Raw genomic sequence first — 60,948 nt, forward strand, 5'->3', positions numbered from 1 at the left:
GTTCTGGAATGGCCCGGAGGTAAAGATTTATATATGGGAAGTCACCATACGGTCACCGGAAGTGTTCGGGGGTATACCGGTATTGTACCGGGTCCACCGAAGGGGTTCCGGGGGTCCACTGGGAGGGTCCACCTGCCCCGAAGGGCCTTATGGCCTGTAGGCAGAAGGGAACCAGCCCCTAAGTGGGCTGGGGCGCCAACCCCCCTAGGGCCCATGCGCCTAGGGTTTGGGGGAGCCCTAAAGGGGGGCGCCCCCTTGCTTGGGGGGCAAGCCACCTCCCCCTTGGCCGCCGCCCCCTTACAGACATGGCCTCGGAACACAAGAGACCGAAAGGTCGAACATGAGTCGTATAGCACATACGATCAACATGAAGATGTTCACCGATGATGACTAGTCCGTCTCACGTGATGATCGGACACGGCCTAGTTGACTCGGATCATGTATCACTTAGATGACTAGAGGGATGTCTGACTGAGTGGGAGTTCATTAATAATTTGATTAGATGAACTTAATTATCATGAACTTAGTCTAAAAAACCTTTACAATATGTCTTGTAGATCAAATGGCCCACGCTAATGTTGCCCTCAACTTCAACGCGTTCCTAGAGAAAACCAAGCTGAAAGACGATGGTAGCAACTACACGGACTGGGTCCATAACCTGAGGATTATCCTCATAGCTGCCAAGAAAGCATATGTCCTTGAAGCACCGCTAGGTGATGCACCTGTTTTCCCAGCAACTCAAGACGTTCTGAACGCCTGGCAGTCACGTAGTGATGATTACTCCCTGGTTCAGTGCGGCATGCTTTACAGCTTAGAACCGGGGCTCCAAAAGCGTTTTGAGCAGCACGGAGCATATGAGATGTTCCAAGAGCTGAAAATGGTTTTCCAAGCTCATGCCCGGGTCGAGAGATATGAAGTCTCCAACAAGTTCTACAGTTGTAAGATGGAGGAGAATAGTTCCGTCAGCGAACACATACTCAAAATGTCTGGGTTGCACAACCGCTTGTCTCAGTTGGGAGTTAATCTCCCGGATGACGCGGTCGTTGACAGAATCCTTCAGTCGCTCCCACCTAGCTACAAGAGCTTTGTGATGAACTTCAATATGCAGGGGATGGAAAAGACTATTCCTGAGGTATATTCAATGCTGAAATCAGCGGAGGTGGAGATCAAAAAGGAACATCAAGTGTTGATGGTGAATAAAACCACTAAGTTCAAGAAAGGCAAGGGTAAGAAGAACTTCAAGAAAGACGGCAAGGGAGTTGCCGCGCCCGGTAAGCAAGCTGCCGGGAAGAAGACAAAGAATGGACCCAAGCCTGAGACTGAGTGCTTTTATTGCAAGGGAAACGGTCACTGGAAGCGGAACTGCCCCAAGTACTTAGCGGATAAGAAGGCCGGCAATACCAAAGGTATATGTGATATACATGTTATAGATGTGTACCTAACCAGCGGTCGTAGTAGCTCCTGGGTATTTGATACCGGTGCGGTTGCTCATATTTGTAACTCAAAGCAGGAGCTGCGGAATAAGCGGAGACTGGCGAAGGACGAGGTGACGATGCGCGTTGGGAATGGTTCCAATGTCGATGTGATCGCCGCCGGCACGCTACTCTACATTTACCTACGGGACTAGTTTTAAACCTCAATAATTGTTATTTAGTGCCAGCTTTGAACATGAACATTGTATCTGGATCTCGTTTAATGCGAGATGGCTACTCATTTAAATCCGAGAATAATGGTTGTTCTATTTATATGAGAGATATGTTTTATGGTCATGCCCCGCTGGTCAATGGTTTATTCTTAATGAATCTCGAACGTGATGTTACACATATTCATAGTGTGAATGCCAAGAAATGTAAGGTTGATAATGATAGTCCCACATACTTGTGGCACTGCCGCCTTGGTCACATTGGTGTCAAACGCATGAAGAAACTCCATGCAGATGGACTTTTGGAGTCTCTTGATTATGAATCATTTGACACGTGCGAACCATGCCACATGGGCAAAATGACCAAGAGTCCGTTCTCCGGAACAGTGGAGCGAGCAACCAACTTATTGGAAATCATACATACTGATGTGTGCGGTCCAATGAGCGTTGAGGCTCGCGGTGGCTATCGTTATGTTCTCACCCTCACTAATGACTTGAGTAGATATGGGTATGTCTACTTAATGAAACACAAGTCTGAGACCTTTGAAAAGTTCAAGGAATTTCAGAGTGAGGTTGAGAATCAACGTGACAGGAAAATAAAGTTCTTACGATCAGATCGTGGAGGGGAATATTTGAGTCACAAATTTGGCACACACTTAAGGAAATGTGGAATTGTTTCACAACTCACGCCGCCTGGAACACCTCAGCGTAATGGTGTGTCCGAACGTCGTAATCACACTCTATTGGATATGGTGCGATCTATGATGTCTCTTACCGATCTACCGCTATCATTCTGGGGTTATGCTTTAGAGACTGCCGCATTCACTTTAAATAGGGCTCCGTCAAAATCCGTTGAGACGACACCGTATGAATTATGGTTTGGAAAGAAACCTAAGCTGTCGTTTATTAAAAGTTTGGGGATGCGATGCTTATGTCAAGAAACTTCAACCTGAAAAGCTCGAACCCAAGTCGGAAAAATGCGTCTTCATAGGATACCCTAAGGAAACCATTGGGTATACCTTCTACCTCAGATCCGAAGGCAAGATCTTCGTTACCAAGAACGGGTCCTTTCTGGAGAAAGAGTTTCTCTCGAAAGAAGTAAGTGGGAGGAAAGTGGAACTTGATGAGATGACCCCTCTCGAACCAGAAAGTAGCGCGGCACAAGAAAATGTTTCTGTGGTGCCTGCACCAACTAGAGAGGAAGTTAATGATGACGATCATGATCAAGTTACCACTGAACTTCGTAGGTCCACAAGGACACGTTCCGCACCAGAGTGGTACGGCAACCCTGTCCTGGAAATCATGTTGTTGGACAACGGTGAACCTTCGAACTATGAAGAAGCAATGGCGGGCCCAGATTCCAACAAATGGCTTGAAGCCATGCAATCCGAGATAGGATCCATGTATGAAAACAAAGTATGGACTTTGACAGACTTGCCCGATGATCGGCGAGCGATAGAAAATAAATGGATCTTTAAGAAGAAGACGGACGTGGATGGAAATGTTACCATCTATAAAGCTCGACTTGTCGCTAAGGGTTATCGACAAGTTCAAGGAGTTGACTACGATGAGACCTTCTCACCCGTAGCGAAGCTGAAGTCCGTCCGAATCATGTTAGCAATTGCCGCATTCTACGATTATGAGATATGGCAGATGGACGTCAAAACGGCATTCCTTAACGGCTTCCTTAAGGAAGAATTGTATATGATGCAGCCGGAAGGTTTTGTCGATCCTAAGAATGCTGACAAAGTATGCAAGCTCCAGCGCTCAATCTATGGGCTGGTGCAGGCATCTCGGAGTTGGAACATTTGCTTTGATGAGATGATCAAAGCGTTTGGGTTTACGCAGACTTATGGAGAAGCCTGTGTTTACAAGAAAGTGAGTGGGGGCTCTGTAGCATTTCTCTTATTATATGTGGATGACATACTATTGATGGGAAATGATATAGAATTCTTGGAAAGTATAAAGGCCTACTTGAATAAGTGTTTTTCAATGAAGGACCTTGGAGAAGCTGCTTACATATTAGGCATCAAGATCTATAGAGATAGATCGAGACGCCTCATAGGTCTTTCACAAAGCACATACCTTGACAAGATATTGAAGAAGTTCAATATGGATCAGTCCAAGAAGGGGTTCTTGCCTGTATTGCAAGGTGTGAGATTGAGCACGGCTCAATGCCCGACCACGGCAGAAGATAGAGAAAAGATGAGTGTCGTCCCCTATGCCTCGGCCATAGGGTCTATTATGTATGCCATGCTGTGTACCAGACCTGATGTAAACCTTGCCGTAAGTTTGGTAGGAAGGTACCAAAGTAATCCGGGCATGGAACACTGGACAGCGGTCAAGAACATCTGAAGTACCTGAAAAGGACTAAGGACATGTTTCTCGTTTATGGAGGTGACGAAGAGCTCGTCGTAAAGGGTTACGTCGATGCTAGCTTCGACACAGATCTGGATGACTCTAAGTCACAAACCGGATACGTGTATATTTTGAATGGTGGGGCAGTCAGATGGTGCAGTTGCAAGCAAAGCGTCGTGGCGGGATCTACATGTGAAGCGGAGTACATGGCAGCCTCGGAGGCAGCACATGAAGCAATCTGGATGAAGGAGTTCATTACTGACCTAGGAGTTATTCCCAATGCATCGGGGCCGGTGACTCTCTTCTATGACAACACTGGAGCTATTGCCCTTGCCAAGGAGCCCAGGTTTCACAAGAAGACCAGGCACATCAAGCGTCGCGTCAACTCCATTCGTGAAAATGCTTAAAATGGAGACATAGATATTTGTAAAGTGCATACGGATTTGAATGTCGCAGATCCATTGACTAAACCTCTTCCACGAGCGAAACATGATCAACACCAGAACTCTATGGGTGTACGATTCATCACAATGTAACTAGATTATTGACTCTAGTGCAAGTGGGAGACTGTTGGAAATATGCCCTAGAGGCAATAATAAAATGGTTATTATTATATTTCCCTGTTCATGATAATTGTCTATTGTTCATGCTTTAATTGTGTTATCCGGAAATCGTAATACATGTGTGAATACATAGACCATAACATGTCCCTAGTGAGCCTCTAGTTGACTAGCTCGTTGATCAATAGATGGTTACGGTTTCCTGACCATGGACATTGGATGTCATTGATAATGGGATCACATCATTAGGAGAATGATGTGATGGACAAGACCCAATCCTAAGCATAGCACTAGATCGTGTAGTTCGTTTGCTAAAGCTTTTCTAATGTCAAGTATCATTTCCTTAGACCATGAGATCGTGCAACTCCCGGATACCGTAGGAATGCTTTGGGTGTACCAAACGTCACAACGTAACTGGGTGGCTATAAAGGTGCACTACAGGTATCTCCGAAAGTGTCTGTTGGGTTGGCTCGGATCGAGACTGGGATTTGTCACTCCGTATGACGAAGAGGTATCTCTGGGCCCACTCGATATTGCATCATCATAATGAGCTCAATGTGACTAAGTAGTTAGTCACGGGATCATGCATTACGGAACGAGTAAAGTGACTTGCCGGTAACGAGATTGAACGAGGTATTGGGATACCGACGATCGAATCTCGGGCAAGTAAAGTACCGATTAACAAAGGGAATTGTATACGGGATTGCTTGAATCCTCGACATCGTGGTTCATCCGATGAGATCATCGTGGAACATGTGGGAGCCAACATGGGTATCCAGATCCCGCTGTTGGTTATTGGCTAGAGAGGTGTCTCGGTCATGTCTGCATGATTCCCGAACCGTAGGGTCTACACACTTAAGGTTCGATGATGCTAGGGTTATAAGGAAGGTTTGTATGTGATTACCGAATGTTGTTCGGAGTCCCGGATGAGATCCCGGACACCACGAGGAGTTTCGGAATGGTCCGGAGGTAAAGATTTATATATGGGAAGTCACCATACGGTCACCGGAAATATTCGGGGGTATACCGGTATTGTACCGGGACCACCGGAGGGGTTCCGGGGGTCCACCAAGAGCGTCTACCTGCCCCGGAGGGCCTTATGGGCTGTAGGTGGAAGGGAACCAGCCCTTAGTGGGCTGGGCAGCAACCCCCCTTGGGCCCATGCGCCTAGGGTTTGGGGGAACCCTAAAGGGGGGCGCCCCCCTTGCTTGGGGGGTAAGCTCCCTCCCCCCTTGGCCGCCGCCCCCCTCTAGATCTCATCTAGAGGGGACGGCCCCCTTCCCTCTTCTCCCTATAAATAGAGGGGTGAGGGGAGGGCTGCAGCACCACATCCAAGGCGCAGCCCCTCCCCTCCCCAACACCTCTCCTCCTCCGCGTGTGCTTGGCGAAGCCCTGCCGGAGAACTGTCACTCCACCACCACCACGCCGTCGTGCTGCTGTTGGAGCCTTCTTCCTCAACCTCTCCCTCCTCCTTGCTAGATTAAGGCGTGGGAGACGTCACCGCTGCGTACGTGTGTTGAACGTGGAGGTGCCGTCCGTTCGGCGCTTGGATCATCGGTGATTTGGATCACGACGAGTACGACTCCATCAACCCCGTTCTCTTGAACGCTTCCGCTCGCGATCTACAAGGGTATGTAGATGCACTCCTCCCCTCTCATTGCTAGTAAACTCCATATGTTGATCTTGGTGATGCGTAGAAAATTTTAATTTCTGCTACGATCCCCAACAGTCTTGACGTAGGGTCCAAGTCCTTTGGATCACGTTCGTTCCGAAAATCACGTTCACGAAGGTTTCATTCCGTTTGGACTCCGTTTGATATTCTTTTTCTGCGAAACTCTGAAATAGGCAAAAAAACAACAATTCTGGGTTGGGCCTCCGGTTAATAGGTTAGTCCCAAAAATAATATAAAAGTGTATAATAAAGCCCAATAATGTCCAAAACAGAATATAATATAGCATGGAACAATCAAAAATTATAGATACGTTGGAGACGTGTCAAGCATCCCCAAGCTTAATTCCTGCTCGTCCTCGAGTAGGTAAATGATAAAAACAGAATTTTTGATGTGGAATGCTACTTGGCATAATTTCAATATAATTCTTCTTAATTGTGGTATGAATATTTAGATCCGAAAGATTCAAGACAAAAGTTTAATATTGACTTAAAAATAATAATACTTCAAGCATACTAACTAAGCAATTATGTCTTCTCAAAATAACATGGCCAAAGAAAGTTATCCCTACAAAATCATATAGTCTGGCTATGCTCTATCTTCCCCACACAAAATATTTAAATCATGCACAACCCCGATGACAAGCCAAGCAATTGTTTCATACTTTTGACGTTCTCAAACTTCTTCAATCTTCACGCAATACATGAGCGTGAGCCATGGACATAGCACTATATGTGGAATAGAATGGTGGTTGTGGAGAAGACAAAAAGGAGAAGATAGTCTCACATCAACTAGGCGTATCAACGGGCTATGGAGATGCCCATCAATAGATATCAATGTGAGTGAGTAGGGATTGCCATGCAACGGATGCACTAGAGCTATAAGTATATGAAAGCTCAACAAAAGAAACTAAGTGGGTGTGCATCCAACTCGCTTGCTCACGAAGACCTAGGGCATTTTGAGGAAGCCCATCATTGGAATATACAAGCCAAGTTCTATAATAAAAAATTCCCACTAGTATATGAAAGTGATATCATAGGAGACTCTCTATCATGAAGATAATGGTGCACAAGTGTGGTAAAAGGATAGTAACATTGTCTCTTCTCTCTTTTTCTCTCATTTTTTATTTTTTTATTTGGGCCTTTTCTTCTTCTTTTTTTATGGCCTCTTTTTTTTCATCCGGAGTCTCATCCCGACTTGTGGGGGAATCATAGTCTCCATCATCCTTTCCTCACTTGGGACAATGCTCTAAAAATGATGATCATCACACTTTTATTTACTTACAACTCAACAATTACAACTCAATACTTAGAACAACATATGACTCTATGTGAATGCCTCCGGCGGTGTACCGGGATATGCAATGAATCAAGAGTGACATGTATGAAAGAATTATGAACGGTGGCTTTGCCACAAATACGATGTCAACTACATGATCATGCAAAGCAATATGACAATGATGGAGCGTGTCATAATAAACGAAACGGTGGTAAGTTGCATGGCAATATATCTCGGAATGGCTATGGAAATGCCATGATAGGTAGGTATGATGGCTGTTTTGAGGAAGGTATATGGTGGGTGTATGATACCGGCGAAAAGTGTGTGGTATTAGAGAGGTTAGCAATGGTGGAAGGAAGAAAAGTGCGTATAATCCATGGACTCAACATTAGTCATAAAGAACTCATATACTTATTGCAAAAATCTACAAGTTATCAAAGCAAAGTATTACGCGCATGCTCCTAAGGGGATAGATTGGTAGGAAAAGACCATCGCTCGTCCCCGACCGCCACTCATAAGGAAGACAATCAATAAATAAATCATGCTCCGACTTCATCACATAACGGTTCACCATACGTGCATGCTACGGGAGTCACAAAATTTAACACAAGTATTTCTCAAATTCAAAACTACTCAACTAGCATGACTCTAATATCACCATCTTCATATCTCAAAACAATTATCAAGCATCAAACTTCTCATAGTATTCAACACATTCATAAGAATTTTTCTTTTTTTCTTTACTAATCTTGAATGCCTATTATTGTTAAAGCAAACTACCATGCTGTTTTGTAGGACTCTCAAAATAATCTAAGTGAAGCATGAGAGAACAATAGTTTCTATAAAACAAATCCACCACCGTGCTCTAAAAGATATCAGTGAAGCACTAGAGCAAAAACTATATAACTCAAAAGATATAAGTGAGCCACATAGAGTATTCTAACAATTTTCGAATCATGTGTGTCTCTCTCAAAAGGTGTGTACAGCAAATATGATTGTGGTAAACTAAAAAGCAAAGACTCAAATCATACAAGACGCTCCAAGCAAAACACATATCATGTGGTGAATAAAAATATAGCTCCAAGTAAAGTTACCGATGGAAATAGACGAAAGAGGGGATGCCTTCCGGGGCACCCCCAAGCTTTGGCTTTTAGGTGTCCTTAGATTATCTTGGGGTGCCATGGGCATCCCCAAGCTTAGGCTCTTGCCACTCCTTGTTCCATAATCCATCAAATCTTTCACCCAAAACTTGAAAACTTCACAACACAAAACTCAGCAGAAAATCTCGTAAGCTCCGTTAGCGAAAGAAAACAAAAGACCACTTCAAGGTACTGTAATGAACTCATTCTTTATTTATATTGGTGTTAAAACTACTGTATTCCAACTTCTATATGGTTTATAAACTATTTTACTAGCCATAGATTCATCAAAATAAGCAAACAACACACGGAAAACAGAATCTGTCAAAAACAGAACAGTCTGTAGTAATCTGTAACTAACGCAAACTTCTGGAACTCCAAAAATTCAGCCAAAATAGGACGATCTAGAAACTTTGTTTTTTGATCAGAAGAAATTGAAATCAATATTTTATCTCGTTCTGGTGATTTTTAACAATTGTTTTCGTGAACAGAAAGTTTCTGGAATTTACAGCAAGATCAAATAACTATCATCCAAGAAGATCCTATAGGTTTAACTTGGCACAAACACTAATTAAAACATAAAAACACATCTAACCAGAGGCTAGATCAAAGATTTAATCCTAAACAGAAGCAAAAAACTAAAAACTAAAAATAGAATTGGGTTGCCTCCCAACAAGCACTATCGTTTAACGCCCCTAGCTAGGCATAATAGCAAGGATAGATCTAGGTATTGCCATCTTTGGTAGGCAATCCATAAGTGGCTCTCATGATAGATTAATATGGTAATTTTATTTTCTTTCTAGGAAAGTGTTCCATGCCTTTCCTTAACGGAAATTGGAATCTAATATTTCCTTCCTTCATATCAATAATTGCACCAATCGTTCTAAGGAAAGGTCTACCAAGAATAATAGGACATGAAGGATTGCAATCTATATCAAGAACAATAAAATCTATGGGCACATAGTTCCTATTTGCAATAATAATAACATCATTGATTCTTCACATAGGTTTCTTAATAGTGGAATCCGCAAGGTGCAAGTTTAAAGAGCAATCATCAAATTCACGGAAACCTAATAAATCAAATAAAGTTTTTGGAATCATGGAAACACTAGCACCCAAATCACACAAAGCATAGCATTCATGATCTTTAATTTTAATTTTAATAGTAGGTTCCCATTCATCATAAAGTTTTCTAGGGATAAAAACTTCCAACTCAAGTTTTTCTTCAGAAGATTGCATCAAAGCATCAACGATATGTTTGGTAAAGGCTTTATTTTGATTATAAGCATGAGGAGAATTTAGCACGGATTGCAACAAGGAAATACAATCTATCAAAGAGCAATTATCATAATTAAATTCCTTGAAATCCAAAATAGTGGGTTCATTAATATCTAGAGTTTTGATCTCTTCAATCCCACTTTTATCAATTTTAGCATCAAGATCTAAAAACTCCGAATTTCTGGAACGCCTTCTAGGTAAAGGTGGATCATATTCAGTCCCATCATTATCAAGATTCATATTGCAAAACAAAGATTTAATAGGGGACACATCAATAACTTTTAGATCTTCATCTTTACTTTCATAGAAATTAGAAGAACACGCTTTTATAAAGCAATCTTTCTTAGAACGCATCCTAGCGGTTCTTTCCTTGCACTCATCAATGGAAATTCTCATGGCCTTGAGAGACTCATTGATATCATGCTTAGGTGGAATAGATCTAAGTTTCAAAGAATCAACATCAAGAGAAATTCTATCAACGTTCCTAGCCAATTCATCAACTTTAAGCAATTTTTCTTCAAGCAAAGCATTGAAATTCTTTTGAGAATTCATGAATTCCTTAACACTAGTCTCAAATTCAGAAGGCATATTATTAAAATTTCCATAAGAATTGTTGTAGGAATTACCATAATTATTAGAGGGATTACTAGGATAAGGTCTAGGATTAAAGTTTCCTCTATACGCGTTGTTACCAAAATTATTCCTACCAACAAAATTCACATCCAAAGATTCATTATTATTCTCAATCAAAGTAGACAAAGTCATATCATTAGGATAAGAAGAAAGACTTTTATTAGCAAACAATTTCATAAGTTCATCCATCTTCCCACTCAAAACATTAATTTCTTCTATCGCATGCACTTTTTTACTAGTAGATCTTTCAGTGTGCCATTGAGAATAATTAACCATAATATTATCTAGGAGTTTAGTAGCTTCTCCTAAAGTGATTTCCATAAAAATGCCTCCCGCGGCCGAATCTAAAAGATTTCTAGAAGCAAAATTCAATCCGGCATAAAAATTTTGTATAATCATCCACAAATTCAAACCATGTGTGGGACAATTACGTATCATTAATTTCATCCTCTCCCAAGCTTGTGCAACATGTTCATGATCAAGTTGCTTAAAATTCATAATATCGTTTCTAAGAGAGATGATCTTAGCGGGAGGAAAATACTTAGAGATAAAAGCATCTTTGCACTTATTCCAAGAATCAATACTGTTTTTACGCAAAGATGAAAACCAAGCTTTAGTGATCGCTAAGCGAAAAAGGAAATAGCTTCAATTTAACAATATCATTATCCACATCTTTCTTCTTTTGCATATCACACAAATCAATGAAGCTATTTAGATGGGTAGCGGCATCTTCACTAGGAAGGCCGGTGAATTGATCTTTCATGACAAGATTTAACAAAGCAGTATTGATTTCCCAAGATTCAGTATCGATAAGAGGAGCAATCGGAGTACTAAGGAAATCATTGTTGTTGGTATTGGTGAAGTCACATAATTTAGTATTATCTTGAGCCATCGTGACAAGCAAGCAATCCAACACACGAGCAAACAAGAGACAGGCAAAAAGAGGCAAACGGAAAAGAGAGGGTGAATAAAACGGCAAGGGTGAAGTGGGGGAGAGGAAAACGAGAGGAAAATGGAAAATAATGTAATGCGGGAGATAAGGGTTTGTGATGGGTACTTGGTATGTTGACTTTTTCATAGACTCCCCGGCAACGGCGACAGAAATCCTTCTTGCTACCTCTTGAGCACTGCGTTGGTTTTCCCTTGAAGAGGAAAGGGTGATGCAGCAAAGTAGCGTAGGTATTTCCCTCAGTTTTTGAGAACCAAGGTATCAATCCAGTAGGAGGCCACGCACGAGTCCCTCGTGAAGGAAATATGCCCTAGAGGCAATAATAAAGTTATTATTTATTTCCTTATATCATGATGAATGTTTATTATTCATGCTAGAATTGTATTAACCGGAAACATAATACTTGTGTGAATACATAGACAAACAAAGTGTCACTAGTATGCCTCTACTTGACTAGCTCGTTGATCAAAGATGGTTATGTTTCCTAGCCATAGACATGAGTTGTCATTTGATTAACGAGATCACATCATTAGGAGAATGATGTGATTGACTTGACCCGTTCCGTTAGCTTAGCACTCGATCGTTTAGTATGTTGCTATTGCTTTCTTCATGACTTATACATGTTCCTATGACTATGAGATTATGCAACTCCCGTTTACCGGAGGAACACTTTGTGTGCTACCAAACGTCACAACGTAACTGGGTGATTATAAAGGTGCTCTACAGGTGTCTCCGAAGGTACTTGTTGGGTTGGCGTATTTCGAGATTAGGATTTGTCACTCCGATTGTCGGAGAGGTATCTCTGGGCCCTCTCGGTAATGCACATCACTTAAGCCTTGCAAGCATTGCAACTAATGAGTTAGTTGTGGGATGACGTATTACGGAACGAGTAAAGAGACTTGCCGGTAACGAGATTGAACTAGGTATTGAGATACCGACGATCGAATCTCGGGCAAGTAACATACTGATGACAAAGGGAACAACGTATGTTGTTATGCGGTCTGACCGATAAAGATCTTCGTAGAATATGTGGGAGCCAATATGAGCATCCAGGTTCCGCTATTGGTTATTGACCGGAGACGTATCTCGTTCATGTCTACATAGTTCTCGAACCCGTAGGGTCCGCACGCTTAACGTTTCGATGACAGTTATATTATGAGTTTATATTTTTTATGTACCGAAGGTTGTTCGGAGTCCCGGATGTGATCACGGACATGACGAGGAGTCTCGAAATGGTCGAGACATGAAGATTGATATATTGGAAGCCTATATTTGGATATCGGAAGTGTTCCGGGTGAAATCAGGATTTTACCGGAGTACCGAGGGGTTACCGGAACCACCCGAGGGCTTAATGGGCCATAGTGGGCCTTTTTGGAGAAGAGGAGAGCCGGCCAGGGCAGGGCCGCGCGCCCCTCCCCCCTTGTTTGAATAGGACAAGGAGAGGGGGGCGGCGCCCCCCCTTTCCTTCCTCTCTCCCTCCTCTTTCCCCTCCACTCCTAATCCAACTAGGAAAAGGGAGGGAGTCCTACTCCCGGTGGGAGTAGGACTCCACCTGGCGCGCCCCTCCTGGCCGGCCGCACCTCCTCCCTTTGCTCCTTTACATACGGGGGCAGGGGGCACCCTAGAGACACAACAATTGATCGTTTGATCTTTTAGCCGTGTGCGGTGCCCCCCTCCACCATAGTCCACCTCGATAATACTGTAGCGGTGCTTAGGCGAAGCCCTGCGTCGGTAGAACATCATCATCGTCACCACGCCGTCGTGCTAACGAAACTCTCCCTCAACACTCAGCTGGATCGGAGTTCGAGGGACGTCATCGGGCTGAACGTGTGCTGAACTCGGAGGTGTCGTGCGTTCGGTACTTGATCGGTCGGATCGTGAAGACGTACGACTACATCAACCGCGTTGTGCTAACGCTTCCGCTTTCGGTCTACGAGGGTACGTGGACAACACTCTCCCCTCTCGTTGCTATGCATCACCATGATCCTGCATGTGCGTGGGAAATTTTTTGAAATTACTGCGTTCCCCAACAGTGGCATCTGAGCCAGGTTTTATGCGTTGATGTTATATGCACGAGTAGAACACAAGTGAGTTGTGGGCGATATAAGTCATACTGCTTATCAGCATGTCATACTTTGGTTCGGCGGTATTGTTGGATGAAGCGGCTCGGACCGACATTACGCGTACGCTTATGCGAGACTGGTTCTACCGACATGCTTTGCACACAGGTGGCTGGCGGGTGTCAGTTTCTCCAACTTTAGTTGAACCGAGTGTGGCTACGCCTGGTCCTTGCGAAGGTTAAAACAGCACCAACTTGACAAACTATCGTTGTGGTTTTGATGCGTAGGTAAGAACGGTTCTTGCTAAGCCCGTAGCAGCCACGTAAAATTTGCAACAACAAAGTAGAGGACGTCTAACTTATTTTTGCAGGGCATGTTGTGATGTGATATGGTCAAGACATGATGCCAAATTTTATTGTATGAGATGATCATGTTTTGTAACCGAGTTATCGGCAACTGGCAGGAGCCATATGGTTGTCGCTTTATTGTATGCAATGCAATCGCCCTGTAATGCTTTACTTTATCACTAAGCGGTAGCGATAGTCGTAGAAGCATAAGATTGGCGAAACGACAACGATGCTACGATGAAGATCAAGGTGTCGCGCCGGTGACGATGGTGATCATGACGGTGCTTCGGAGATGGAGATCACAAGCACAAGATGATGATGGCCATATCATATCACTTATATTGATTGCATGTGATGTTTATCTTTTATGCATCTTATCTCGCTTTGATTGACGGTAGCATTATAAGATGATCCCTCACTAAATTATCAAAGTATAAGTGTTCTCCCTGAGTATGCACCGTTGTGAAAGTTCTTCGTGTTGAGACACCACGTGATGATCGGGTGTGATAGGCTCTACGTTCAAATACAACGGGTGCAAAATAGTTGCACACGCGGAATACTCAGGTTAAGCTTGACGAGCCTAGCATATAACAGATATGGCCTCGGCACACGGAGACCGAAAGGTCGAGCGTGAATCATATAGTAGATATGATCAACATAGTGATGTTCACCGTTGAAACTACTCCATCTCACGTGATGATCGGACAGGGTTTAGTTGATATGGATCACGTGATCACTTAGAGGATTAGAGGGATGTCTATCTAAGTGGGAGTTCTTAAGTAATATGATTAATTGAACTTAAATTTATCATGAACTTAGTACCTGATAGTATCCTGCTTGTCTATGTTGATTGTAGATAGATGGCCCGTGCTGTTGTTCCGTTGAATTTTAATGCGTTCCTTGAGAAAGCAAAGTTGAAAGATGATGGTAGCAATTACACGGACTAGGTCCGTAACTTGAGGATTATCCTCATTGCTGCACAGAAGAGTTACGTCCTGGAAGCACCGCTAGGTGTACCACCTGCGCCGGCAACTGCAGACATTGTGTATGTCTGGCAGTCACGTGTTGATGACTACTCGATAGTTCAGTGTGCCATGCTTTACGGCTTAGAAACGGGACTTCAACGACGTTTTGAACGTCATGGAGCATATGAGATGTTCCAGGAATTGAAGTTAATATTTCAAAAGAATGCCCGGATTGAGAGACATGAAGTCTCCAATAAATTCTACAGCTGCAAGATGGAGGAGAATAATTCTGTCCGTGAGCATATACTCAAGATGTCTGGGTACTACAATCACTTGATTCAATTGGGAGTTAATCTTCCGGATGATAGCGTCATTGACAGAATTCTTCAATCAATGCCACCAAGCTACAAGAGCTTCGTGATGAACTATAACATGCAAGGGATGGATAAGACGATTCCCGAGCTCTTCGCAATGCTAAAGGATGCGGAGGTAGAAATCAAAAAGGAGCATCAAGTGTTGATGGTTAATAAGACCACCAGTTTCAAGAAAAAGGGCAAAGGGGAGAAGAAGGGGAACTTCAAGAAGAACAGCAAGCAAGTTGCTGTTCAGGAGAAGAAACCCAAGTCTGGATCTAAGCCTGAGACTGAGTGCTTCTACTGCAAGCAGACTGGTCACTGGAAGCGGAACTGCCCCAAGTATTTGGCGGATAAGAAGGATGGCAAGGTGAACAAAGGTTTATGTGATATACATGTTATTGATGTGTACCTTACTAATGCTCGCAGTAGCACCTGGGTATTTGATACTGGTTCTGTTGCTAATATTTGCACTCGAAACAGGGGCTACGGATTAAGCGAGGATTGGCTAAGGACGAGGTGACGATGCGCGTGGGAAATGGTTCCAAAGTCGATGTGATCGCGGTCGGCACGCTACCTCTACATCTACCTTCGGGATTAGTTTTAGACCTAAATAATTGTTATTTGGTGCCAGCGTTAAGCATGAACATTATACCTGGATCTTGTTTGATGCGAGATGGTTATTCATTTAAATCAGAGAATAATGGTTGTTCTATTTATATGAGTAATATCTTTTATGGTCATGCACCCTTGAAGAGTGGTCTATTTTTGTTGAATCTCGATAGTAGTGATACACATATTCATAATATTGAAGCCAAAAGATGCAGAGTTGATAATGATAGTGCAACTTATTTGTGGCACTGCCGTTTAGGTCATATCGGTGTAAAGCACATGAAGAAACTCCATACTGATGGACTTTTGGAACCACTTGATTATGAATCACTTGGTACTTGCGAACCGTGCCTCATAGGCAAGATGACTAAAACGCCGTTCTCCAGAACTTTGGAGAGAGCAACAGATTTGTTGGAAATCATACATACAGACGTGTGTGGTCCGATGAATATTGAGGCTCGTGGCGGATATCGTTATTTTCTCACCTTCACAGATGATTTGAGCAGATATGGGTATATCTACTTAATGAAACATAAGTCTGAAACATTTGAAAAGTTCAAAGAATTTCAGAGTGAAGTTGAAAATCATCGTAACCAGAAAATAAAGTTTCTACGATCTGATCGTGGAGGAGAATATTTGAGTTATGAGTTTGTTCTTCATTTGAAACAATGTGGAATAGTTTCGCAACTCACGCCACCCGGAACACCACATCGTAATGGTGTGTCCGAACGTCGTAATCGTACTCTACTAGATATGGTGCTATCTATGATGTCTCTTACTGATTTGCCGCTATCGTTTTGGGGTTATGCTTTAGAGACGGCCGCACTCACGTTAAATAGGGCACCATCAAAATCTGTTGAGACGACGCCTTATGAACTGTGGTTTGGCAAGAAACCAAAGTTGTCGTTTCTTAAAGTTTGGGGCTGTGATGCTTATGTGAAAAAGCTTCAACCTGATAAGCTCGAACCCAAATCGGAGAAATGTGTCTTCATAGGATACCCAAAGGAGACTGTTGGGTACACCTTCTATCACAGATCCGAAGGCAAGACTTTTGTTGCTAAATTTGGAATCTTTCTGGAGAAGGAGTTTCTCTCGAAAGAAGTGAGTGGGAGGAAAGTAGAACTTGATGAGGTAATTGTACCTACTCCCTTATTGGAAAGTAGTTCATCGCAGAAACCGGTTTCTGCGACGCCAACACCAATTAGTGAGGAAGTTAATGATGATGATCATGGAACTTCAAATCAAGTTGTTACTGAACCTCGTAGGTCAACCAGAGTAAGATCCGCACCAGAGTGTTACGGTAATCCTGTTCTGGAGGTTATGCTACTAGACCATTACGAACCTACGAACTATGAAGAAGCGATGGTGAGCCCAGATTCCGCGAAATGGCTTGAGGCCATGAAATCTGAGATGGGATCCATGTATAAGAACAAAGTGTGGACTTTGGTTGACTTGCCCGATGATCGGCAAGCAATTGAGAATAAATGGATCTTCAAGAAGAAGACTGACGCTGACGGTAATGTTACTGTCTATAAAGCTCGACTTGTTGCAAACGGTTTTTGACAAGTTGAAGGGATTGACTATGGTGAGACCTTCTCACCCATAGTGATGCTTAAGTCTGTCTGAATCATGTTAGCAATTGCCGCATTTTATGATTATGAAATTTGGCAAATGGATGTCAAAACTGCATTCCTGAATGGATTTCTGGAAGAAGAGTTGTATATGATGCAACCAGAAGGTTTTGTCGATCCAAAGGGAGCTAACAAAGTGTGCAAGCTCCAGCGATCTATTTATGGACTGGTGCAAGCCTCTCGGAGTTGGAATAAACGCTTTGATAGTGTGATCAAAGCATTTGGTTTTGTACAGACTTTTGGAGAAGCCTGTATTTACAAGAAAGTGAGTGGGAGCTCTGTACCATTTCTAATATTATATGTGGATGACATATTGCTGATTGGAAATGATATAGAATTTCTGAATAGCATAAAGGGATACTTGAATAAGAGTTTTTCAATGAAAGACCTCGGTGAAGCTGCGTATATATTGGGCATCAAGATCTATAGAGATAGATCAAGACGCTTAATTGGACTTTCACAAAGCACATACCTTGACAAAGTTTTGAAGAAGTTCAAAATGGATCAAGCAAAGAAAGGGTTCTTGCCTGTGTTACAAGGTGTGAAGTTGAGTAAGACTCAATGCCCGACCACTGCAGAAGATAGAGAGAAGATGAAAGATGTTCCCTATGCTTCAGCCATAGGCTCTATCATGTATGCAATGCTGTGTACCAGACCTGATGTGTGCCTTGCTATAAGTTTAGCAGGGAGGTACCAAAGTAATCAAGGAGTGGATCACTGGACAGCGGTCAAGAACATCCTGAAATACCTGAAAAGGACTAAGGATATGTTTCTCATTTATGGAGGTGACAAAGAGCTCATCGTAAATGGTTACGTTGATGCAAGCTTTGACACTGATCCGGACGATTCTAAATCGCAAACCGGATACGTGTTTACATTGAACGGTGGAGCTGTCGGTTGGTGCAGTTCTACACAAAGCGTCGCGGCGGGATCTACGTGTGAAGCGGAGTACATAGCTGCTTCGGAAGCAGCAAATGAAGGAGTCTGGATGAAGGAGTTCATATCCGATCTCGGTGTCATACCTAGTGCATCGGGTCCAATGAAATCTTTTGTGACGATACTGGTGCAATTGCCTTGGCAAAGGAATCCAGATTTCACAAGAGAACCAAGCACATCAAGAGACACTTCAATTCCATCCGGGATTTAGTCCAGGTGGGAGACATAGAAATTTGCAACATACATCCGGATCTGAATGTTGCAGACCCGTTGACTAGGCCTCTTCCACGAGCAAAACATGATCAGCACCAAGGCTCCATGGGTGTTAGAATCATTACTGTGTAATCTAGATTATTTACTCTACTGCAAGTGGGAGACTGAAGGAAATATGCCCTAGAGGCAATAATAAAGTTATTATTTATTTCCTTATATCATGATGAATGTTTATTATTCATGCTAGAATTGTATTAACCGGAAACATAATACTTGTGTGAATACATAGACAAACAGAGTGTCACTAGTATGCCTCTACTTGACTAGCTCGTTGATCAAAGATGGTTATGTTTCCTAGCCATAGACATGAGTTGTCATTTGATTAACGGGATCACATCATTAGGAGAATGATGTGATTGACTTGACCCATTCCGTTAGCTTAGCACTCGATCGTTTAGTATGTTGCTATTGCTTTCTTCATGACTTATACATGTTCCTATGACTATGAGATTATGCAACTCCCGTTTACCGGAGGAACACTTTGTGTGCTACTAAACGTCACAACGTAACTGGGTGATTATAAAGGTGCCCTACAGGTGTCTCCGAAGGTACTTGTTGGGTTGGCATATTTCGAGATTAGGATTTGTCACTCCGATTGTTTCATTCCGTTTGGACTCCGTTTGATATTCTTTTTCTGCGAAACTCTGAAATAGGCAAAAAAAACAACAATTCTGGGTTGGGCCTCCGGTTAATAGGTTAGTCCCAAAAATAATATAAAAGTGTATAATAAAGCCCAATAATGTCCAAAACAGAATATAATATAGCATGGAACAATCAAAAATTATAGATACGTTGGAGACGTGTCAAGCATCCCCAAGCTTAATTCCTGCTCGTCCTCGAGTAGGTAAATGATAAAAACAGAATTTTTGATGTGGAATGCTACTTGGCATAATTTCAATATAATTCTTCTTAATTGTGGTATGAATATTTAGATCCGAAAGATTCAAGACAAAAGTTTAATATTGACTTAAAAATAATAATACTTCAAGCATACTAACTAAGCAATTATGTCTTCTCAAAATAACATGGCCAAAGAAAGTTATCCCTACAAAATCATATAGTCTGGCTATGCTCTATCTTCCCCACACAAAATATTTAAATCATGCACAACCCCGATGACAAGCCAAGCAATTGTTTCATACTTTTGACGTTCTCAAACTTCTTCAATCTTCACGCAATACATGAGCGTGAGCCATGGACATAGCACTATATGTGGAATAGAATGGTGGTTGTGGAGAAGACAAAAAGGAGAAGATAGTCTCACATCAACTAGGCGTATCAACGGGCTATGGAGATGCCCATCAATAGATATCAATGTGAGTGAGTAGGGATTGCCATGCAACGGATGCACTAGAGCTATAAGTATATGAAAGCTCAACAAAAGAAACTAAGTGGGTGTGCATCCAACTCGCTTGCTCACGAAGACCTAGGGCATTTTGAGGAAGCCCATCATTGGAATATACAAGCCAAGTTCTATAATAAAAAATTCCCACTAGTATATGAAAGTGATATCATAGGAGACTCTCTATCATGAAGATAATGGTGCACAAGTGTGGTAAAAGGATAGTAACATTGTCTCTTCTCTCTTTTTCTCTCATTTTTTATTTTTTTATTTGGGCCTTTTCTTCTTCTTTTTTTATGGCCTCTTTTTTTTCATCCGGAGTCTCATCCCGACTTGTGGGGGAATCATAGTCTCCATCATCCTTTCCTCACTTGGGACAATGCTCTAAAAATGATGATCATCACACTTTTATTTACTTACAACTCAACAATTACAACTCAATACTTAGAACAACATATGACTCTATGTGAATGCCTCCGGCGGTGTACCGGGATATGCAATGAATCAAGAGTGACATGTATGAAAGAATTATGAACGGTGGCTTTGCCACAAATACGATGTCAACTACATGATCATGCAAAGCAATATGACAATGATGGAGCGTGTCATAATAAACGAAACGGTGGTAAGTTGCATGGCAATATATCTCGGAATGGCTATGGAAATGCCATGATAGGTAGGTATGATGGCTGTTTTGAGGAAGGTATATGGTGGGTGTATGATACCGGCGAAAAGTGTGTGGTATTAGAGAGGTTAGCAATGGTGGAAGGAAGAAAAGTGCGTATAATCCATGGACTCAACATTAGTCATAAAGAACTCATATACTTATTGCAAAAATCTACAAGTTATCAAAGCAAAGTATTACGCGCATGCTCCTAAGGGGATAGATTGGTAGGAAAAGACCATCGCTCGTCCCCGACCGCCACTCATAAGGAAGACAATCAATAAATAAATCATGCTCCGACTTCATCACATAACGGTTCACCATACGTGCATGCTACGGGAGTCACAAAATTTAACACAAGTATTTCTCAAATTCAAAACTACTCAACTAGCATGACTCTAATATCACCATCTTCATATCTCAAAACAATTATCAAGCATCAAACTTCTCATAGTATTCAACACATTCATAAGAATTTTTCTTTTTTTCTTTACTAATCTTGAATGCCTATTATTGTTAAAGCAAACTACCATGCTGTTTTGTAGGACTCTCAAAATAATCTAAGTGAAGCATGAGAGAACAATAGTTTCTATAAAACAAATCCACCACCGTGCTCTAAAAGATATCAGTGAAGCACTAGAGCAAAAACTATATAACTCAAAAGATATAAGTGAGCCACATAGAGTATTCTAACAATTTTCGAATCATGTGTGTCTCTCTCAAAAGGTGTGTACAGCAAATATGATTGTGGTAAACTAAAAAGCAAAGACTCAAATCATACAAGACGCTCCAAGCAAAACACATATCATGTGGTGAATAAAAATATAGCTCCAAGTAAAGTTACCGATGGAAATAGACGAAAGAGGGGATGCCTTCCGGGGCACCCCCAAGCTTTGGCTTTTAGGTGTCCTTAGATTATCTTGGGGTGCCATGGGCATCCCCAAGCTTAGGCTCTTGCCACTCCTTGTTCCATAATCCATCAAATCTTTCACCCAAAACTTGAAAACTTCACAACACAAAACTCAGCAGAAAATCTCGTAAGCTCCGTTAGCGAAAGAAAACAAAAGACCACTTCAAGGTACTGTAATGAACTCATTCTTTATTTATATTGGTGTTAAAACTACTGTATTCCAACTTCTATATGGTTTATAAACTATTTTACTAGCCATAGATTCATCAAAATAAGCAAACAACACACGGAAAACAGAATCTGTCAAAAACAGAACAGTCTGTAGTAATCTGTAACTAACGCAAACTTCTGGAACTCCAAAAATTCAGCCAAAATAGGACGATCTAGAAACTTTGTTTTTTGATCAGAAGAAATTGAAATCAATATTTTATCTCGTTCTGGTGATTTTTAACAATTGTTTTCGTGAACAGAAAGTTTCTGGAATTTACAGCAAGATCAAATAACTATCATCCAAGAAGATCCTATAGGTTTAACTTGGCACAAACACTAATTAAAACATAAAAACACATCTAACCAGAGGCTAGATCAAAGATTTAATCCTAAACAGAAGCAAAAAACTAAAAACTAAAAATAGAATTGGGTTGCCTCCCAACAAGCACTATCGTTTAACGCCCCTAGCTAGGCATAATAGCAAGGATAGATCTAGGTATTGCCATCTTTGGTAGGCAATCCATAAGTGGCTCTCATGATAGATTAATATGGTAATTTTATTTTCTTTCTAGGAAAGTGTTCCATGCCTTTCCTTAACGGAAATTGGAATCTAATATTTCCTTCCTTCATATCAATAATTGCACCAATCGTTCTAAGGAAAGGTCTACCAAGAATAATAGGACATGAAGGATTGCAATCTATATCAAGAACAATAAAATCTATGGGCACATAGTTCCTATTTGCAATAATAATAACATCATTGATTCTTCACATAGGTTTCTTAATAGTGGAATCCGCAAGGTGCAAGTTTAAAGAGCAATCATCAAATTCACGGAAACCTAATAAATCAAATAAAGTTTTTGGAATCATGGAAACACTAGCACCCAAATCACACAAAGCATAGCATTCATGATCTTTAATTTTAATTTTAATAGTAGGTTCCCATTCATCATAAAGTTTTCTAGGGATAAAAACTTCCAACTCAAGTTTTTCTTCAGAAGATTGCATCAAAGCATCAACGATATGTTTGGTAAAGGCTTTATTTTGATTATAAGCATGAGGAGAATTTAGCACGGATTGCAACAAGGAAATACAATCTATCAAAGAGCAATTATCATAATTAAATTCCTTGAAATCCAAAATAGTGGGTTCATTAATATCTAGAGTTTTGATCTCTTCAATCCCACTTTTATCAATTTTAGCATCAAGATCTAAAAACTCCGAATTTCTGGAACGCCTTCTAGGTAAAGGTGGATCATATTCAGTCCCATCATTATCAAGATTCATATTGCAAAACAAAGATTTAATAGGGGACACATCAATAACTTTTAGATCTTCATCTTTACTTTCATAGAAATTAGAAGAACACGCTTTTATAAAGCAATCTTTCTTAGAACGCATCCTAGCGGTTCTTTCCTTGCACTCATCAATGGAAATTCTCATGGCCTTGAGAGACTCATTGATATCATGCTTAGGTGGAATAGATCTAAGTTTCAAAGAATCAACATCAAGAGAAATTCTATCAACGTTCCTAGCCAATTCATCAACTTTAAGCAATTTTTCTTCAAGCAAAGCATTGAAATTCTTTTGAGAATTCATGAATTCCTTAACACTAGTCTCAAATTCAGAAGGCATATTATTAAAATTTCCATAAGAATTGTTGTAGGAATTACCATAATTATTAGAGGGATTACTAGGATAAGGTCTAGGATTAAAGTTTCCTCTATACGCGTTGTTACCAAAATTATTCCTACCAACAAAATTCACATCCAAAGATTCATTATTATTCTCAATCAAAGTAGACAAAGTCATATCATTAGGATAAGAAGAAAGACTTTTATTAGCAAACAATTTCATAAGTTCATCCATCTTCCCACTCAAAACATTAATTTCTTCTATCGCATGCACTTTTTTACTAGTAGATCTTTCAGTGTGCCATTGAGAATAATTAACCATAATATTATCTAGGAGTTTAGTAGCTTCTCCTAAAGTGATTTCCATAAAAATGCCTCCCGCGGCCGAATCTAAAAGATTTCTAGAAGCAAAATTCAATCCGGCATAAAAATTTTGTATAATCATCCACAAATTCAAACCATGTGTGGGACAATTACGTATCATTAATTTCATCCTCTCCCAAGCTTGTGCAACATGTTCATGATCAAGTTGCTTAAAATTCATAATATCGTTTCTAAGAGAGATGATCTTAGCGGGAGGAAAATACTTAGAGATAAAAGCATCTTTGCACTTATTCCAAGAATCAATACTGTTTTTACGCAAAGATGAAAACCAAGCATTAGTGATCGCTAAGCGAAAAAGGAAATAGCTTCAATTTAACAATATCATTATCCACATCTTTCTTCTTTTGCATATCACACAAATCAATGAAGCTATTTAGATGGGTAGCGGCATCTTCACTAGGAAGGCCGGTGAATTGATCTTTCATGACAAGATTTAACAAAGCAGTATTGATTTCCCAAGATTCAGTATCGATAAGAGGAGCAATCGGAGTACTAAGGAAATCATTGTTGTTGGTATTGGTGAAGTCACATAATTTAGTATTATCTTGAGCCATCGTGACAAGCAAGCAATCCAACACACGAGCAAACAAGAGACAGGCAAAAAGAGGCAAACGGAAAAGAGAGGGTGAATAAAACGGCAAGGGTGAAGTGGGGGAGAGGAAAACGAGAGGAAAATGGAAAATAATGTAATGCGGGAGATAAGGGTTTGTGATGGGTACTTGGTATGTTGACTTTTTCATAGACTCCCCGGCAACGGCGACAGAAATCCTTCTTGCTACCTCTTGAGCACTGCGTTGGTTTTCCCTTGAAGAGGAAAGGGTGATGCAGCAAAGTAGCGTAGGTATTTCCCTCAGTTTTTGAGAACCAAGGTATCAATCCAGTAGGAGGCCACGCACGAGTCCCTCGTGAAGGAAATATGCCCTAGAGGCAATAATAAAGTTATTATTTATTTCCTTATATCATGATGAATGTTTATTATTCATGCTAGAATTGTATTAACCGGAAACATAATACTTTTGTGAATACATAGACAAACAAAGTGTCACTAGTATGCCTCTACTTGACTAGCTCGTTGATCAAAGATGGTTATGTTTCCTAGCCATAGACATGAGTTGTCATTTGATTAACGAGATCACATCATTAGGAGAATGATGTGATTGACTTGACCCGTTCCGTTAGCTTAGCACTCGATCGTTTAGTATGTTGCTATTGCTTTCTTCATGACTTATACATGTTCCTATGACTATGAGATTATGCAACTCCCGTTTACCGGAGGAACACTTTGTGTGCTACCAAACGTCACAACGTAACTGGGTGATTATAAAGGTGCTCTACAGGTGTCTCCGAAGGTACTTGTTGGGTTGGCGTATTTCGAGATTAGGATTTGTCACTCCGATTGTCGGAGAGGTATCTCTGGGCCCTCTCGGTAATGCACATCACTTAAGCCTTGCAAGCATTGCAACTAATGAGTTAGTTGTGGGATGACGTATTACGGAACGAGTAAAGAGACTTGCCGGTAACGAGATTGAACTAGGTATTGAGATACCGACGATCGAATCTCGGGCAAGTAACATACTGATGACAAAGGGAACAACGTATGTTGTTATGCGGTCTGACCGATAAAGATCTTCGTAGAATATGTGGGAGCCAATATGAGCATCCAGGTTCCGCTATTGGTTATTGACCGGAGACGTATCTCGTTCATGTCTACATAGTTCTCGAACCCGTAGGGTCCGCACGCTTAACGTTTCGATGACAGTTATATTATGAGTTTATATTTTTTATGTACCGAAGGTTGTTCGGAGTCCCGGATGTGATCACGGACATGACGAGGAGTCTCGAAATGGTCGAGACATGAAGATTGATATATTGGAAGCCTATATTTGGATATCGGAAGTGTTCCGGGTGAAATCAGGATTTTACCGGAGTACCGAGGGGTTACCGGAACCACCCGAGGGCTTAATGGGCCATAGTGGGCCTTTTTGGAGAAGAGGAGAGCCGGCCAGGGCAGGGCCGCGCGCCCCTCCCCCCTTGTTTGAATAGGACAAGGAGAGGGGGGCGGCGCCCCCCCTTTCCTTCCTCTCTCCCTCCTCTTTCCCCTCCACTCCTAATCCAACTAGGAAAAGGGAGGGAGTCCTACTCCCGGTGGGAGTAGGACTCCACCTGGCGCGCCCCTCCTGGCCGGCCGCACCTCCTCCCTTTGCTCCTTTACATACGGGGGCAGGGGGCACCCTAGAGACACAACAATTGATCGTTTGATCTTTTAGCCGTGTGCGGTGCCCCCCTCCACCATAGTCCACCTCGATAATACTGTAGCGGTGCTTAGGCGAAGCCCTGCGTCGGTAGAACATCATCATCGTCACCACGCCGTCGTGCTAACGAAACTCTCCCTCAACACTCAGCTGGATCGGAGTTCGAGGGACGTCATCGGGCTGAACGTGTGCTGAACTCGGAGGTGTCGTGCGTTCGGTACTTGATCGGTCGGATCGTGAAGACGTACGACTACATCAACCGCGTTGTGCTAACGCTTCCGCTTTCGGTCTACGAGGGTACGTGGACAACACTCTCCCCTCTCGTTGCTATGCATCACCATGATCCTGCATGTGCGTGGGAAATTTTTTGAAATTACTGCGTTCCCCAACAGTGGCATCTGAGCCAGGTTTTATGCGTTGATGTTATATGCACGAGTAGAACACAAGTGAGTTGTGGGCGATATAAGTCATACTGCTTATCAGCATGTCATACTTTGGTTCGGCGGTATTGTTGGATGAAGCGGCTCGGACCGACATTACGCGTACGCTTATGCGAGACTGGTTCTACCGACATGCTTTGCACACAGGTGGCTGGCGGGTGTCAGTTTCTCCAACTTTAGTTGAACCGAGTGTGGCTACGCCTGGTCCTTGCGAAGGTTAAAACAGCACCAACTTGACAAACTATCGTTGTGGTTTTGATGCGTAGGTAAGAACGGTTCTTGCTAAGCCCGTAGCAGCCACGTAAAATTTGCAACAACAAAGTAGAGGACGTCTAACTTATTTTTGCAGGGCATGTTGTGATGTGATATGGTCAAGACATGATGCCAAATTTTATTGTATGAGATGATCATGTTTTGTAACCGAGTTATCGGCAACTGGCAGGAGCCATATGGTTGTCGCTTTATTGTATGCAATGCAATCGCCCTGTAATGCTTTACTTTATCACTAAGCGGTAGCGATAGTCGTAGAAGCATAAGATTGGCGAAACGACAACGATGCTACGATGAAGATCAAGGTGTCGCGCCGGTGACGATGGTGATCATGACGGTGCTTCGGAGATGGAGATCACAAGCACAAGATGATGATGGCCATATCATATCACTTATATTGATTGCATGTGATGTTTATCTTTTATGCATCTTATCTCGCTTTGATTGACGGTAGCATTATAAGATGATCCCTCACTAAATTATCAAAGTATAAGTGTTCTCCCTGAGTATGCACCGTTGTGAAAGTTCTTCGTGTTGAGACACCACGTGATGATCGGGTGTGATAGGCTCTACGTTCAAATACAACGGGTGCAAAATAGTTGCACACGCGGAATACTCAGGTTAAGCTTGACGAGCCTAGCATATAACAGATATGGCCTCGGCACACGGAGACCGAAAGGTCGAGCGTGAATCATATAGTAGATATGATCAACATAGTGATGTTCACCGTTGAAACTACTCCATCTCACGTGATGATCGGACAGGGTTTAGTTGATATGGATCACGTGATCACTTAGAGGATTAGAGGGATGTCTATCTAAGTGGGAGTTCTTAAGTAATATGATTAATTGAACTTAAATTTATCATGAACTTAGTACCTGATAGTATCCTGCTTGTCTATGTTGATTGTAGATAGATGGCCCGTGCTGTTGTTCCGTTGAATTTTAATGCGTTCCTTGAGAAAGCAAAGTTGAAAGATGATGGTAGCAATTACACGGACTAGGTCCGTAACTTGAGGATTATCCTCATTGCTGCACAGAAGAGTTACGTCCTGGAAGCACCGCTAGGTGTACCACCTGCGCCGGCAACTGCAGACATTGTGTATGTCTGGCAGTCACGTGTTGATGACTACTCGATAGTTCAGTGTGCCATGCTTTACGGCTTAGAAACGGGACTTCAACGACGTTTTGAACGTCATGGAGCATATGAGATGTTCCAGGAATTGAAGTTAATATTTCAAAAGAATGCCCGGATTGAGAGACATGAAGTCTCCAATAAATTCTACAGCTGCAAGATGGAGGAGAATAATTCTGTCCGTGAGCATATACTCAAGATGTCTGGGTACTACAATCACTTGATTCAATTGGGAGTTAATCTTCCGGATGATAGCGTCATTGACAGAATTCTTCAATCAATGCCACCAAGCTACAAGAGCTTCGTGATGAACTATAACATGCAAGGGATGGATAAGACGATTCCCGAGCTCTTCGCAATGCTAAAGGATGCGGAGGTAGAAATCAAAAAGGAGCATCAAGTGTTGATGGTTAATAAGACCACCAGTTTCAAGAAAAAGGGCAAAGGGGAGAAGAAGGGGAACTTCAAGAAGAACAGCAAGCAAGTTGCTGTTCAGGAGAAGAAACCCAAGTCTGGATCTAAGCCTGAGACTGAGTGCTTCTACTGCAAGCAGACTGGTCACTGGAAGCGGAACTGCCCCAAGTATTTGGCGGATAAGAAGGATGGCAAGGTGAACAAAGGTTTATGTGATATACATGTTATTGATGTGTACCTTACTAATGCTCGCAGTAGCACCTGGGTATTTGATACTGGTTCTGTTGCTAATATTTGCACTCGAAACAGGGGCTACGGATTAAGCGAGGATTGGCTAAGGACGAGGTGACGATGCGCGTGGGAAATGGTTCCAAAGTCGATGTGATCGCGGTCGGCACGCTACCTCTACATCTACCTTCGGGATTAGTTTTAGACCTAAATAATTGTTATTTGGTGCCAGCGTTAAGCATGAACATTATACCTGGATCTTGTTTGATGCGAGATGGTTATTCATTTAAATCAGAGAATAATGGTTGTTCTATTTATATGAGTAATATCTTTTATGGTCATGCACCCTTGAAGAGTGGTCTATTTTTGTTGAATCTCGATAGTAGTGATACACATATTCATAATATTGAAGCCAAAAGATGCAGAGTTGATAATGATAGTGCAACTTATTTGTGGCACTGCCGTTTAGGTCATATCGGTGTAAAGCACATGAAGAAACTCCATACTGATGGACTTTTGGAACCACTTGATTATGAATCACTTGGTACTTGCGAACCGTGCCTCATAGGCAAGATGACTAAAACGCCGTTCTCCAGAACTTTGGAGAGAGCAACAGATTTGTTGGAAATCATACATACAGACGTGTGTGGTCCGATGAATATTGAGGCTCGTGGCGGATATCGTTATTTTCTCACCTTCACAGATGATTTGAGCAGATATGGGTATATCTACTTAATGAAACATAAGTCTGAAACATTTGAAAAGTTCAAAGAATTTCAGAGTGAAGTTGAAAATCATCGTAACCAGAAAATAAAGTTTCTACGATCTGATCGTGGAGGAGAATATTTGAGTTATGAGTTTGTTCTTCATTTGAAACAATGTGGAATAGTTTCGCAACTCACGCCACCCGGAACACCACATCGTAATGGTGTGTCCGAACGTCGTAATCGTACTCTACTAGATATGGTGCTATCTATGATGTCTCTTACTGATTTGCCGCTATCGTTTTGGGGTTATGCTTTAGAGACGGCCGCACTCACGTTAAATAGGGCACCATCAAAATCTGTTGAGACGACGCCTTATGAACTGTGGTTTGGCAAGAAACCAAAGTTGTCGTTTCTTAAAGTTTGGGGCTGTGATGCTTATGTGAAAAAGCTTCAACCTGATAAGCTCGAACCCAAATCGGAGAAATGTGTCTTCATAGGATACCCAAAGGAGACTGTTGGGTACACCTTCTATCACAGATCCGAAGGCAAGACTTTTGTTGCTAAATTTGGAATCTTTCTGGAGAAGGAGTTTCTCTCGAAAGAAGTGAGTGGGAGGAAAGTAGAACTTGATGAGGTAATTGTACCTACTCCCTTATTGGAAAGTAGTTCATCGCAGAAACCGGTTTCTGCGACGCCAACACCAATTAGTGAGGAAGTTAATGATGATGATCATGGAACTTCAAATCAAGTTGTTACTGAACCTCGTAGGTCAACCAGAGTAAGATCCGCACCAGAGTGTTACGGTAATCCTGTTCTGGAGGTTATGCTACTAGACCATTACGAACCTACGAACTATGAAGAAGCGATGGTGAGCCCAGATTCCGCGAAATGGCTTGAGGCCATGAAATCTGAGATGGGATCCATGTATAAGAACAAAGTGTGGACTTTGGTTGACTTGCCCGATGATCGGCAAGCAATTGAGAATAAATGGATCTTCAAGAAGAAGACTGACGCTGACGGTAATGTTACTGTCTATAAAGCTCGACTTGTTGCAAACGGTTTTTGACAAGTTGAAGGGATTGACTATGGTGAGACCTTCTCACCCATAGTGATGCTTAAGTCTGTCTGAATCATGTTAGCAATTGCCGCATTTTATGATTATGAAATTTGGCAAATGGATGTCAAAACTGCATTCCTGAATGGATTTCTGGAAGAAGAGTTGTATATGATGCAACCAGAAGGTTTTGTCGATCCAAAGGGAGCTAACAAAGTGTGCAAGCTCCAGCGATCTATTTATGGACTGGTGCAAGCCTCTCGGAGTTGGAATAAACGCTTTGATAGTGTGATCAAAGCATTTGGTTTTGTACAGACTTTTGGAGAAGCCTGTATTTACAAGAAAGTGAGTGGGAGCTCTGTACCATTTCTAATATTATATGTGGATGACATATTGCTGATTGGAAATGATATAGAATTTCTGAATAGCATAAAGGGATACTTGAATAAGAGTTTTTCAATGAAAGACCTCGGTGAAGCTGCGTATATATTGGGCATCAAGATCTATAGAGATAGATCAAGACGCTTAATTGGACTTTCACAAAGCACATACCTTGACAAAGTTTTGAAGAAGTTCAAAATGGATCAAGCAAAGAAAGGGTTCTTGCCTGTGTTACAAGGTGTGAAGTTGAGTAAGACTCAATGCCCGACCACTGCAGAAGATAGAGAGAAGATGAAAGATGTTCCCTATGCTTCAGCCATAGGCTCTATCATGTATGCAATGCTGTGTACCAGACCTGATGTGTGCCTTGCTATAAGTTTAGCAGGGAGGTACCAAAGTAATCAAGGAGTGGATCACTGGACAGCGGTCAAGAACATCCTGAAATACCTGAAAAGGACTAAGGATATGTTTCTCATTTATGGAGGTGACAAAGAGCTCATCGTAAATGGTTACGTTGATGCAAGCTTTGACACTGATCCGGACGATTCTAAATCGCAAACCGGATACGTGTTTACATTGAACGGTGGAGCTGTCGGTTGGTGCAGTTCTACACAAAGCGTCGCGGCGGGATCTACGTGTGAAGCGGAGTACATAGCTGCTTCGGAAGCAGCAAATGAAGGAGTCTGGATGAAGGAGTTCATATCCGATCTCGGTGTCATACCTAGTGCATCGGGTCCAATGAAATCTTTTGTGACGATACTGGTGCAATTGCCTTGGCAAAGGAATCCAGATTTCACAAGAGAACCAAGCACATCAAGAGACACTTCAATTCCATCCGGGATTTAGTCCAGGTGGGAGACATAGAAATTTGCAACATACATCCGGATCTGAATGTTGCAGACCCGTTGACTAGGCCTCTTCCACGAGCAAAACATGATCAGCACCAAGGCTCCATGGGTGTTAGAATCATTACTGTGTAATCTAGATTATTGACTCTACTGCAAGTGGGAGACTGAAGGAAATATGCCCTAGAGGCAATAATAAAGTTATTATTTATTTCCTTATATCATGATGAATGTTTATTATTCATGCTAGAATTGTATTAACCGGAAACATAATACTTGTGTGAATACATAGACAAACAGAGTGTCACTAGTATGCCTCTACTTGACTAGCTCGTTGATCAAAGATGGTTATGTTTCCTAGCCATAGACATGAGTTGTCATTTGATTAACGGGATCACATCATTAGGAGAATGATGTGATTGACTTGACCCATTCCGTTAGCTTAGCACTCGATCGTTTAGTATGTTGCTATTGCTTTCTTCATGACTTATACATGTTCCTATGACTATGAGATTATGCAACTCCCGTTTACCGGAGGAACACTTTGTGTGCTACTAAACGTCACAACGTAACTGGGTGATTATAAAGGTGCCCTACAGGTGTCTCCGAAGGTACTTGTTGGGTTGGCATATTTCGAGATTAGGATTTGTCACTCCGATTGTCGGAGAGGTATCTCTGGGCCCTCTCGGTAATGCACATCACTTAAGCCTTGCAAGCATTGCAACTAATGAGTTAGTTGTGGGATGATGTACTACGGAACGACTAAAGAGACTTGCCGGTAACGAGATTGAACTAGGTATTGAGATACCGACGATCGAATCTCGGGCAAGTAACATACTGATGACAAAGGGAACAACGTATGTTGTTATGCGGTCTGACCGATAAAGATCTTCGTAGAATATGTGGGAGCCAATATGAGCATCCAGGTTCCGCTATTGGTTATTGACCGGAGACGTATCTCGGTCATGTCTACATAATTCTCGAACCCGTAGGGTCCGCACGCTTAACGTTTCGATGACAGTTATATTATGAGTTTATATGTTTTGATGTACCGAAGGTTGTTCGGAGTCCCGGATGTGATCACGGACATGACGAGGAGTCTCGAAATGGTCGAGACATGAAGATTGATATATTGGAAACCTATATTTGGATATCGGAAGTGTTCCGGGTGAAATCGGGATTCTACCGGAGTACCGAGGGGTTACCGGAACCCCCCGGGGGCTTAATGGGCCATAGTGGGCCTTTGTGGAGAAGAGGAGAGGCGGCCAGGGCAGGGCCGCGCGCCCCTCCCCCTAGTCCGAATAGAACAAGGAGAGGGGGCGGCGCCCCCCCTTTCCTTCCTCTCTCCCTCCTCTTTCCCCTCCACTCCTAATCCAACTAGGAAAAGGGAGGGAGTCCTACTCCCGGTGGGAGTAGGACTCCACCTGGCGCGCCCCTCCTAGCCGGCCGCACCTCCCCCCTTTGCTCCTTTATATAAGGGGGCAGGGGGCACCCTAGAGACACAATAATTGATCGTTTGATCTTTTAGCCGTGTGCGGTGCCCCCCTCCACCATAGTCCACCTCGATAATACTATAGCGGTGCTTAGGCGAAGCCCTGCGTCGGTAGAACATCATCATCATCACCACGCCGTCGTGCTGACGAAACTCTCCCTCAACACTCGGCTGGATCGGAGTTCGAGGGACGTCATCGGGCTGAACGTGTGCTGAACTCGGAGGTGCCGTGCGTTCGGTACTTGATCGGTCGGATCGTGAAGACGTACAACTACATCAACCGCGTTGTGCTAACGCTTCCGCTTTCGGTCTACGAGGGTACGTGGACAACACTCTCCCCTCTCGTTGCTATGCATCACCGTGATCCTGCGTGTGCGTAGGAAAAAAATTTAAATTACTGCGTTCCCCAACACCTCGCACCTACACAAACAAATAAATCCTCGCAACCAACGCGATAAGGGGTTGTCAATCCCTTCACAGTCACTTACGAGGGTGAGATCTAATAGATATGATAAGATAATATTTTTGGTATTTTTATGATAAAGATGCAAAGTAAAATAAAAGCAAAATAAAAGGCAACGGAAATAGCTTGTTGATGGGAGATTAATATGATGGAAAATAGACCCGGGGGCCATAGGTTTCACTAGTGGCTTCTCTCGAGAGCATAAGTATTTACGGTGGGTGAACAAATTACTGTTGAGCAATTGACAGAATTGAGCATAGTTATGAGAATATCTAGGTATGATCATGTATATAGGCATCACGTCCGAGACAAGTAGACCGACTCCTGCCTGCATCTACTACTATTACTCCACACATCGACCCCTATCCAGCATGCATCTAGAGTATTAAGTTCATAAGAACAGAGTAACGCTTTAAGCAAGATGACATGATGTAGAGGGATAAATTCATGCAGTATGATATAAACCCCATCTTGTTATCCTCGATGGCAACAATACAATACGTGCCTTGCTGCCCCTACTGTCACTGGGAAAGGACACCGCAAGATTGAACCCAAAGCTAAGCACTTCTCCCATTGCAAGAAAGATCAATCTAGTAGGCCAAACCAAACTGATAATTCGAAGAGACTTGCAAAGATAACCAATCATACATGAAAGAATTCGGAGAAGATTCAAATATTGTTCATAGATAAACTTGATCATAAACCCACAATTCATCGGTCTCAACAAACACACCGCAAAAGAAGATTACATCGAATAGATCTCCGCGAGAGAGGGGGAGAACATTGTATTGAGATCCAATAAGAGAGAAGAAGCCATCTAGCTAATAACTATGGACCCGAAGGTCTAAGGTAAACTACTCACACATCATCGGAGAGGCTATGGTGTTGATGTAGAAGCCCTCCGTGATCGATGCCCCCTCCGGCGGAGCTCCGGAACAGGCCCCAAGATGGGATCTCACGGGTACAGAAGGTTGCGGCGGTGGAATTAGGTTTTTGGCTCTGTATCTGATAGTTTGGGGGTACGTAGGTATATATAGGAGGAAGGAGTACGTCGGTGGAGCAACAGGGGGCCCACGAGGGTGGAGGGCGCGCCCAGGGGGGTAGGCGCGCCCCCCCTACCTCGTGCCCTCCTGGTTGATGTCTTGACGTAGGGTCCAAGTCCTCTGGATCACGTTCGTTCCGAAAATCACGTTCCCGAAGGTTTCATTCCGTTTCGACTCCGTTTGATATTATTTTTCTGCGAAACTCTGAAATAGGCAAAAAAACAGCAATTCTGAGCTGGACCTCCGGTTAATAGGTTAGTCCCAAAAATAATATAAAAGTATATAATAAAGCCCAATAATATCCAAAACAGAATATAATATAGCATGGAACAATAAAAAAGTATACATACGTTGGAGACGTATCAGCCATGGCGGCGAGCTTTGGTGGTAGGAAAACCTAGCGAACTAGATGTGATGGAAGAGATGGGCTCTGTATACCATGTGCGATATGCGTGAAGCGTCGTACCCTGTTCGGGGGCGCGCCTTCGTGTTATATAGGCAGGGGCTTATCCCTGGATTTGCATACAAGTAGTTGGAGAGATTACATCTTGGGAAGCAAGGAAGGGATAAGAGATAGAGATAGATACATGCGGTTGAGAGAGAATCTAAACTATCTCCTAGCTACCTCCTGCCGAAGTCTAACGTGACACATATGCCATCGTGACATGATAAATGATGTTTAACACTTCTATCCCATGTTGCGTTTAATTCCTGTTCGACGCGATTTTGTCGTAATTTTGTGTTTGTCAATTATGAAAATATGACATTAATACGCATGTACAAGCATGTATATACTGGAAATTACTCTGCATGTATTGCATGTCTTGTTTTTGCTTATTAGTTGCAATGTTTAGTCTGTATAGAGTCTTGATTTGTTTATATTTCTATAAAGAAATCTGTGATGTTTACTCTAACTCCACAAATGTTCCATTTACTTGGAAGACCCGAGGACAACGAGACATCATCTGCGCCTTTGGTCTCATGGTCTCCATCTGTGTCTCCGTTGCTGCTGCTTCCTTTTTTATATAGTTTTATTCCATTAACCATTTCCCATATTTTTGCCGGTAACTATCATTTCCCAGTCATTTGCACAACCGTAAGCTTGTTGTAATAACTAATGAACGACACTGAGTTGCTGAGTGAGACATGTGGTATCTGTGTGTTGTAACAGTGAAGAGGCAGTCGGATGGTTTCATGTTTCAGAAGCAAAGAACTACTAGCTAGTTTGCTGAAACAGGTTGTGTGTGTGTGGGCGGGCGGGGATGGATTAGTATCTCGGATTATCTCAGAGTTAGACTAAATGCCCTGTTCAGACCGGATGGCTAGCAGAAGGTTGCACTTTTCAGATGTAGGGTGTACACATTTGAGAAGCAATTAGGGTTAGATTTGAAAAGGAATAGTGTGCAGCAGAGATGGCTAAGGTAGTGTCCTTTAGCTCACTAACTAAGTATACGCATGGGCTGCTGATGTTGGTGGTTGGCGTGATTTGAAACAGAACAATTTGTTTTGCAGCAGGGTTTTCAGAAAATTCGTTTTGCCGATAACTAGTCTGCTGATGTTCGTTTTGCCGGAGTGGAGCAGGTGTTCTAAACTTCCGCGCATGCGTGTGATTACTTATGCCTTCACAAATGAGTTGCCAGATACTATTGGCAGCTGGAAGCATCTTCGGTACCTCGAAATCTCCAAAGCTTGTATGTACTTTAAAGAGGGTTCCTTCAACTTTTCGTTGGTTGTATAATCTGCAGATTTTATATGCCAAGAAATGCAAGCTAGAAAGCTTGTCCATTGAATTTGGTAAGTTGATCAGCTTACAAAAAATTGAATTACATGGACTTACTCTTGATTCAAAGAGCATAAACATAAATGAGGTGCATACAATTGGTAACAGCCTATCACTATCAGTGATCGACCTAACCATTGAAGGGAACGAAAATATATCAAGCCTCACACATGTTCTACATCCAGATTGTGTACCAGTCATCAAGAAAATAAGAACTGAAAACTGCAAGATGTTGTGCGAATAGGCGAAAGCGTCTTACCTCTCGTGAGGGACGCTGGTGCGTGTAAAATAGACCAGGGGCGCACCTCCCTGGGATAGCGCATACAATTTAGATTACAACCTTGGCAAGAAAGAAATAGGTAGAGATAAGGGCTATAGTTACAAGATAAATATCCTCCCTAACTACCTAATACATATGCACAAGTAATGTAATCCTGTCACGCTACAGAACTTTGTTTAACACTCCCCCTTAATCACAACTTCATCAAGTTGAGATTATGCTTGAAATCTTCAAAGCTTCTGGTAGGTAATGCTTTTGTGAATCCATCTGCAATTTGGTCTTTGGAATGCACAACCCGAATCTGAAGTTTCTTCTGAGCCACCCGTTCTCTGACAAAATGAAAATCAATTTCAATGTGTTTGGTCCTAGCATGAAAAACTGGATTGGCAGACAGGTATGTGGCTCCCAAGTTGTCACACCATAAACATGGAGCTTGAATACTTTTTACACCAAGTTCCTTCAGCAGTGATCGCACCCATATAATCTCAGCTGTAGCATTTGTCAATGCTTTGTATTTTGCCTCAGTACTAGAACGAGAAACAGTGGCCTGTTTTCTTGCACACCATGAAATTAAGTTAGGACCAAAGAATACTGCAAAACCACCAGTGGACCTTCTGTCATCCAGGCAACCTGCCCAATCAGAATCTGAGAAAGCACTTAAAAGTGTGGATGATGACTTGCTGAAATTCAATCCAACATTCAAGGTGTTCTTGACATATCTAACTATATGCTTTGCAGCAGTCCAGTGAACTGTGGTGGATGCATGAAGAAACTGACATACTTTATTAACAGCAAATAAGATATCAGGTCTTGTAAGTGTCAAATATTGAAGTGCACCTACCAGACTTCTGTACCTTGTACTGTCATCTTGACTCAAAAGTTGTCCTTCTGTAAGAGACAATTTTTCTGAACTGGATACTGGAGTAGGTGAAGGTTTACACCCTTGCAAACCAGCCTTTTTTACCAAATCTGTTGCATACTTTTCCTGGGACAGATGAAGTCCATTCTCATGTTTCTTCACTTCTATCCCTAGGAAATAATGCAATTCTCCAAGATCCTTAAGAGCAAACTCTGCACTAAGATCCTTCAAAAGTCCTGTGATAGCCTCATTAGATGAACTTGTGACAATAATATCATCAACATATATGAGAACAAATATTTGAGTGTTGCATTTGTTGTAAATGAACAAGGAGGTGTCAGACTTTGAAGGAATAAAGCCAAGTGCTTGCATTTTGTGACTCGGACGTGAGTACCATGCTCTAGGAGCCCGTTTCAGTCCATATAATACTTTGTCAAGTTTGCACACATGATAAGGTGCATTCTTGTTTTCAAACCCAGGAGGTTGCTTCATGTACACTTCCTCTTCCAGAACACCATGCAAAAACGTGTTTTGTACGTCTAGCTGCCTAAGACTCCAGCCCCTAGAGACAGCAATGGAAAAAACAAGACGGATAGTGGCAGCTTTTACAACTGGACTAAAGGTATCCTCATAATCAATGCCATACCGTTGTGTAAAACCTTTTGCCACAAGTCTTGCTTTGTAGCGACCAATGGTTCCATCGGATTTTCTCTTTATCCTAAATACCCACTTGCAATCAATGAGGTTTTTACCTTGCCGTGGAGGAACCAAGCGCCACGTGTTGTTCCGTTTCAAAGCCATGTACTCGTCTTTCATTGCTTTCTTCCAATTTTCATCACCAAGTGCTTCTTCAAGTGTATATGGCTCGCCTAGTTCACCTGTGGAACATACCATTCCAAACTTTGTCATGTGTTTATAATTTATAGGTTGTATTACCCCTTGTTGAAGGCGAGTACGACGTGACATGGCTGGTTCCAGTGCCGCAGAAGATCCTGGTTGAACTGCAGATGCCGATCCCAAGGCGGATTCAGCTGCATCGGGAGTAGGCACGGGATCCTCTGGACGATCCTCTGCGCGCAACCGCACAGGACTAGCACAAGGAGCGGCCACCGGCGCCGCAGAAGATCCCGCTTGGCCAGCCTCATTATGGCACAATGATTGCGCCTGTTCCCCCTTTGCGCCAGAAGTGGGGCTCGCACCGGTCGGCCGACGCAGAGCCCGCCGCTTGTAGCAGACAGGTTGGACGGGAAACCGCGTGCCCGTGGGCCCTGGTGAGCGCGAGGCAGGGTTGGCGTCTCCTCCAGCCGCTGGTTGCCGCGTGGCGCAGGCGAGGCCGCCTACTGGCGTGCGGTCGGGTGCAGCGGGAGCCGCAGACGACGCGGAGTCCGGAGAGGATCGGCCTGACCGGGCTGCAGGAGCCGATCCCGAGGCGGATTCTGCCGCCAGGTCTGCAGACACCGATCCCGAGGGAGATTTACTCCCCAGATCCTGGCACACGAAATATGGCCCTGTTGGGCAGGTTTCTTCACTGTTTTCAGCTCCATTTTTTTGAGCGTGGCTTCCTGCATCACACAACTCAGGCAAGGTGGTGAGAGGGTTAGTCATAGTAGGATCATTAGAGCTATACTCCCCCTGATCAAGGCCGGTTAGATTAGGAGATAGAAGAAGAAATTCTTTTCGAAGTAAAGCACCGGCATTTGGATGTAGATCAACAAAAGGGAACTTAGTCTCATCGAAACCAACATCACGAGATATGTATACCCGTCCAGTAGAAACATCTAGACACTTGACCCCCTTGTGTTGAGCGCTATACCCAAGAAAAATGCATTGTTTTGAGCGAAACATAAGTTTGCGAGAGTTGTATGGTCGAAGATTAGGCCAACATGCACACCCAAAGACACATAGGGATGTGTAGTCCGGTTTGATATGAAGAAGCCGTTCTGTGGGTGTTTCGTTGTTGAGGACTCGACTAGGAAGCATATTAATGATGTGGACGTCCGTGAGGAATGCTTCGTCCCAAAATTTGAGGGGCATGGAAGCACCGGCAAGGAGGGCCAGACCAACCTCAACTATGTGCCTATGCTTGCGTTCGGCGGATCCGTTTTATTGGTGAGCGTGGGGGCATGACACATGGTGAGATATGCCAAGTGTTTGAAAGAAGGAACTGAGCTTCTCACATTCCCCCCCCCACCCACAGTCGGACTGGACAGCAATAATTTTGCTATCAAACTTGCGTTCTACAAGTGCTTGGAAATTTTTGAACACTTGAAAAACATCAGATCTTTTCTTGAGGAGATAAATACAAGAAAAATTGCTATAGTCATCAATGAAGCTAACATAATATGTGTGTCTACCAACCGAGGTGGGGGCAGGACCGCAAACATCAGAAAATATCAATTGCAAAGATTGAGTAGAGACACTGGTAGATATAGGATAAGGTAATTGATGACATTTTGCTCTTTGGCAAGAATCACAAATAGTTTCACTATTTCGCTCACCAATAAACGGGAGCTTATTTTTCTTAAGCAAGCGTTCAACTAAGGAAAAAGAGGCATGTCCTAAACAATCGTGCCATCGTGTGGACGAGAGCTTGATAGCACCACAAGCTTGTTTATTTGATCTTCTAAACTCCGGAATCAACGGGTAAAGCCCTCGAACACATCTACCGCGGTAGAGTACTTTCCTCGTGGCCTGATCCTTGATCAAAAAGAAGAAAGGATGGAATTCAATGAACACATGATTATCAATGGTAATACGATGAACGGAGAGAAGATTTTTGTTGGCACTAGGAACATGCAGAATTTTTCTAAGATGAATCTTGCGAGAAGGGGTACGTATAACAGAATGACCTATATGACTTATCCTCATACCTGCACCACTTGTCGTGTGGATCTGATCCTTCCCGTGGTATTTCTCACGGAGGGTCACCTTCTCGAGCTCGCCCGTGAGATGATTTGTAGCGCCATTGTCAAGATACCAGTTGGTATCGACGCCATAGGATCCATCGGCGGCGGCAGCGACCTTGTCTTCTTCATCAGAGGAGGCTTCTCTTCATCGAAGCGGTACTAGCAGTCCCTGGCCGTGTGACCAGGTTTGCCGCAGATTTGGCAGCGCACAACATCGGGTCGTGACCTGCCCGAGCCGCCGCCGCCGCTGCCGCTCCCACCATGGCGGCCCCTGTTGTTCGTGAAGTTGGGGCGTCCGTCGCGGGAGCCAGGGTTGCTGGAGCCGCCACCACCTTGCTTGCCCTTGTGTCGAGGAGGACCACGCTGACGGGATGAGTACCCGCCGCGCCCACGAGTGGCCGCGTTTGCCGATGATTTGAAGCCACCGTCGGCGCCCTGAAACTGCACGGCACGCTGATCAAAGTTGCTCAGCATGGCGTACAGCTCGTCGAGGGAGACCGGCATGACGCGGGCGTCGAGTGCAGAGATGAGGGGCCGGTAGTCCATGTCCATCCCATGCAGCAGGTAGGAGATCAGCTCATCATCCTGGATAGGCTTGCCGGCCGCAGCGAGTTCATCGGCAAGACTGCGCATAGAGGCATAGTATGCAGCGACGGTTTGGTTGCCCTTCTGTGCATTGATCAACGCAGTGCGAATATTGTTGACACGACTCAGAGATTGAGAGGAAAACATGCCTGCGAGCGCCACCCAAAGGGCGTGCGCGGTGGTGATCGCGGTCACCGTGATCAGCACTTCCTTGGAGAGGTTGTTGAGGAGATAGCCGAGCACCCGTTGATCCTCCCTCACCCAGATGGGATGGAGAGGGTTGGGCTCGGACGACTCCTTGCCGTCCTTGTCCTTGGTGATGAGGAGGCAGGCGGGTTCCGGCATGGTTCCATCAACTTAGCAGAAGAGCCCGGCTCCCCTTAGCTGTGGCGTAACTTGCGTCCGCCATAGGACGTAGTTCGTCCGAGAGAGCTTCTCCGTGACTTGGCCGCTGAGATTGGATTGGGCGGCGCTGGAGGAAGACATGGCTTGCACTATGGGATCGATGGCAGCTAGGGTTTGGAAGAGGATGCTCTGATTACCATGTGCGAATAGGCGAAAGCGTCTTACCTCTCGTGAGGGACGCTGTTGCGTGTAAAATAGACCAGGGGCGCACCTCCCTGGGATAGCGCATACAGTTTAGATTACAACCTTGGCAAGGAAGAAATAGGTAGAGCTAAGGGCTATAGTTACCATATAAATATCCTCCCTAACTACCTAATACATATGCGCAAGTAATGTAATCCTGTCACGCTACAGAACTTTGTTTAACAGATGTTAGTGGCAATACCAACTGAAAAGTTTGAAGATTTGCATTTTCTCGAAGAACAGGAAATCGGATGTTGTCCAAACATCCGCTCCCAAAGACTGGCATCGTCATCTGTTAAGAAGCTCCCAAAAACTGCGTGACTGCTGCTCCCTCACCCACTTTTCTTTAGCATGTGGGCTTGTCACGTCCTTCCAACCGGAAATGTGGAGTCTTCCATCTCTACGAGAGTTAACCATTAGTTGCAAATCTCTTACATCTATTGGAGGCAACATTACAGCATTCTCGTCCCTTAATATCCTGACAGTTAAATACTGTTATAAATTGTTAACCCTTGATGATCTCTTAACACAAGAATGTCTACTTGCTATTGAGGAAATTCACGTCAGATTGTCTCGAGTTACTATCCCTGCCATTTGAAAGGTTTGGGAGTTCGCCTAATCTGAAACATCTGGTGGTTGATAACTGCCCAAGTCTCAACTGGCAAAGAGGCTTGGTGTTGCCATCATCTCTCCAAAGGCTCAGCTTACAGTGGTGTGGGAATATCTCTCCATATGTTGCGAGCTGCCTACAGAGCCTCACATCCCTTGTCTCACTTGAAATTGGTGGATGCAATGGTATAACATCCATTCCAGGCAACATTTGGCGCAGTTATCTCGCTTCTCTTGAGAACTTAGTGATTCAGGATTGTCCAAACCTAGTTTCAATTGGTGGAGCAAACGCAGTTGCACAAATAAAAAAGGTGATGATACTCCGATGTCCAAACTTAGAGGAAGCGGAGCAGATCAATAGATGATACTGCTGCCTAAGGTATTTGTGCTAACACTTGTTTCGCGTCCAACTTTTACTTATATGCTGTTTGAAATTCCTTATATTCTGGAAATAACTCATGTATTATGCAGTAAGAATCAAACTTAAATTCCTTACATTATTTGTGCTGTCTATTACTGATGGAATCTTGAAAATTTGCTACCCTACCGATGTTGGAGTGCTGTCGTGTTGATTGTGTTAAGTCGAACACTTGTCTCCCTCTCTCTACCAAATTTTCTCTACTGACCATGTTTTGTTCGCAGGAACCCATAGCTACATTATTTGGAAGTTGGAATACTGGAGGATGAGACTTGTCGGCGGCAAGGAAAGAAACAAAATGTGGTGTTTACTGCATCCCTTCGTCTCACTGTCTCTATCAATCTCTCTATGGCCGCAACTCCCCTTTTTATATAGTATTGTTCCATCAATTTTTTCCAATATTTGTGTTGATAATGGTCAGTTCCCAGTTGCACCATCATAAACTTGTTTTAAGTTATGAAATGTGACAAAATCGACGTTTGTCTCTAAGACATTTGTGCATTTTGGTGCATCTTAACTAGTTTGAACAATGAACTGGCAGATCTAGTTTTGTGCGTTAGGAAAACATTTATGACCGGCGCGCCGGCCCAACTTTGGGCTGGTTCGTGGGATCAAATTTAATCCAACTGACCATGACGCATCTCGCGTGGGCCCACTCTCCCTTATCGCTTTCCAAACGATGTGAACCCCCATTTTCCTTCAGGTTCTCTATTTTTCTCTCTGGTATTCTTTGCCATGGCCGCTACCTTCAACGCCAGGCACTACCCTAAAAGAAATAGGAAGAGAAAGAAAAGAGAGCGCCATGTTGATTGTGAGGGCTGCTGGCCACTGCGCTGGAATCACGTTCATGATGAACTAGTAGGTTGGCCCTTCTTAAGTCGAAACAAGTCACGCTTTCACTGTTTGTTCTACGTTTTTTTTTTGTTTTATCACCGGTGTTTCTCTATTTTCATTGGTTTGTTCTTTTCTTTCTTTTTTGTTGTTTTCTTTGTTTTTTATTACTTTTTCTGCTTTCACTGGGGTTTTCCTTGCTTTTCTTTGGTTTTGTTTCTTTCTTCCTTCTTTTTCATCTTTTTTTTGTTTTATTTCTTCTCCTTTTTTCGGTTTTATTTTGAGTTCTCTTTGTTTCTTTTGGTTTCATTCTACAATTTTTGTATATGTGGGCAACATTTTTCTAATACATGTCTGACATTTTTCCGATACCAATTTAACATTTTTTTAATACATGGTCAACATTTTTAGTACATATTTCTAACAATTCTTAAATGCTTGATTAAAAAAATTAATACATGGTCAACATTTTTCCTATACACGTGTTCAAAAAAAATTAAATGCTTGATTCAAAAAACTAAATATAAGAATAAAATTTTAATACATGGTCAAAAAAATTCTATGCACATTTAACATTTTTCAAATGCTTGGTTAACATTTTTTGTATGCAATATTAACAATTTTTTAACACATATTCAACATTTTTTCTGATCACATTTAACATTTTGTAAATGATTGATAAACAATTTTTAAATATGATAAAAAAATTCCATCATTTTTTAATACATGGTTAACATTGTTTCTTTACACATTTAACATTTTTTAATACTTGTTCAACATTATTCAAAAGCTTGATTAACATTTTTATATAGATGTTCAATCTTTTCATCATTTTTTAATACATGGTCCACATTTTTTCTATACACATTTAGCTTTTTCCATATGCTTGACTAATATTTTGCAAACACTTGTTCAACATTTTGCAAACATTTGTTCAACAATTTTTCAAATTCATGACTAACTTTTTTAAATACATGATCAAATTGTTTTATACACATTTTATTTTGTACACATTATTCGTATACGTGATAAACATTTTTCCTATACATATTTAACATTTTTCAAATGCTTGATCAACATTTTTCAAATGTTTAATGTAGAGTGATTTTTTCATTATATATTTATTTTAAATATTTAGAAGTATAAACAAAAGTAAGAATAATAAAGCAAAAAACATGGAAAAAACAAAACAAAAATGAGGATGTTATTCCTGCGCGCCTAGGCGGCCCAACTAGCGCCACCCATCAGTGAGGGTTTCCACCGTCTGGCTTAATGCGGGACATATGGGCGCGGCAGGCCATGGCACGAAGGTGTATCCAGGAGATGCCATGCTAGTGGGTGGGCTTGGCCCAACAAGCAAGGGCTGCTGTTTTCCTCTTTTCTTTTTATTATTTCTGTATTTATTAGCCTAAATTTTTTGCTTTCATTCAATTCAAACAACTTTTGAATTGTTTGAACACTCAAACTGAGCTCAAACCTCGTGAAAAAGTTTATGAGGCTCACTCGGGAAAGGTATGTTTTTTTATATGTTGATGGACACCTAATATCTGGCCATGCGCTCGGGAACACCCCGAAATCACTAATTATGGAGTACTTCTTTCAAAGATCACTTTCACCTTCTCAGGTTGGGACAAATGGCGCGCACTGCATGCGTGTCACTTATCGCAAACTGAGAGTTTTCTATTTTTCCGTACATCACTTTATTCAAAATGTTTTACCTCTTAAACCGTACGTCCAAATCTTGAACTGTTTTCACCATTGGATTCCTCGCGTCGAGATCTTCAATACTAGATTCCATGTTGATAGGTTTTGATGAACATTTTTTTTCACGAAAAAAATCAGACGGGAAAACCAAACCAGGAGCACGTTTTTTCCCCTTTCCGAAAGAGGCACGACCGTGCCTCTCGCGAAAGCACGATCGTGCCTCTCATAGAAGCAAAATCATGCCTCCCACGGAAAGAAAAAAAACAGAAAACATGGTCTTTTTTGTTTCTGAGAGGCATGGTCGTGCCTCCCGCGAAAGCACAACCGTATCTCTCGTGTAAGCAAAACCATGCATCTCGTGGGAGAAAAAAACAGAAAATGTGTTTTTTTGTTTCCGAGAGGCGCGGCCGTGCCTCTCGCGAAAGCACAACCGTGTCTCAAGCGGAAGCAAAACCGTGCCTCTCGCGGAAGAAAAAAATGATTTTTTTTTTTAGTTTCTGAGAAGCACGGCCGTGCCTCTCGCGAAAGCACAACCGTGCCTCTTGCGAAAGAAAAAAACAGAAAACGCATTTTTTACCGTTCCTGATAGGCATGGCCGTGCTTCTCACGGAAGCAAAACTGTGCCTCTGGCGGAAGAAAAAATAGAAAACGCGTTTTTTCCTTTTCGAAGAGGCACGGCCGTGCTTCTCGCGAAAGCACAACTGTGCCTCTTCCGAAAGAATTTTTTTTTGTTTTTGCACAATTTTTTTGTCCAAAAGCTAAGGAAGACAAGTGAAAAACCAAAAAGTCGTATAAAACCGAAAAAACCGTTTGAAAAGCCAAAAACGCGTGTGAAAAGGATAAAAATCAAATCCAGAGAGAGCGCCTAGAGCGCGACACGTGGCGTCGGCTAAGAGCGCGTCAAGTGGCGCACTCTCATCCCACCCCCAAGTGATCGTTGGGAGGCTCCCGAAGGAGCGCTCGTCAACTAGTTGCTCCCGAAGCAACCCCCCCCCCCCCCCCACACACACACACATCGAAGGATTCATTCGCTGGGGGAAGGGCAGCTTCCAATGATTGTTTCGATTGTCCGCTGGGTGGCAGCCCTCACTGAGCCAAAAAGGGCGGTTAGATTTTTCATATTAAAAAAGCCATCAACCCAAAAAAAACCATTTTCTTATAGAAAACACATAGAAAACCTAAACTTTTTGAAAAAATTCATGCTCTGAATCTATGAAAATGTTCGTCCCCTGATATCAGAAATTAACCATGGATGTTAAAACATATATTTAAACTTGTGTGGTCCTACAATTTGAGTTGCCATGTGAACACAAATTAAAGAAAAAAATGCTATCTCTAAATAAAACAAAATTGTCATAAAAACAAAATGCCATCTCTTAATAACAAAAAATGCAATCTTTTATAAGAAAAATGTCATCTCTTAATAATAAAAATGCCTTCTCTCAATGATAAATATTAATATAAAAATGACAATCTAAAAGAACATCTAAGGAAAGAAAAGAAAAAATGCACACCTCCCCCTCCCACGACCATGGTGGACGTCACTCCTTCCCCACGAATAAGCTTCACTTCACTCCCCCTCCCCCTCCCATCCTATCCACATCCACATCCACATCCACAGATCCTCCCGCCCTGACGGCGCTCGTCGGCGGCCGCGGCAACACACGTACCGGCCGTCTCTCTCCTCCCGCCAGGCCAGGGCTGCGCGTCTGACCTGACCTGACCTGACGGCGCTCGCCGGCGGCAAGACGCGTACTGGAGATCTAGGGCAGGGTGAGCGCCCCTCCCTCCCTTCCTCCTTCCACCCACCCTTTGCCTGGATTGATTGATTTCTTTCTTTCTTTCACCGCATCCGCGTCCTTGGTTTTCCGCTTGCAAGACACAATTTTTACTTTACTTTAGATTCTCTAGACTCTACAGCCTTTAAACAAAGCTCTCGATTAGTTTACCATTTTTACCCCCGCTCCATATAAAAGAAAGAAAGAAAGAAAGATGGCGACCGGTGTTTGCGCTTTGGATTGAAATCCAAGTTCCAACCCACTATTACTTCTTTATTTTATTTTTATCTTATCTAGATGCTTACCTGAAGAATGGACCAAAGAAGCAGCAGTTTTACCTACTACAGTAATTAATTTAACTGTATAGCACAAGGGAAAAACTACACAAATAATAATAATACCAGAAAAACGTGTATGGATTACCTCACACTCACATCAACCAGGGATGATTGGATGTGGATGTGGATGTGGATGTTACCGTTTCCCCAAAAGTTACTTCAATTTCATACACAGCTTCGTTTGGTACTCGAATAAAAACACATATCTCTGTTAGTAATTGCAGAGACACATTGGAATGAATTCACAGCTTTCTTTGCACCTGATGCCCATTCCTTTGCAGCCGATCGATGTATCCGGTTCCACGGCAACATATCTGCCATGGAAACAACATATCTGCTGGGCAAATACAGAAAACAGTTTGCTCAATTAATGACTTGTTGTATACATAGACTGCAAAATCTACTTCCATAACATAATTATTGCTAGCTGGCTGCGTCTATATATATAATGCTAATTTGCGTCCACTGCTAATTTGCTTGCTCGCAGGACGACAACACATGTCAAACATCCAGTCACCATGAGCCTATCTGCCACTGGGATAATTAGTGCTGTCGATGATTGTGTCAACTTGTTCCAGTGGACCAGATCTGCCATTCCATCTCTGCACTCCGCCTTGAGTGGCTCACAGCAGGAAAGTCTCCAGGAGCATGTGTTGCGCTTACAGGGTGGCCTACAATGTCTCAGGGATGCTCTTCCTGCAATATATGACCTCATTGACCGAGCAGAGCGGAGAAGCCATGACACCCGTGTGGAAAAGCTCCTTCCACTACTCAAGGATCTAGTCTATGAGGTTGAGGACCTTCTTGATGAGGCCAAATGGTATGAGGTGAAGGCGCAAGTTGAGGGCAATGCAACCCAATCTCCTCCTCCTCTCTTTGAGTTCATTGATGATGTCCTCCAAGGCAGCAGCTTCGGCAAGCTGAGTCATGCCCAATCAAGGCTGAGTAATCTTTCGAGTCAGCTGGAGATCGTGGGGCTTGCTGAAGCTACACAACACGTTGACAGATTAGTCAAGCCGAAGACCGGCTCTTTGCCATATGAAGGCCTATTTTTTTGTTATTACAAGGAGCTAGCGCAGGTGATGGGATTTTCCACAAATTCAAAATGCAAGAGAGCAACGAGTTTGGGCAATGCATCAACAAGCGCATCAGCAAACAACCAATTCAGTAACGGATTAAGAAGAATATCGAGCCTTCCTGTTTTGGTAATACAAGGAACTGGTGGTGTTGGAAAGACTACTTTGGCCCGACGTATATGGTTCAATCAAACGGGGAAGCCTCGGATCATTTGGATTCATGTCTCAGATGGCTTTGATGTGAAGAGGTTAACTAAAAAGGCCATACAACTCTGTACTGGGGAGGAGACAACAACTGATGATTTGGATTCTCTTCAGGACCTTTCTAAGCATGTGAGCAATAAAAGGTTATTGGTATTCCTTGATGATATGCGGGATGATGCCTTGAAGGAAAACGGGCAGTGTTGGAAGAGGTTTTGTGCACCTTTTAGGAATGTCCGAGGGGGAAGCATGATTTTGGTCACTACTAGATGTTCAGAGGTTACTGAGGGGGTGCGGACAATGGAGCCCATTATCTTAGATGGTCTAAAAGGTGATGTCTTTTGGAATTTTTTCAAATTGTGCGTGTTTGGAGATGGGAGGTCTGAGATTGATCCTGAGTTAGAGCGCATCGGTAGAAGTATACTTCCTAAATTGAAGGGTTCTCCTTTGGCCGCCAAAACTATGGGACGCATGTTGAGCACGGACCTTCAAGCATCCCATTGGAATTCTATACTTGAGAGTGAACTGTGGGAGTTGAGACAAGAGGAGGCTGACATTTTTCCGGCCCTTCAGTTGAGCTACATGCATTTACCATTCTATTTGAAGCGATGCTTCGCATTCTGTTCTGTGTACCCCAAAGATTGCAAATTCCAGAAGGCACACTTAGCTGAAGTTTGGGTAGCGGAAGGCTTTGTGGAATCTCAAGATATTGGCTGTCAGTATTTTGAAGACCTTGTAACACGGTCCTTCTTTCAAATGGTTCGTGGTGGATACGTAATCCCTGACCTATTGCATGACCTGGCACAAAAAGTTTCAGAGCACGACTGCTTCATCTTAAGAAATGACAGTTGCTTTGATAAAGTTCCCCAGGATGTTCGTCATCTGTACGTACTCCCTAGCAGTGACTTTGATGGTTCCAACTTGTTGAGACTGTGCAGGTACACAAAGCTGCGTACCCTAATTTGCGAGAAGAGTTTAGGGAAAGAAGCAGGTTTTGTAATGGGCCACTGGTGTACTAAACTTTTGCGTATGCGTGTGATTTCTTGTGCCTCCACAGATGAGTTACCAGGTAGTATTGGCAACTTGAAGCATCTTCGGTACCTTGAAATCTCCAGAGCTTGTGCTTTGAAGAGGATTCCTTCAACTTTCCGTTGGCTATATAATCTGCAGATTTTTTATGCCAAGAAATGCAAGCTAGAAAGTCTGCCTAGTGACTTTGGTAAGTTGATCAACTTACAGAAATTTGAATCGGATGGATTACCATATTATCCTGGGTGCCGCATGCGTGTTAATGCAGCAGATGGGCAGGGACAAAGAATAGTTAGGTTAATGAAGAATCTGAACCAATTTCATGGCTTGGAGATCACTCATGTTGGCATGCTAACTAAGGATGATGCAGTAGAATCAAAACTGAAGAATAAGAAAGACCTTGACGAGTTGAAACTGATATTCGAATCAGATGGGTTACCAATTTCGCCCCGGTTTTTAGGCTATCCCGAGTCTCAGTACATGCAGGACAATGAGATAGACATGCTTCATCAGTCTCAAATCATCCAGGACAATGAGATAGAAGTGCTTCAATCTCTGCAACCTCCTATCAGTCTCAAGTCTCTGTTCCTCCAGAATTATGCTGGTGTCTCGCTCCCAAGCTGGTTTCGGCCGCAAAACATACCCATCTTAGAATCACTTACTTTTAGAGACTGTGCTGGACTCAAGAGCATATCATTGTGCATGATCTCACAGATTATAGGCTTAAATCTGATACCTGCAGTGCTAGTTCACAACAATAATGATAGTGTTGGTATGTTCCTATCCCTGACAGATCTAGCCATTTATGGGTGCCGAAATTTATCAACTCTCGAACATTTTCTGCTTCCAAAATATGTACCAGCCATGAAGAAAATAGCAATTGGAGGTTGCAAGAGGTTAGAATCAATACCAACAGAAATGTTTGGGGATTTTCATTTTCTTGAAGAACTGAACATGGTCTCTTGTCCAAAAATCCGCTCCCGAAGATTGGTATCGCCATCCCTTAAGAAGCTCAGACTGTCTGATTCTGCTCTCTTTTACAGCATTGAGTGCTGCTCCCTCACCTACTTTCATCTATCAAGTGAGTTTGTCATGTCCATCCAACTACAGATGTGGAGTCTTCCAGCTCTACGGGAGTTGCACATTCTGTGCCGCTCTCTTACATCTATTGGAGGCTCCACTAACCTTTCCCTTTGTACGGGCACTGGCAGCATTAGAGCATTCTCATCCCTTAGTGTCCTAAGTATTTCACATTGTGATAAATTGTCAACCCTTGATGACCTCCTAACACAAGAATATCTACCTGCTATTGAGGAAATTGCAATCTGTTTTTGTGGGGAGTTACTGTCCCTGCCAGGTGAAAGGTTTGGTAGTTTTTCTTATCTGAAAGATCTGCGGATTGACAACTGCAGAAGTCTCAACTGGCAAAGGGGATTGGTGTTGCCATCGTCTCTGCAAAGGCTCAGCTTACATTATTGTGGGGATATGTTTTCATCTGTTCCCAACTGCTTTAATAATCTAATGTCCCTCGTCTCACTGACGATGAAGGGATGCCAGGGTATAAGATGCATTCCAGGCGACATTTGGCGCTGTGATCTTACATCACTTGAGTTGTTGGAGATTCGGGATTGTCCAGACCTAGTTTCAATCGGTGGAGCAAAGGCAGTTGAGAAAATAAAGTCAGTGTGGATATGTGGGTGTCCAAATTTAAAGGGAGTATCAGGGATCCTGAGAAGGTGCAGCAAAGGTACGTGTTGCCCGCTCAGCTTTTACTCCGCATTTGTTACAAATTCATGATATTACTGGGGAAAAAAACGTATGTATTATGCAGTAAAAATCCAACTTAAATCATGCTGGACTTGCTTGTTGATGACACCTTTCGTGTATTGTATGTCTTGTTTCTGCTTGTTAGTTCCAATTCAACATAAGTGACATTTTGAGAAAACTTGCTAGATGTAAGAGTGCTGCTGTGCTGGGTGGGTTTAGTCGAACATTATATTTTTTCCCCCCAAATTTGCTTTACTGACCATGTATTGTTTTTCTTGAAGGATGAGTACTACTAAATGACAAGCGAGCTCGAACCCATGGCTGCATTGCTTGGAAGTTGAAAGACTCATGGGATGGCGAGACTTGGTGCAGCACTACTTACTTGGAAGTCAGGAGACCCAGGACAACAAGACGTTTTTTTGTGTATTTTTCTGTTGTTAGCTCTGTGGTTAATGCAAGTTGCTCCTTTTTCTTCTCTCTGATTCTTACTTAGCTCTTTGTGCTTTGTGTTGTTAGTTTGGTGCTTGCATTGCAGGGGCCTCTGATGATTATCCCAAACTGCCACAAAGTGTTGTTTTTTAGGCCTAATGTCTGGGGGAAGCCTGTGCTTTCAGATGCAGGGTTGTACATGCATTTGAGAGTGCATTAGGATTATTTTGAACAAAAGGAATTGCAGTCAGTGTGCAGCAGAGCTCACTAATACGTACAGTGTTATTTGTGCTGCTGCTGATGTGGTGCTTGCGATGACTTTGTTGATGAGACTATTTTTGTGGGACACTGTTTGGGGTTTCACAAGTAAGGAAAGGGATTTGGTTTGCGGGGCATCGTCCTCGCCTTCCTCATGCTTCGTGCCATGGCCACCACCGCCTGATTGAGGGGCTCGACCATCCCGTTCTGCTGAGGTGAAGCCGTGGTCGGTGCACTACAGTACTTGACGGACGTGCAGACGTGAATTCGCCGCGGCGGTCGGTGTGGAGAGCGCGCAGCTTGCACCTGGTCTCCACCTCGACGCGCTCCTGGAAGCGTCTGGCGCCTCACCCTTGCTGCTCAGCAGTGTCAACTAGGCACATGAATGAACCTGGAGAGGTCCTCGACCAGGAGCAAGAAATAACGGCGGCCAGAGGGGGTCGCCGGTGTTATGGGCCCGCACAGATCACCATGAACGAGCTCTAGGACATGCTCTGCCCTGTAGTACGGCGCTCGGGCAGCTGTGGTTGTGCTGAAAAAGATTCATCAATAATTCCTCCCACTGCATGCAATCCATATTTCTGCTGCTAACTACTCCCTACATCCATATCCGAGACAAGCAATTCCGAACGGAGGGAGTATCAGTTTGCAATTTGCACAATCGGAGTAAACTTGTTGAAACGACAAGAGATTAGACATGCATGATTAACTATTAGGAGTAGGATTTGGAATATGGTATGGTTCCGCCAAAGGTTTCCCCCTACTTCTGCGCTTACCTTTATTTGCTGTGGATTCTGCTTGTGCTTTTTTCATTTGCTGGTTTCTCCTTTCTCCTTTCTCTCGACGATTTGTCCTAATACAAATTGGTGCACATACGTTGGCGCATACCCGAGGAAATTAAAATTAAATTAAATGATCTTAGCTAGTCATAACAATGAGCAAGCAGGCAGATGGTTTCAGGTTTGTCATGCATGGCAAGTTGTTTGGCAACTACTCCCTCCGTTCCTAAATATATAAGTCTTTTTAGACATTTTAAATGGACTACAACATACGGATGTATGTAGACATGATTCACTTATTTTGCTTCGTATGTAGTCACTTATTGGAATCTCTAGAAAAGCTTATATTTGGGAACGGAGGGAGTAAGTCTTTGTAGAGATACCACTAGATGGACTACATACAAAGCAAAATGAATGAATCTACACTTAAAATGCATCTATATACATTGGTATGTGGTTTATAATGGAATGTCTACAAGGACTTATATTTAGGAACGGAGGGAATACTACATACTCCCTCCATGCCATGTTAACTGTCGCTGAACCCGATGTATCTGGACGTATTTTAGTGCCAGATGCATCCATTTGAACGACAGTTAATATGGGAAGGAGGTAATAATTTTTTGTTTGGCAACTGCTACATAAACTTGGTGCATTTTCTCTCCCTGTCAGGAATTCTTATATTTCAACCCTGACAAAAATAAGTCTATATATAGCGTTAACTGATCGCCAACTGGTGTCTCTATAACATTTCAAAAAAAGGAAAAACAAGTATCTCTATATGATTTGACTCATAAATTAACTGATCTGACTCAGAAAAACGACGAATGGTCTACATGGGTACTGTACAAGATGCAAACAACTAACACCACAAAGAAAGATTTTCTTTATGCAAAACAACTACTACTTGACTGATTGGTGCCAGGTAAAACTCAGAAACAAATTGACTAGTGTACATTCACCCAACCACAAGATAAAAAGGGAGAAGCTGAACCAGCCAAAACTCTGAACTTGTACAGTTCCAAAACTAAAACTCTGATAAATCAGTAAGAAGCATGCTTGGATGGATGTGTAAGCAGCATGCTTCCGTAACCGATCTCAAAGGATCCAGCTGCAGTTTCGCTATGATAAATCAGCAGGTCTTCCTCTGAGGATCCTGGAATGGTACGAACCCCTGAACCAGAACGTAACTGTTCTTCGTGCATTATGGAGTTGAGATCCTCTACAAGCGTTTCCAGCGATGACGGCTTACGACGACGATCGACACAAGTCTTTTTTCTTGATGGTAGCAGTGACTCCCGGGCATGTGATTGCGCTGAACCTGAATTGTAATGATACAAGAAAGTGCACCATCAACATACCTAACAGCAGTTGTAATACAAATTGATGTTTATGATGTGATAAACTGATAATAGTTATATCAGTTCAGCGAAGGAATGCGTACTATATATCAAGTGATAATAATAACACTGTAATGAAGCTTAAAAGTGGCTCCTGACAACAAGGGTAGTAGTACAAAACTACCTAAACATGTTTATATACAGAAAAAAAAAAGAATGTTTACAGAAAAGAACCTGAATAGGATAGCGCTGATCCAAAACCAGATGGATTGCTAAAAGTGTGAGCAGCATCCCCTGTCTTGCCCAAGTTGTGATCAGAAGATGGTTGTTTCTTCACTATTCTGCGGACGACGGGCTTTTTCTTGGGTTGTTTCCTCTCCGCTTCAGCATCTTGGGGACGACGCCGCGTTGGTGTGTCCTTCTCCAGTGTACCCTTTTTCCTCCATCTTGTCCCACACGCATTGCAGAGCACTGGCTTCTCGGGTGGCCCGTTTCGCCAGAGAAGGTTGCCTGTATCAGCAGCAGTCGGCATGAGCAACAAGAAGTAGAGTACAAAACAGAGAGCCAAGATTGAATCTGTTAATTGATGATGAGTTTGAGTGACGCGGATTTGATTTGGAACCCAGATGCAGGGCGAGGGCCAGGGGTTTCATCCGCTTCCTTGGAAACCAGATGCAGAGAAAAACAAAAGGGGAAACAAATTCGAAACTCGAAGAAGAGATTTGTTTGTTCAAGAAGAAGAAGAAGATGCAGATGCTTACTTATGACTCGGCAATGGCAGCAGGGACCCTCCTTTTTCACCATGCCGTCCCCTCTCTTGTCCACCGGTCTTTCTACTCGGCCGGTGTTGGTCTGCCTGTCTTTCTACTCGCTCTGCTCTTCTGTTTCTCTCCGGTCGGTGTAGAGAGAGAGAGAGAGAGAGAGAGAGAGAGAGAGAGAGAGACAGAGGAGGAAGGAGAAGATGTGAGATTTACAAAACACAAGTTGCCGTTTTTCTCACTAATTATAAGACAGATAATAGAAGCAATGAGAAATTGGGCAACATTAATAAAGTAGGAGAAGAGGATAAGGAGAGACTAATTATCTGCCACTATCATTAAATTCAATTTTTTGTCACCATTATACATGGTATTCTTTGACTTCAGAGCATGTTTCGATTTCGATTTCAATTTGGGGGACAGCCATGGAGCCTCGGAGGCCGCCGCCGGAGAGGGAGGTCGCCGATGAGCTACGACAGATCAGGGCGACAAGGGATAAAGCGGCAGCTACAAGCGTGTGGCCTCTAAGAAGCGCGGGAAAGTTTAGACCTATACATTTTAAACGCATCATCAATTAATACAAAAGCGAGTTAGCTTGAAACGCCAAAGAGAACTAAGAGCGCGGGAAATTTAAAACAGGTATGATCACGTTATCACAATCGAGCCTATGTGACGTGGCATGATTTACCCTGAAAAAAAAGGAGTCGGCGAACCGGAGTTACTCACATGAGCTCTCCCACGCCTCCACCTGCCACCCTCCACGACGTAATCTCACGGGAGACCACACCGCTCTTACCATTGGTTCCCCTTTCTCGTTATCGGCCCCTATCTCAGGAGCGACGGGCAGGACGGGGAGCTCCGGGCTTGGCTAATCCTTGATTTCAAATATGGGGGACAGCTATGAAGCCTCGGAGGCCACTAATGGAGAGGCAGGTCTCCGACAAGCTACAACAGATGAGAGCGTCAAGGTATAAAGCAGCGGTTGTGGATGTGTGGCCACTAAAAAGCGCGGGAAAGTTTAAACATGTACATTTTAAACACGTCATCAATTAATACAATACGACGTGAAACATAGTAGAGAACTAATAGCACGGGAAAATTTTAATAGGTATGATGACGTTATCGCAAGCGAGCTTATATGGCGTGAGACGCTTTACAATAAAAAGGAGCTCGCGGAGTGGAGTTACTCACATGAGCATCTGGCGACCCGCCTCCACCTATGACCCTCCAAAATGTAACCTCACAGAAGACCACATCGCTCCCTTCCCCGACATTCTACCCCGTGCTCTTAGCGGTTCTCCTTCCCCGTTATCGCCCCCTATCTCAGGCACGGCGGGAGGGACGGGAAGCTTGGAGTTCGGCTAATCGTCAATTTTGATCTGGGAGGGGGGAGATGGCAGCCATGGAGCCTCCAAGGCTGCTGACGGTGAGGGAGATCACCGACGAGCTACAATGGATGAGAGCGACAAAGTATAAGGCGGAGGCTGTAGACGTGTGGCCTCTAAGAAGTGCGGGTAAGTTTAAACATGTACATTTCAAAACACATCATGAATTAATACAAAGCGACTTGAAACATCATAGAGAACTAAGGGTGCGCGAAAATTTAAACAAGTATTATGACGTTACCACAATCGAGCTTATCTGGTGTATCAAGATTTACCTAAAAAGGAGATAGAGGAGCGGAGTACTCACGTGACTCGCCTATCCCCCGCGTCCACCTACCACCCTCCACGCCGTGACCCACACCGCTCCCTTTCCCGGCATTCTACCCCGCTCTTAGTGGTTCTCCTTCCCTATCATCGGCCCCTATCTCGGGCGGCGGGGGGGGGGGGGGGGGGGGTGGAGCTCAGAGTTTGGCCAATCCTCAATTTCAATCTTGGTCAACTATGGAGCCTCTCTGAGGTCATTGACGGTGAGGGAGGTCACCGACAAGCTACTACAGATGAGAGCGCCAAGGTATAAAGCGGCGACCGTAGACGTATGGCCTCTAAGAGGCGTGCAAAAGTTAAAAACACGTCATCAATTAATACAAAGTGACTTGAAACACCACAGAGAACTAAGAGCGCTGTAAAATTTAAACAGTTATGATGACGTTATCACAGTCGAGCCTATGTGGTGTGGCACAATTTACCCGAAAAAAGGAGCTAGTGGAGCGGAGTTACTTACTGAGTACTCTCGTGACTCACCTCTCCCCCGCCTCCACCTACCACCCTCCGCGACGTGGCATTATCTGAGACCACACCGCTCCCTTTACCAGCATTCTACCACGCACTCTTAGTGGTTCCCCTTCTCCGGTATCAGCCCCTATCTCGGGCATGGCGGGAGGAGCAGGAAGCTCAGAGTTCGGCTAATCCTCATTTTTTATATGGGGGACAACCATGGAACCTTCGAGTCCGCTAACAGAGACGGAGGTGGCCGACAAGCTACGACCGATGAGAGTGCCAAGGGACAAAGCGCCGGATGTGGCTGCCCAAGGAGAGGCGTGCAGACTGTGTGAAGACAAATGTCGATGAGAGGATTCAGATGATTCTAAATTGGAGTGCAATTATAGAAGATGTGATATTGGTGCATTGTTGGGTAATGACAGGCATCGTCCATAGATCCGTGCAACAAGCTCGCTAGGGAGGAGGCAGACATAAGCATCTTTTCAATTTCAGCATACGGGTGATTTCTTTTTGTTATGTGTTACTAATGGAGTATTTAATTAATCTCGCCATTATACATATACATATTCAAGTTAATTTGCTTAAATTCAAAGCCTTCCAATTCTAAATCCATTGAAAGGTTATTTTCCTGTCATTCTGCCCACTTGAGAAGGGGGGGGGGGGCAAGAAAGATCATGTTAGCGGCACATGTCTAAAGCATTTTTTTTGTTGATGATGAAAGGCATGCACTCGAGAAAAGAACATACATTTTTTAAATGATACAAGGCATACTATATGTTTAGAATATAGTAATTTCACATAGTTTGTAGAGCAACTCGCCAATGAATTAGGTCTCCCCCCCCCCCCCCCCCCCCCCTCCCCTTCCAATATAAAACTTTGCATGTATCACAACTAGCTACCATTTTAAACTAGACATTCATTGAATATAATGTTGTGATACTCACGGAAAATGCAAGAGAAATGTGTGGCGTCTAAGAGACGCGGGGAAGTTCAAACATGTACATTTTGAACGCATCATCAATTAATACGAAGCGACTTGAAACGCCACATAGAACTAAGAGCGGAAGGAAATTTACGTAGGTACGCTATAAACACAACATAAGTAAAAGAAAAAGTTGACTTCAAACGCCACATGGAGCAATAGCAGGAGGCCGCTGAGAATAGGATGACTCAGTACAAAGAGAGCTGATGCGTAGCACCGGATTAAAAGCCTCTAATTTTTTTTATTAAACCGGTAGTTATCAGCTTTTACCTGGCTGCTGAGCCAGATGGAAGCACCAGATCGTCCGAGCGGCTGAGCTAAGCCCTACTGGGCCATGGGTAGTAAGTGCGATTAACTTTGTTCTTTTTTGTCCCTTTTATTTATTCTAAATGTTACAACATATATTTATTTGGAAAATATTATTATTTACTTTTTTCAAAATAATTCACCATCCAATAAAAATATTGCTAAATATCCTATTTTGGGGTTTTCCTTTCATTTTTTACATTCATTTTTTAAATGACCATATTGTAATTCACTATCTATTTTCAATCAATGTACATTTCTCAAATTCATCAACATTGTTTTAAATTCATGAATATTATATCAAATCCAGTAACAACTTTTACATTTTTTATTTTTTAAACATACGTGAACTTATGACAAATGTGTGAATATGTTTCATAGTCATGAATATTTTTTACAATGTGTGATTTTTGTAAAAACTCATCGACGTTTTTTCATAAATTGTCAACATTTTTTGGAGTTCACAAATATTTTAAAATTTCACGAATTTGTTATTTTTAAAAACATTTTAAAATAAAATAATTACGTAAATCTATAAAATAAATAAATAAAAGCTTTTTATTAGACCGGTAGTTGTTGGATTTTTACCGAAAGTGATGTTCTAATCCCGAGCTCATGTGAGCTCGGGTGAACTGTAAAATATAAAAGAAGTTCAAAAATCTTTTTTTGTGTGAAACATTCGAAAATGTTTTAATAGGTTGCAAATTTTCATCCAGAAACGATGTCCGTGGAAGACGTTGCAAAAAAAACAAAATTGATGCTCCAAAATGCGTATGAAAATAACATTTTGAAGCCACGAGTTATATTTTTGCCAAATTTTCTATGAATGTCATCTGGCGATGGAACTGTGAGATAAAGCTACTGGTCACAAAGTAAATTTCAAATCGTCAAACATGCACGAGCCAAACATGAATACAAAAATTGAATATTTAAAATGGGCGAAACTACGAACTGATAGCCTGAACCGTAACATCGATGCACTTCTTTTTCGTGTAGACCTTACCTCACAACAAAGCACCGTTGTGTAGATAATAATAAACTAATAAGTAGACGAGATTATGAGTTAAACGATTTGACCACGTGCAACCTCAGGCCTCAGACCAAACCAGGTTGCATTTCTGGACCCATCCACGCGCGCTCTCCCGCATCGCCCGAGCCTAGATTGCTAGAAACTACCAATGTGGCCGTTCCTAGCTGGCCTGGCTGGGAGGTGCATTAAGTTATGTACTATGCAGCCCAAACATTAAATGGAGAAAACCAAACATAGCATTTTCTTTTCGCGCGGGCTCGATTAGGATGTATGCGAGCAACCAAACGCGCCCATATTATGCCAGCCCCACAAAACATGCGGCGACTTTATCTCACATTAAGCGAGATGGTAGGATGTCTCGCGTGGAGCAGCAACTGTATCGAGTCGGTACATTTAGCGTGTGTAGACGTAAAAAAAAAAAGGGGGCACTCAAGGATTGATCCCTGGTCTCGAGGCTAATCGAGAACGCTGGTATCCACTCGGCTCGCATCCGTTCCGTGCTAAGCTAGCTGGGCGCGGCCTACTTTAGTCAAAAGGAGCTTGTTTTTCACTGGGATTTCCGGGTCTTTTTTGTTTTTATTTTTCCTCCATTTTTCATCGGGTATTCTCTGTTTCTCTCTATTTTCATTGTTTCTTTCTTTTCTTTCCTTCTTTGTTGATTTTTAGGTTTTATTTATTTAGTTCTCGGTTTCACTGTTATTTTCTTTTCTTTATGTTTTCTTTGTTTTTCTTCAGTTTTATTTCTTGTTTTCTCATCGGGTTTCTTTGTTTTCTCTCGGGTTTCATTGTTTTTCCATATACAATATATATTAATGCAAGTTCAATACTTTTTGAATGTATGATTAGCATTTTGTTAACACATGGGCAATATTTTTTCTATACACATTTAACTTTTTTGAAAAAGCAAAACATAGAAACAGAAAACATAAAACATAAAAAAAAACAGAAAAGTTCTAGGCCTCCCGTGGTCCTGTGCTGGCCCATCTTGATCTCCGTTTTAGGGAGAGGGTTCACGAGGTCTGGCTGAATGCGTCATATAGGCGCGCCATACAAAGCTATGTGGTATGCATGCTAGCTCGGGTATACTTTTTTTATATCGCCTACAGGCTATGTGGTATGTATGCTTCACTCGGTTAATTTTCCTTTCAAGAAAGGTATCTGTTTTTTTGTTTCAAAAATTTGTAATAGATATATTTTTGGCACATACTGTTATTTTACTTACTATTTAAATATTTCTTCATGTATATTTGTTTTTCAAAAATATCTATTCAGTTTTTCTCTGCTTTACTTTTATTTCAGATTTGCTATATTTTTAAAATCTATGTAAAGTTTTGCAAATACATGAACACTTTTCCAAACTAATGAATATGTTTTTAAATCTCATGAGTATATTTTTCAAATCCATGAACACTTAATTGGAATGCCTAAATTTTATTAAATTTGTGAACAGTTTTCCATCTTTCCAACAATATTATAGTTCAGGAACATCTTAAAATTTCATGAACATTTTTTGTGATTTTTAAAATATAAGAATTTTCTAAAACTATCAAAAAGCAAAATTGACTTTTCTATTAAACCGGTAATTGTTGGCTTTTTACTGGC

The 60,948-nt window shown here is 42.6% G+C and overlaps 2 protein-coding genes and 1 non-coding gene across 4 annotated transcripts; 1 reads left to right on the forward strand and 2 right to left on the reverse strand.

Moving 5' to 3' along the window:
• Positions 1-40,830: 40,830 nt before the first annotated feature.
• Positions 40,831-40,969, reverse strand: LOC120975145 (small nucleolar RNA Z247). The gene has a single exon (XR_005770980.1). It is a non-coding gene; the product is annotated as a small nucleolar RNA Z247 (small nucleolar RNA).
• Positions 40,970-46,633: 5,664 nt separating this feature from the next.
• Positions 46,634-52,021, forward strand: LOC109760826 (putative disease resistance protein RGA1). 2 transcript variants are annotated; one of them, XM_073509421.1, is made up of 4 exons: positions 46,634-46,883; positions 47,714-48,150; positions 48,238-51,279; positions 51,581-52,021. In XM_073509421.1, the coding sequence occupies exons 2-4, from the start codon at positions 47,745-47,747 to the stop codon at positions 51,583-51,585; spliced, it is 3,453 nt and encodes a 1,150-aa protein (XP_073365522.1). In that variant the 5' UTR covers positions 46,634-46,883; positions 47,714-47,744; the 3' UTR covers positions 51,586-52,021. The 2 variants fall into 2 exon arrangements, with proteins under 2 accessions (XP_073365522.1, XP_020175222.1); XM_020319633.3 differs by having other exon boundaries at positions 47,714-51,279.
• A 1,505-nt stretch (positions 52,022-53,526) lies between these two features.
• Positions 53,527-55,515, reverse strand: LOC120974786 (GATA transcription factor 27-like). Its single transcript, XM_040401199.1, has 3 exons — positions 54,867-55,515; positions 54,340-54,615; positions 53,527-54,086 (listed from the first exon to the last, which is right to left on the reverse strand). The coding sequence occupies exons 1-3, from the start codon at positions 54,907-54,909 to the stop codon at positions 53,809-53,811; spliced, it is 597 nt and encodes a 198-aa protein (XP_040257133.1). The 5' UTR covers positions 54,910-55,515; the 3' UTR covers positions 53,527-53,808.
• Between the last annotated feature and the right edge of the window lie 5,433 nt (positions 55,516-60,948).

This window comes from Aegilops tauschii, chromosome 2 (genome assembly GCF_002575655.3).
Source record: "Aegilops tauschii subsp. strangulata cultivar AL8/78 chromosome 2, Aet v6.0, whole genome shotgun sequence".
Classification (NCBI taxonomy): Eukaryota; Viridiplantae; Streptophyta; class Magnoliopsida; order Poales; family Poaceae; genus Aegilops; species Aegilops tauschii.

Bases quoted from the DNA above. Each gene is read 5' to 3' on its own strand.
- LOC109760826 (XM_020319633.3), top strand. From the start codon at position 47,745: ATGAGCCTATCTGCCACTGGGATAATTAGTGCTGTCGATGATTGTGTC.
- LOC120974786 (XM_040401199.1), bottom strand. From the start codon at position 54,909: ATGGTGAAAAAGGAGGGTCCCTGCTGCCATTGCCGAGTCATAA. The intron at 54,616-54,866 runs GTAAGCATCTGC...CTGCTGATACAG, and splicing joins CTGCCATTGCCGAGTCATAA to GCAACCTTCTCTGGCGAAAC. The intron at 54,087-54,339 runs GTTCTTTTCTGT...ATTACAATTCAG, and splicing joins ATCAGCGCTATCCTATTCAG to GTTCAGCGCAATCACATGCC.